Genomic DNA, 60,948 nt, shown 5'->3' with positions numbered 1-60,948 from the left:
TCAAAGATTTATTTAATCATCCATGAGCAAAGCCAGCATGATGCTGAGACCATTCATGAGACTGAAGAGAGGTATTTGCAGTGGCTGACACAGAGCTTGTTTGAGTTCGGCTTGCTAACCTAGATTACAAAATAAAACTGTTAATGCTCTTCAGGGCCATCAAATGGCCACTTTTTCTATCACCTTTTCCCCTAGGCAGAAATAATTTTCTATTATTCACTATTGAATTTATTTGCACTGTCATCAGAGAAGAATCATTTAACGTAGCCATCTGTTTTCTACAAGTTCAAAATCTACCTTTACTGACTTATAAAAGACCATAATTAATGGTCTAGCAAGATGCATACCCCAGGAGTCAGAAAATTCCCTTGGCGAGTCTGCCAGACAACATTCAAGCTGATGGTGAAGACACATGCCACTCTTTTGCTTAATCCTAAATTTTGGAGAAGCTTTATTAGTTCCTGCTTGTGATGGTAATCTTCAAGGGTTATTGTCCCAGGAAAATCAGTCTCCTTGTGTGCTGACCTGATTCATGCACACAGGCACTGTGAGAAGTGGTAATTAACTTGGATGAACCTCCTTGTTAGGTGGTATATCTAAGCCATGCATTACACAAGACCAAGGCCGGAAAATCAGCTCTGTCTGAAGATGTCATCATGAGGAACGTGGGACTGAGCCTCAATTACGCCTAAGGTATATTATGATTTGCCTTTCTATTCCTTGGCTAGGAAGCTGAGCCAAACTAGTCTTCAAGTTTGCTTACAGTCCTCCTGTGTGTAGGTGAGTTCTCATTTTCTCACCAGCCTCAGTGGCTAGCATGGTTCCAGGTTTTTCAGACTGTGTTTGGGTAGGGGATGGGCCTTTGTATGTCAGAGTACAGGTGCCTGGCCAGCCTGGGTCTGAGAGTGGTGTGGACCAGCTTGTGTACTTTGTTCCTTTATGGTAGGCATGCCATGTGGCTCATGAGAAACTTAAGACCTTATAAGGTCTTAATGTAAGGCCTTGGTTACACAAATAATTTGATTTCCCAGTAAAAAGGACAACCACTTTCTATCACAACTATGTAAAGCATCCGATTTTCATTAAGAGGAAAAGTTATAAGCCAGATACTGCAGCAAATAAACTGTGATCTCAATCATATTTCCATTTTTCAGGTGGAAATTTTGATATTTTAACATTATTGTCCATTTTCTTTTCTTTTCTTTCTTTCTTTCTTTTTTTTTTTTTTTTTTTGGTTTTTCGAGACAGGGTTTCTCTGTGTAGCTTTGCACCTTTCCTGGATCTCGCTCTTTGGACCAGGCTGGTCTCGAACTCACAAAGATCTGCCTGCTTCTGCCTCCTGAGTGCTGGGATTAAAGGCGTGTGCCACCACTGCCCGGCTCTATTGTCGATTTTCTTTGGATTCTAAAGTTCTCTAACCATACAATGTAAGAATATCATTGCATTTGCATTTCTTTTTTTTCTTTTTCTCTCTCTCTCTTTTTTTTTTTTCCAGACAGGGTTTCTCTGTGTAACACCTATGGCTGTCCCGGAATTCACTTTGTAGACCAGGCTGGCTTTGAACTCACAGAGATCCGCCTGCCTCTGCCTCCCCAGTGCTGGGACTAAAGGCGTGCGCCACCATGTCCGGCTTGAACTTTCTTGTTGTCTCCTTTCTTCATAGGTGCAGTAGATTTTTGGGGTACTATCTGACATTAATAGTACAAACTGGTTTCATGGCTGAAATTGATACTTGCTACTGATTTCATTTTTAATCTTGCTAATATATATCTTTTAGTAATTTGTTGTTGTTGTTGTTGTTTAATACAGGGTTTCTCTGTGTAACAGCTCTGGCTGTCCTGGAACTCGCTTTGTAGACCAGGCTGGTTTTGGACTCAGAGATCTGCCTCTGCCTCCCAGGGTGCTGGGATTAAAGGCCTGCGTTACCACAACGGGCCATCTTTCAGTAATTTTTAGAGATTTGTTTCAGTAAACTTGACTGTATATAGGCTATGAATCCATCTTTATTTTGTTGTCTCATTTGAACACTTGGTTTCTTCTGTATATGAATTCTAGATTCAATTCTTTTAGAATTTTGGTAATTTCTCCTACATACATATTTGAGTCACCATATAGAAGGTCCTTCAGCTGCTTTCTTCATTCTTGAAATTGCAGGATGTCTTGTGTTTCATGCCTGCTTGTGGGACTCCCCCAGCCTACTCAGTACTGCTTTCTTTCTCTGAGGAGTCACATTCTCCCTCAGCACTTCCTGCTCTGTGAAGGTTTCATGTCTTTTCATCTTTTGTTTTATGAGATTGTGTCTTGCTTTTACTCTGTGTTGTGGGAGATCCTTCCCTGGCTGGTTTGCATATAGTTTTCCCAGGGTAGAGAGAAGGTTGAGGGCTAAGCTTGCTTGCTCTTCATGGCTGGCTGTCCTGGCCTGCTTGGATTTAGGTAAGTGGACATTGATAGAGGAGGCAACATTTGTAGTTCCTGGCTTTGTGGCAGATGTGCTCAGGCCTCCCAGGGCTGCTCCTACCGTGGCTCGATGGTGTTCTAGAAGGGAGTACTAGCTAAACATGGGACCTTGCTTCTGAGTGGCCACAGGATGACCCTGGCTCCAGGATTAACCCACTCTTAAAAACTTTATTTTCTAGCAGGGCAATCACCTTTAGTCTCAAGATTCAGGAGGCAGAGACAGATAAAAATCTCTGAGTTCAAGGTCACCCTGGTCTACAGAGGAAGTTCCAGGACACCTAGGGCTACACTGAGAGACCCTGTATTGAAAAACAAAACAAAAACAAACAAACAACAAAAGACTTTATTTCCAACCCATAGTTTGGCTGCCGTGGGGCATGAGTGTTGGTAGCAAAAAGCTCCTGGGGCTCCAGTCCCAACCTGGGATGCTTAAGTGAGCAAGGTCGCACTGTCCCAGTAACTGGTGCGGTATCCTGAGTGGTGATCCCGCCCTGCCTATTATATGGAGGCAGACTCACCACCTCAGGAAGATGGGGGCTCTGCTCTTGAGTGAAAAGCTTGTCTGTTTACCTGAGGGGTCCACCCCAATGTCACAGGCACACTACTCCTTTATTACCATGACCTCCATCATAAGCCTTTAAAGGCAACCAAAGAACCACCTCGTCTTCATCCTCATTTCAAAACATGTGGAGATTAATCTCACAATAAAAACGCTCAGGACACCACTAACTTTTAGTTTTAAACTAAAGGCTAAAGTAGAAACAACCAACCAGAGAATAAGATGGTTGTCTCTGAGCTTCTCCCTACTGGGCCCTGATCTTGAAACCTTCAACAGTCTCTACAGCCCAGGTTTCTCAACCTGTGAATTTCACAGGGGTCCCATATCAGATATCCTGCATATCAGATATTTACATTACGATTCATAGCAGTAGCAAAATCACAGCTATGAAGCAGCAAGAAATAGTTTTATGGTTGGGGGTCACCACAATATAAAGAGCTGTGTTAGAGGATTGCAGCGTTGGGAAGGTTGAGAACCACTGCTCTAGAGTGTCACCAGGTCCTAGGTAGACAGATCCGTGCTTAATTACCTCTACTACTATGATGCTTAAAAGAGGAAGGCCTGAGCCAGTTGTGGTGGCCCATGCCTTTAATTCCAGTACTAGGAAGGCAGATCTCTGTGAGTTTGAGGCCAGCCTGGTCTACATAGTGAGTTCCAGGACAGCCAGGACTACATAGTGAGACCCTGTCTCAAAACACAAACCAACCAACAAACAAGGAAAGAAGGCCTGTGTTGGGGAATGCCCCCCAGGACCTAGCTGCTCCATGCTTTTTGAGACCTCCATATTTTGTCAAGGTCACAAAGTCATCCTCAATTCCTTTCCATACCCTGTCCTAACCAACCACTGACCCCTCCTCGTGCCCTTTTCTAGTGCCACTTTAGGGTCCTCCAATCCTAGTCATTTGTCCCTCAGAGGGACCCACCCTTGTCTGGGGACCCTCCCCGGGGCTGGGGGGGGGGCTTATTTCCATCCCCTCCTAACTCACCCTTCATGAACCACCCCCGCGGTCACCTGACACTATCCGAACCTCACTTATCCCCCTTAGGATGCCTACCGTTGCTTCCCTCAAGAACCACCCCTTCGGAAAACAGACACACTCTCAGGAAACCCTACCTGCCCTTAGGGTCAGCATTCTCGCTCTACTCAGGGCCACTTGCACCCCCCAGTAAACACCATCTGGTTACCCCCCCCCCCCCCAACTCCTGTAGCAGTCCTTCACCCTTCAGGAGCCCCACCCTTTCTTCCTCAGCACCACCCTGCCGAGTCACCCCACTCTTGCAGCACTACTCCTCCCCCTCCTCACTCCTCGGGCTCCCCCACCCTACCTCGCCGAGAGCCACCCTTCCTGGTCACCCCACTCCAGCCTTCGCGTCCCGCCCCGCCCCCTCATCCCGGCTTGGCGCGGCGCGCGTCATGGCGGCGGCGGGCGGGGCGCGTCTCGCACGCAGCGCGCCGGGCGGAGCGCTCGCCGCATTGTTTGCTTCGCTGGGGAGCGAGCAGCGCCTCGGCAGGCGTCCGAGCAGCTCCGAGTCCGCGTCCTCCGCCCGGCCGGGCCCCGAGCCGGCCTCAGCCGGCCGTGCCGGCGCCGCCGACCCCGCCCGAGCCGCGGCGCCCTGCGGGCCCGGAGCCGCCGACCGAGCGCGCCCCGGAGCCCGGCGGGGCTCGGCTGCGCGGCCGTTGGCGGAGGAGCCGCGGCGCCATTAGCGCCGCCTCGGCCGCGCCGGCCCCCGCGCCTGCCCGCCCGCCGGGCTCCCGCGGCCGCGGCGCCCCGAAGGTGAGTGTCTGGCGGTCGCTGCTCGCCGCCCGCTTCGCCGGCCGGGGCGGAGGTGCCGGCGCCATGTTTGGCGGCGGCGGCGGCGGCGGCGGCTCCGCATTGTCCGCGGGCGGGGAGGCAGGCCGGAGAGTCGAGGCGGCGAGGCCCGGGAGGCCGTGAGGCCTGGCGGGCGCGGAGGCCCCCGGAGGAACTGAGAAGACCGGGCCGGCGTGGGCCGCCGTGAGCCGGCGCGGCCGGGGCCGCCGAGATCGGGGCCGGCGGCTTGCCGAAGAGGCCGGGTCGGGGAGGCGAGGCCGCGGCGGGATCGCGGAGGCGGAGGCCGCAGCCGGGTGGGGGCGGAGAGGGACACGGAGGCCGCGGCGGGGTCGGGGAGACAGAGGCGTAGAAGGAGGCCGCCGCGGCGCGGGAGGCGCGGCCAAGAGAATGGAGCCGGCGGCAGGGCTCAGGAGGCGGGGAAGCAGTCGGGCCGGGCGGGCTCTAGGCGTCCCGGCTGACTGAGCGGCCGGAGCAACACCGACGCCGGGCGTCGGACTGCGGAGGAGGCGGAAGGCCTGGGGTCTCCTCCCGGCGTCTGCCCACGTCCTCGCCCCGTTGCCTTGGCGGTGCGGAGCGGGTCGCATTATGTAACAGATAGGTCCGATCTATTTTGCCAAGACAGGAAACTCCCTTGAAGAGGGACGGGCTCGGAAGATTTCCTAAGTCGAGCGCGTCCTGGTATCTCCGGAGCAAGTGTGCAGCTCCGCCAAACTCCGTGGATGTGTGCAGGAAACGCGGAGAAACGAACGCGCGTGCGCGGCTTTCTTGGGCCTTTAGGAGAGAAGCAACTTTCTTGGGCATAATTTGCAGAAAACACACCTCCTCTTCGTGCACGGCAGTTGTGACACACTTAAGCACACCTAGGAACCTAGGAAACCGCCCCCTTCGTGGAGGACATTCCCTTCACTCAGCTGCGACTGTTTTTAGAGTTTCAATCATCTGGTAACATATAGTTACAGAGTTGGGGAATTTATTTACTGTCTTAACACCTGCTGGGTCTAGCAAGGTCTGAGTCTGTGTTCATTCCTTGAATGGTCACACCACCCTTAGAGGTGTGTCTCTTTCCTGTGTGCGCTTTTGTAGTGAGGGGTAGAAGCTGGAAGAGTGTAAGTGGCTTGCCTACAAACACCGGGCAGGAAATGAACTGAGCTGATTTTGAGCGTGCAGTCTTTCCCTCTTTTTGCCAGCAAAGCTTTTTAGCATGTGTTTAGCACAGTTATTTCTGGAGAAGCATGCTTCTTGCCTTTGCTGATCCCTCCATGGAAATGCTTTTTGCTGCACAGAGCCGGAGGGTCAAAGTGCTGGGTATAGGAAAAAACGAGGAAGCAGATGAGATTGTTGGTCACCGCGCTGAGCAGTGCTGCTAAATGCCCTCTTTCCTCGGGTCACAATTACGTTTTCAAATTACAGAGCGGCTGTGGCCATTAAGCATTAGGTTCAGTTCTTGTAGAAAAGTGGTTTAAAGACCTTCAGTGCTCAGTAGAAGAATGTGGGATTTGAAGGGCTGGTTACAGTACTTTACTGTAGAAGAGAAAATTACATGTTTGTCTTTAATCTGGGAGCTATGGCTTCTACCCTGCCTTGGTAGTGATTTGTGAAGTGTCCGTGGGTTCTCTCTGTGCACCATGGTTCTTTCTGTGCAGGATAGGATGTTGACAACTGCATGTGTACCTATCTCACTAAGGGATGCTGCTGGAGGCCTAGGGCTGGCTAGGGTGGATTTGCTGGTAGCTCCCTGAGAATCCAGAGTTGAGTAGGCACCGGGAGGCCCCACAGATGCAGGTGCATTGGGGTCTGGCTGACCACAGCCTCTTCTTGTTCCTGTTCCAAGGGAGATAGCATCTAATTTTCACACAAAGTGTGGGTTTCTGCAACCTGTAAGATCTATCTTAAAAACTGCATATAGGATTTGCAGAGATTTCTTTTTGGGACTTAAAATGTGAAGTTTGCTCTTTGAGGGCTTTTCTCAAAGACTGGTAAGATAACTGTGAGGTTGTGAATCCAGGCTTCCTCAAGAGCTCTGATTCTGGGCTATTCTGACATGTCAGCTTGGAATGTTTGTGAATCAGCCTAACTTTGCTTCTTGTCAGTGAAGTGGGTTTGTTCAGAGGGAGCAGTTTGAGTGGTCTCGGTCCTTGTTCCTCCATATGCTTGTCCTGCTTGACTGGTGGTTCAGAATGGGCATGTCTGCTCATAAGGTACACAGACACCAAGTCACCTCAGGAAAACTAAAAGGAGTCTACTACAGTGAGGTGGGAGTGTAGGCTGTTAGCACCTTGATTTTGTCCACACTGGAAATGAGCAAATCTTGGCATTGAAGTTTTCAGGCATGTGAACCAGTGATAAGGACTCTGATTTGTTGGGGTGGGAGAATTCTGCAGGCTATTTGTGGTTTGAGGGAGCCCATCCTTTCTTTGCAGCAAGAGCTGAGCAGTGTCAAGTGTGTCAGGAAGAGAACAGAGATGCCCTTTTGCATCTTGTCCACAACTAGGTTGACTTGAAGAGTGTGTGTCCCAGTACATAGCCTGACTGAAAGGGAAAGGCCGATGCTGCTGCCCATGAGAGTTTCCAGGGTGGTCACTGTGTAGGCTCTGGAAGCTATGCTCAGGGTTCTCTTCTAAGTCCTGATGGGGTTGTGTTAGTGGAGACAAGGGACTACTCTATGCTGCTGAGTTATGGAAGCTTCTGGCCCCCAGCAGCGAGGTTCCAGGAGCACTCAGCTGTGCAGTAGTGGGAAAGAGAAAGGAGACCTAAAGGGTTGTTAAGGTTAGGTAGCCAATGAGCATGCCTGCTTTGTGGCCACAGGTCATGGTCTCTGTGTGTTGTGAAGTCTATCTGAAAAACAATCCTATACTTGTGAGAAAGAGACCATGGTCTCAACTCTGGAGGGTATGTTGCTGTTTTGTAGGTGACTTTTGGCTTGATCTAAAAAGGTGACTTGTGGGTGGTATGCACCTGTGCCCTAGCTATTCAGCAAGAACCCTGAGGGCTGCTGCCTCCTGCTGCCTCTGTGCCTGTCAGTGCCTTTACCTGGGTGTGGTGAGGGGGTACTATTGGAGGCTTATTGAAATGTCCTAGGAGAAGTTGTTTGGAAGTCTCAGAAATATTCAAGCTCTGAGCTTCATTTGTGGGGTGTTGAGTTGATTTGTTAGTGTTACCAAGCCTGTTTTGTGGTTGTCTGAAGTCTTTTGTCATCCTGGAATTAACTTTTCTTTGACTTTATTTTAGGTAATCATTGCCAAATGAGGAGGAAAGGACGATGTCATCGAGGCTCTGCAGCGAGGCATCCTTCTTCCCCGTGCAGTATTAAACACTCCCCCACTCGAGAAACATTGACATACGCACAAGCTCAAAGGATGGTGGAGATAGAAATTGAAGGGCGTTTGCATCGGATCAGTATTTTTGATCCCTTGGAGATCATACTAGAAGATGACCTCACTGCTCAAGAAATGAGTGAATGCAACAGTAATAAAGAAAACAGTGAGAGGCCACCTGTTTGCCTACGAACTAAGCGTCACAAAAACAACAGAGTCAAAAAGAAAAACGAAGCCCTCCCTAGCACCCATGGCACCCCAGCTTCAGCCAGTGCTCTTCCCGAACCTAAGGTGCGGATTGTGGAGTATAGTCCTCCTTCTGCACCCAGGAGGCCCCCTGTGTACTACAAGTTCATTGAGAAGTCAGCTGAGGAGCTGGACAATGAGGTGGAGTACGACATGGATGAGGAAGATTATGCCTGGTTAGAGATCATCAACGAGAAGCGGAAGGGCGACTGTGTCTCTGCTGTGTCACAGAATATGTTTGAGTTCCTGATGGATCGCTTTGAGAAGGAGTCCTATTGTGAGAACCAGAAGCAGGGTGAGCAGCAGTCCTTGATTGATGAGGATGCAGTTTGCTGCATCTGCATGGATGGGGAGTGTCAGAACAGCAATGTTATACTCTTTTGTGACATGTGTAACCTGGCTGTGCACCAGGAGTGCTACGGGGTGCCCTACATCCCTGAGGGCCAGTGGCTTTGCCGCCACTGCCTGCAGTCTCGGGCCCGCCCTGCGGATTGCGTGCTGTGCCCGAATAAGGGTGGTGCCTTCAAAAAGACAGACGATGACCGATGGGGCCATGTGGTGTGTGCCCTGTGGATCCCAGAGGTTGGCTTTGCCAACACGGTATTCATTGAGCCCATCGATGGTGTGAGGAACATACCTCCTGCTCGGTGGAAACTGACGTGCTACCTCTGTAAGCAGAAAGGCGTGGGTGCCTGCATTCAGTGCCACAAAGCAAATTGCTACACAGCATTCCATGTGACATGTGCCCAGAAGGCTGGCTTGTACATGAAGATGGAGCCTGTGAAGGAGCTGACTGGAGGCAGCACCACATTCTCTGTCAGAAAGACTGCTTACTGTGATGTCCACACACCTCCAGGCTGTACCAGGAGGCCTCTGAACATTTATGGAGATGTTGAAATGAAAAATGGTGTCTGTCGAAAAGAAAGTTCAGTCAAAACGGTCAGGTCTACGTCCAAGGTCAGGAAAAAAGCAAAAAAGGCTAAGAAAACACTGGCTGAGCCCTGTGCGGTTCTGCCGACCGTGTGTGCTCCGTATATTCCCCCTCAGAGGTGAGTGCGTCTGAGCTTTGGCTCAGCTGAGCCTGGATTGAAGGACTTGATGGAGAACACAAATTAAGGCCTGCAGAAAGTCCTGCCATTTGTCTATTGTACCTCCTGATAGTCTGTTTGTTTCCTAAGCCATGTCTCCATTCATTTGCTACTGTCCAGTGTGACAGAAATGTAAGAGAAGTTCCAGATTGGGATAACTTAAAGTTCTTTGTGACTACTTGGCCTTGAGTATAATAAGACAGACATCGTTATAGGAGCTACAGACACATTAGTGTTCACTCAACCTTGGGTTTCTGGATTTCATAGCATCCTAGGTTTTGTTCCCATTTCTAATGCAGTTAAACTCCCTTGCCAACAGATTTTGGGACTTTGTAAAAAAGTTAAAGAAAAACGTGTGGCTGGAAAAGTGAGCCACCACATCCTCTGTAAGGTGCCCTCTGAGGTGGGGTTAGAGAGAGAGCTGCTATTATCAGGGAGAGGGGTGGGCTTCCTGCTAGTCTTGGACTCACAGGGATCCTCTGCCTCCAGCTCCCAAGTTGGGGATCAAGGGTGCTCAGCACCACACCTGACTTTTCTTTCTTTTGCTGATGATGTCTTCAGTAGTGCAGATGTTGCCTATCTACAGAAGGGCTGCTGTGTGAAGGCCCACAGTCTGTGTTCCTGGTGGTAGGAGTTGGGTCCTGCTGTGCTCTTCTGTGCTACTTAGGGACTGTTTCAAATCCCCCTCAATCTGCCTTGATCTGTCCTCAATCCTTGTGTCTTTTGAACTTACTCCTTGGCTTGCCTTTTTTGTTCCATTATTAAAACAAAACAAAACAACAAAAACAAGCTATTCTTTTTCACATCATAGCACCCATTTGAGGTCGTTTTCTGTGAAGGTTGTGGGTGTAATCTGGTCAGGTATGTAAAGGCCTGAGATGATGGCGCTCAGGTGAAGCCGACAGCCACTTATGTGGGTATTAGTGACAGACTGCTCTGTAAAAACACGTAGTTGGCAAACAAGTGGACTTTCAAGATGTCTTTATTGCTAAAGGGCTGAGGCTGCCTTGAACACAGTGAACATTAGTTTTTTTTTTTTAAGGTCTGCTTTGAAGAAGTTGCCCATTCTTACTAGCTTGTGCATATACAGTGGAGGTGGGTGCCGCTGCGCCACAGTGAGCTTTCTGGCTGAGTTGGGAGCACAGTTTTAACACGGTTTTGTAAATGCTGTGTTACCTACCGTAGAGCTATACCTCCTTACAGTCAGTGAGTCAAGAATGAAGAGAGCGTGCATAACTCCTTGCTCAGACAAGACCCCTGTGTGAACCAGCATGCCTGTGTTTGTAAAATTTTCAGCCTGACTTAAAAGGTAGCCTCACTGGGATTTCTACCCCCAAGGCAGAAAGGATAGGGTTATAGCAAGAGCTTCTTGCTCAAGAATCGTGAAGAAGTTTAGTTTTACCAAAACTGAAGTAAATGAAAGAGCAGTCTATCAGTACTTCTCCCGCCAGCGCCAGATATACCTGTTGCAGGTGATGGGTGCAATCCTGTACCCTGTCCTGCGGTTCCTGATGTTCAGGTTTTGGAACATGAGAGCTGCCAGCTGGGTGGGACTGTTGGAAGGAGGATCTGCAGGTGAGAACAAAGGCTCTCTGGCCTTCTGTGGCCAGAGCCATTGAGGAGAGAACTGGATGCTTTACATACTTCAGGGTCTGTTGTAGATTCAGCAGGGAAGAGGTGTAGCCTGGCTCATGTACCTCTCTCCAGACAAGGTCTTATCTGTGGGCCAGGATCACCTGGGACTTAGTGAGCACACTGCGTTGGCTTCATCCTTGGGAGTCTTTTGCTGCAATCTGTTAAGTACTGACCATGTCCTGTCCTGTCCTGTCTTACTTTGTTTTGTCCTGTTCTGTTTTGTTTTGAGACGGATCTCACTGTGTAGCTCAGGCAGGTCTCAAACCCACAGCCTCAGCCTCTTTTTTTTTTTTTAAAGATTTTTTTTTGAATTTATTTATTATGTTTACAGTGTTCTGTTTACATGTATTCCTGCATGCTAGAAGAGGGCACCAGATCTCATTACAGATGGTTGTGAGCCACCATGTGTTTGCTGGGAATTGAACTCAGGACCTCTGGAAGAACAGTCAGTGCTCTTAACCTCTGAGCCATCTTTCCAGCCCCAGCCTCAGCCTCTTAACTAATGTAATTACAGGCATAAGGTAGCATGCCTGGCTGCTGCTGCTGCTGCTGCTTTAAGAGTTGTCCATCTATGTGTATGAGTGTTTTGACTGCATGTATGTATGTATGTGCACCATGTGTATGACTGGTTCCTGTCAAAGTTGGAAGAGGGCTTCAGATCCTCTGAAACTGGAGTTATGGGTGGTTTTTGTGAGTCACCATGTGGGGTGCTAGGAATTGAACCCACATCCTTTGCAAGAGAAACAAGTGCCTTTAACCACATTTTCTCCGCTCCCCTCTTTTTTTCTTTACTTAATTTAGGAACAAACTTAAGTCAGCTTTGAATAGAGATGAAGAGTGTACCTGAACCAGATGTTTGTACTGTTGAACTTAAGAGTCTGTGCTGCCCCAGTCTCCAGAGTATTCTGCTATCTTTGGTGCCCTCAGTCTGCTGGTTACATGGGACTGGACCTACCTTTGGGGTGGGGGGATATGAAGGGCAGAGCCTGTGCACAGCCTGGGCTCTAGTTGGAGGCAGAGGCTGCTGCTTCTCAAAGTTTAGTCTTGTCAACTAGAGTGTCTTGTCATGTGACATTCCAGGCTAGTTCAGCAGGAGGCAGGTCTCACTGGAAGAGGGAGGGACAAGGACCCATCCAAGCAGTTACTTGAGGAAAACTTTAAAAAAGTGTATCTTGAGTATTTATTCATGTTTTTATTACTTAGCATTTGTAAAGCATAAAGATTCCTTTTTATTTGTTAAGTCATGAACTTTGGAGATCAGATGCAGCTATTCCTGGATTGCCCACTTGTTTAGGAACTTTCTGTGAATCTCTGGGTGGACACCTCCTTGGCACTAGCTGTAACCAGTATGCATGGGCAGTGCTGGGTTCACATGTTCGTGTACACCTTGAATCCCAACCCTTGGGACGTGGAGACAGGAAGATCTCTGAGTTCAAGTCTAGCCTGCTCTACATAGTGAGCTCTGGGACAGCCAGGATTACGTCGAGGGACCCTGTCTCCAAAAGGGAAAAAGTTTTGAAGAACATAGGTATTTAAGTGGGGAAGGTTGCAGAGGGAAGTCTGAGACTTTGTTTTTCTAGGAAAAGCATTTCTGTGTGTGTTTAGTCCTTCTCTATGCTCTTCTGATGGAATCTGTTGTCACCTTGCTCATCTCCCTCCAGTCTGTTTCACAGAGGAGGGACGAGAAGGGCAGGTGAGGGTGGTGCTTGAGTCTCCGTGGAGTCCTGGCTGTGCAGGGCCATACCTTTTATTTCCAGGAGAGAGAGCCACCTGCCTCTGCTTACTGAGTGCTTGGGATTAAAGGTGTGCCACTACACCCGGCCCTTTTTTTTTTTTTTTTTTTTGAGATGGTCTTACTATGTATGTAGCCTTGGCTGTCCTGGAGCTCCCTGTGTAGTTTAGACTAGCCTTAAACTCACTGAGATCCACCAGCCTCTACTTTCTGAGCACAGGAACTAAAGGTATGTAGCAGTATGCCTGGCTGAGTTACCAGTTTTGAAAATGAGTGCATACGAAAATGCTTTGTATTCAGTATAAACTACACTTTGAATTTTGCCCTTTCTGGGCTGGCAGTATAGATCATACACTCTGAAGATGTTGCACAAAGAGGATGACTGAGAACACTTGGTGGGGAGCTGGGTTGTTTAACTAGGCTGTTTGGTAGGATAGATGCAAGAAATGAACTTTTGACTTGTATGAGGTTATCAGCATGTAGCCCCATCATGTCTAAGAGCATCTGTATTTGATAAACATTTCCATCTGCCATAGGTTGGCTCCATCCCTCCCAGGTGGAAGCCCTGCCCTGCATCTACTGAGAGAAATATAGGGATGTTTGCTGCTGTGGGAGGGCCTTGGAAAGCAGGCAGATGCAGCTACAACAGTGATACTGGGGAGGAAGCATTCAGAACCAACTGAAAAGTGTAAAATAACATACTATGGTGTGGAAGGCAGGAGCCCACCCTGATACCTGGCAAGTGGAAAGAGCCAAATTGGTCTGGGGGATCCGCAGCAGCATTCCTTCTAATGTGTTACATTAGCCTGCCCTTGTAAAGCTGTATCATTATTGATCTGAAATCTGTGTATACAGGCCACCCATCTTACTGACTCTTCCCACCATCTGGACACCTTTCCCTAGTGGGCCTGGGTCTTCTGTCCTGGGCACTCAGAAGAGGGGGATCTCCAGTGTGGTTGATTTCCTCCTCTTAATTCCCATCATAGTTACTTTGCCAGAGGTAGAGGTGGATATTTATTTTAGAAGTTTATTGCTGGGGGAGGGTTGTTCCTGCAGTCTCATTGCTGCTGCTGCCCAGTGTGAGTCCACTTAAAGCTAACAGTGGGATGGACTTGGTGCCAGGGCTGCCCAGGGTCCCTTCCCTTGGGATCCTGAGGTCAGAGGAGACCCAAGTTTGGCTGTATTAAATTTTCAAAATGAAAAAAAAGGGAGGGGGGACAAAAAAGACCCCCATTTATTCACCTAGTTACTTATTGCTAGTGTTCTGCTGTGAACTGTGTACGCCTTTATACATGGATTGTGAAGATTTACACACATGCCCGTACGTGGTCAGGTGCCCTTCAGGACGTAGGTTTTTTTTTTTTTTTTTTTTTTTGGTTTTTCGAGACAGGGTTTCTCTGTGTAGCTTTGCGCCTTTCCTGGGACTCACTTGGTAGCCCAGGCTGGCCTCGAACTCACAGAGATCCACCTGGCTCTGCCTCCCAAGTGCTGGGATTAAAGGCGTGCGCCACCACCGCCCGGCCAGGACGTAGGTTTTAAGTTATGCTTTTGCAGTGGGGAAGGGCACCAACATGCCCCAAGTCCTGTACATCCCCATCTTCTAGAGATAATCTCAGATGCCTGGCTGTTGCTCCATACTCTGTGCCTCCTGTTCCATGCCCCAACCCAGTCTGCCTCACAGTGATTGGGCCCTGTGAGTCATAGGGATGACCATTCTGATAGCTGTTTTGTTCTGAGGTGTCAGGTCATTGAGCCAAAAGGAGGGTCAGGGGCCAGAGAGCCTGGGGGTAGACAGACCAGGCACCGGGTGGTGCCCTGTGGACACAGGGCTGGGTTTTTCTGTACTGAAATCCATTCCAGCTGCTGCTGTGACTGTCTCTTCAGCCTTCCTGGTTTGGATGTTTTCAGTCTTTTGTGATACCCGGAAGAATGAGTTTGTCTGGTGTTTCCTTCTGGCTCACTCAAGTTGTGCCTGATGTGGAATAAGTCTTCCTCCTGTAGTTGTCTAGAGTCTCTTAACCTTCCTGTTGCTGCCATCCTTTAATACAGTTTCTCGTGTTGTGGTGACCCCCCCCATAACATCATTTTTGTTGCTCTTTATAACTGTAATTTTGCTACTGTTAGGAATCGTAATGCATATATTTTTGGAAATAGAGGTTTGCCAAAGGGGCTGCATCCCTTAGGTTGAGAGCCACTGATTTAGAGGTTTCCTGTTCTCTATGGGTGATGGTGGTGTTGCTGAGTTTTTTGTTTGAGACAGAGACTCACAGTTGACCAGGCTGGCTAGAACTCAGAGATCTACCTGCCTCTGCCTCCCCCTAATTGTTGGGATTAAAGGCATGTGCCGCCATGCCCAGCTGTTGTTGGTCTTTTTACTGTGCTGTTTGTGAGGGTGTTGTTTCCTGGTGTCTATCTGACATCTGTGGCAAGACTTGAAAATGGTTCCAGACTGAGGGTTGTTTCTGCTTGGCCAGTCTTTGCTCTGATGGTTAGAATAAGTGTTCATCCTCAGGTGCTTTCCTGCTCCATGGTGCTTCCGTTCCCCTGCCTTTGTGCTGGCTGTCAGTTACCTGAGCAGGCTGGCAAGTTAACCAACATGTAGGAGATGGGCATTGGGAGGGAGAGGCCCTGGAGGGTCTCACTATCTCATGGGATGTGAGTGGTTGACCATTTGATAGCATTTATAATAAAAGTGGCCTCTGCCACAGTTGAGCTGTCACCTCTGAGATCTTGGCTCCTGGTCATTTCCTTGTGGTGAGTGTCTTGTTATAGGCAGCCAGTGAGGATGCCCAACTGCCAGCTCTCTCTCGGTGACTGTAACTGTTGTGGTCTTGGCAGTTCCAGGCTTCATGTGGCCATCTGTTGACCAGAGGGGGTGTGTGTGCTCTATGCCTAAAGGTAAATTCTAGGCTTTTGAGTCCTTGGAGGAAAAAACTAAGGCTTTAAAATACTTTTCCCCCCCATGATTTACTAATTCTACTTATTGATACTGTAAGATGAGAGACTCTTGCCAGCCTGACCGTGGAGCTGTCCTGAACATGACTTAGGATGTGTGGGAAGTGTTGGGTAAGAATGGAGGCTGGTTTCACAAATTGCACTCTCCAGAAATGACTTGTGTGAAGCATTTTCAGAGATTCTGGATCTGTGCACGTGTATAGGTAGAAGTAATGTCATTTTCCCACTTCATGATTTTTGCCTAGGAAATTCTAAATAAGGAAAAAACCAGAGACTAACATAATTAGAATTATCAAGTGTAGCTGAGTACCACAGGGTCACCTTTGGAGCTCTGCAGTCCCTGGTCCTGTTCTCATTCTTTTTTCTTTTTTTTGAGACAGGGTTTCTCTGTGTAGTTTTGGTGCCTGTCCTGGATCTCGCTCTGTAGACCGGGCTGGCCTCAAACTCACAGAGATCCGCCTGGCTCTGCCTCCCGAGTGCTGGGATTAAAGGTGTGCGCCACCACCGCCCAGCTGACTTCCACTTTAGATTTAGGATTTTTCTAGCTAAAAGTGGGCAAAACCTAGTCCTCCAAAGGTTAGAGTATGTGAGTCACTCACCACCTTCTCTTTGCAAGCATCTCTTCAGACTTTTCAGCAAAAATGGTTCATTTCATTTAGTTTTTTTTCTCTTGCATTTTGTTTTTTTCTTTTTGTTTATTAGCTGTATTCAGGAAGGCTGGAGAAACTCTTGAGTGTACTCTTGCCAACATTTAAATTTTTAAATAGAATACAGTATCAAAAAGCTCACAAAACAGATGTGTGGTTAATAAGTTACTCTGGAGTAAACACTCTTGTAACTGGCTTGTGTTACATGAGTCTTTCTTATTGAACCCCTGCACAGCCCCCTTCCATCGCCAGGGACTGAGTGCTCTCTGCCTTATAGGGCTGGCTTCAGGAGCTTTTCCTCTAGATAATCCTGCTTTACTTGTGCCTTTGACATAATACCTGTGTCAGTTTTTAATTACAAAAACTAAATAGACAAGGCTGGGTGCTTTATAAAGGAAAGTTTTTGAAATCACAGCTTGAGGAGCTGAAAGTACAAGATTAGGTATCACATCAATTTATTCTCTGGCTGAATCACATCAGAGCAATGACATTATGACAGGAGCATGTGTGGGCAGTAGAAATGACATGGTAAAATAGGAAGCCAGAGCAGTCAGCCTTTGGTCTTCTTATTGGGTACCAGTATCACCAGAGATGTGGGACAAATTAGATCCAGACTGGAGTAGCATCTCTCTTTCCTTCTAGGAGTTCCTTTGGTCACTTGTACTTGCAGATCCCTGTGTGCTGTGGGTCTCATGCCTGGCTTGTGTTGGTGGCCTGTCAGTGGTGTGGCTTGACCTGTTCTTCCTTGTGCTTTCTCTGAATTAGTAGTTGGCCTGGGAGTGTGGGATGAAGCAGTAGACATGCTTGCTTTGGGGTTGTCTGCTTCTGGGGGCTTAAAGTATTGTGCCTGTTCTTCTCTTTCTCCAAGGCACATGGTTGCTCACTAGAGGTAAGTCAGACTCTGCATTTGGTGTTTGGATACATACCTGTAGGGCACATTTTAAATGTATTTTTATGTATTTGTAAACAGTCTTGTTTACAGCTTGCATGCTGTTCACATTTTTCCAAGTTCTTGCACTAAAGAAAGGATTCCCCCCCCCCCCCCCCCCCCCCCCCCCCCCCCCAAGTTTCTTGTGAAGCAGTCCTGGCTGTCCTGGAACTTACTCTGTAGACCAGGCAGGCTGGCCTTGAACTCAGAGATCCACTGGCCTCTGCCTCGAGTGCTGGGATTAAAGGCTTGGTGCCACCACTGCCTGGCTTTCTATTTGTTTGTTTATCTATCTATTTATTTATTTAATGTAATTGGAAGCTTTCTTTATTAAAGCAAATTGCTAATCAGCATTTCTTTGGGCTTTTAAATTGTTAAAAAAAAAAATCTGGTGTCTGAGCCAGGTGGTGGTGGTGCACACCTTTAATCCCAGCACTTGGGAGGCCCAGGCAGGTAAGTTCCAGGATAGCCAGGGCTACACAGAGAAACCCTGTCTTGAAAAACAAAACAAAAACAAACAAACAAAAAATCTTGTATCTGTACTGCCTCATGTGATGATTAAAATAACCCTACATGTAGTGTTAATCGATCTGTTTCCATGTTAAAGCCCTCTGTCCTTTACATGTTCTTGGGATTTACATAGTTTACTGTACAGGTGTGTAGTCAGAAGTGGTGAAAACAAAGTTAGGCTATACCCAGGAAAGCAGCTCATGAGGTGACCAGGCCTGCCTGACCTATGACATGGTTTCTTGTGGGACTTTGGTACATCCTCAGGTGTCTCTCAATTACTTTACTGTCTTCATCTGAGTCTTTTGGTGGATTTGTCATTGGAGATACGCTTCATGGCCTTGGTGCCAGACCCACCCATACTGAACATGCAGAGCCACAGAGGCCAGTACATTTAGCAGAGCTCTCCAGGAGGCTGGCAGACTCAAGATTTGCAGCGTTCTCAAGAGCAAGCTGGCCTTGCAGAGCTAGTTTCCACCCAGTGGTGGTGGTCCTTGATTGTTCTGTAAAACTTAGGTTTGATTCTTTTAAAAAAGAAAAAATGTGAACTTAGAAATTTTTACTGAAGGAATACCTTACAACTTTTGTAGTTTTGTAGTGTTGAAATGGTCGGTTTTGGTGGAGTTTGTTTCAGTGTCTTTGTGAGGCACACTGAGCTCTTTTTCAGTGGTACGGGAAAAGGAGCAGAGGCGCTCTCTGACCAGCCTTTAAAGGCTTGATGGTTTGGCCGCCCTTCTGCAGAGGTTTTACAGCTTTTCATTTCTAGTCCCCCAGGGATGAAGTGGCTCAGAAGATGGTTGTCATTTATTTATTAAGAGCAGACTGTGTTGTCAGCCTGAGCTGGTGGGCTGCTCAGCTTCATGTTGTTGTGCTTCAGGGTTGAGTGGGACCAGGGCCTGTAGTGCCACCTGTGAGAGCAAGCTCTGACCTCAGAGTCCATCAGCATCTCAGCTGACAGTGATCGACACTGGTCTGTCTATGTGTAGATAGTAGACCATATAGGATCAAAGGTTTTCAAGTTTGTTCAGCTGTGTTTCTTTTTAGACATTTAACCTGATGACTATTTTGGTGGATGAAATCTCCAGATAGCTGAAGGTTATGAACTGTTTTCATAGTACCAGGGACCATAGATACTATGTGTGTCATGGCTCAGGGAGAGACCTGCAGTGTTATGGAAGGTAAAGTTGTCCTATCTAGTTTTCTAAATGCAAACACTTTTAAATATGCTTTTTCAAAGCTAAACTCTGAGTTTTTCCATGTTTTAGATTAAATAGGATTGCGAATCAGGTGGCCATTCAGCGGAAGAAGCAGTTTGTGGAGCGAGCCCACAGCTACTGGTTACTCAAAAGGCTGTCTAGGAATGGTGCTCCCCTGCTGCGGCGGCTCCAGTCCAGCCTGCAGTCCCAGAGAAACACGCAGCAGGTATGTGCACATTGCCCCCATCTGCCTTTTGATGTCACTTGCCTCTGAACACACTGATCAGACCCTGTCCCCTGACCCTTGGGCTTTGAGTGGCTAAGCTGCAGAGTGTGCAAGGTAGCTCATATATCCTCAAGGTCTGGTGTGACCTCAGGGTTGAGTTGTGCTGCCATCCCTACTCCAAGTACACTGATGGTGTCTGCTGTGTCCAGTGCTCTGCCAGTTCCAGGGAAGGAAGGGAATGGCCAAAGATGCTGTACAACTTTGGCCACATGGATATTCAAGACAGGGAGGGAGGCTTGATGACAGCCTGGATCTGATGGGTGGGATCTTTGTGCTGGGCCTTGAGTGTATTGCACAAGGAGTAATCGATTTAAAGGCTTTGCTCTAATTGTTAGTTTAGCATAACTACAGCAAGGAGGAGGAAAGGAGGCGATTTATTTTATTTTTTATGTGCTTTGGTGTTTTGCCTACATGTATGTCTGTGTGAGGGTACCAGATCCTCTGGAACTGGAGTTACAGACAGTTGTGAACTGCCCTGGGGGTGCTGAGAATTTTGAACCTGGGTCCTCTGGAAGAGTACATTGCCCAAATATAGATGTCTGGTGGCCTCTACTGGTTCTAGTGGATGGAGCTAATCATTGCATCTGTAAAATATCAGCCAGCTTTAATGGAAGTGTAAGTCTGTAGAATCCTGTTGATTCCCCAAAGCTGTCACAGGCACGGCCATGGAATGAGCTCAGGACTCTCATCCTGTACCCTGGCTGTCAGATGAGCTGTGGTACTGGAGCCTGCTGTGTTGATTAGACACCCATATCTGCAAGTGGCCAAGTGTTGCCCCTCTGGGATCTAAGAACTTGCTGGACTGTGGGTCTGATCTGAGTGGAAGGGGCAATCCAGGGCTTCCCAAGTGTCTGGTCTTCTCTGCTGCATTCTGTAGGCCAACTGTGTCTGTTCATTGAGGACACATGCCTCCTCGGAGGCTACTGGGGTTTATGAAGCAGCCCTATCTGAGGAGTGTCAAGGAATCACCAGACTTTGAAGTGCCTAGCACAGTAGACTATTTTCGTTGTTGAGTGAATCAACCATGTTCTTTACTTCACTTGTTGTGAGATGCTGCTATTCTTTCTACCACTCTCTACTCAAAGCACAGCCCCAGTGGGGGTTCCCAGCATGCCTGCTTGTCCTGGGTACCAGAGGAGAAGGTCTTAGGGCAAGAGGGTCTTAGGGCTATTAGCCATGAAGTGGAGAAGAAGTGTTTGTCAAAACTGGGCATTGGTAGGAACACTGCTTTTGGTCTTTGCTTGTGTGATGATAGCAGTGTTGAAAATAAGATGTGGAGAGAAGTGGAGAATCCAGACCTAATGTGTTGTCTTGGGCTAGAGGATACTCTAAATAAGCTGAGTATGGACCACAGAGGAGGAATGCTTTTGGTAGATTGTCAACAAGAATGGAATGCTGTCAATACAGTGGTAGGACATTCAGCTGTTGGGTTCTTCTCCTTTGCATACATAGGAGCTTAGAATGAAGGACATGGGTTGCCAGAAGGCCTGTGGGTGGCTTGTGTGGAGATGGAGCCGGGAGGAAGAAAGGGTTACAGGAAAGAAGATAGGAAGGGGGGATAAGACAAGGTGGCAAAGACAGCCCTCCAGGGGGTCATACCATGTCCTCCGGAAAAGCTGTCCAGTGCTGTACTCATTTAGACTCATCCTTTTAGAGACAGGTCTGTGAGGAAGAGTATTTGCTGCCAGCTATCAGAGGACATTGAGGCCACCAGAGAAGGGGAGCAGACAGAATTTGAGGATATAAGTCCTGTGGTGTTCCTGGGCTAGGGCATTCTAGAATCACCAAAAAGGGAAGTGGAAGGCATTGCCCATGGCAGAGGGGACTGCTATGCAGTGTTGGACCAGACAGGACTTGAGGCTGAAGGCTGTAAGCCATACCTGCATAGTCCTAGTGACAATAAGGCTCCATGCAGCCCTCTATCTATCTATCTATCTATCTATCTATCTATCTATCTATCTATCTATTTATGGCTCTGAGTGTTGCCATTGGAGCAGCCAGTCTTTGGGAGAAGACCATTGGACTACTTCTCCACTGTGGCTGACCTTGGGGAGCATGGGGCTAAGGGACAGTGGGACAGGGTGAGCTGCTCTGAGAGAGGACATCACTGAGGTTGGGGGTGCTGTACCTGAGCCTGTCAGTGTTGCAGTAGAGAGGCTTCCCTAGCTGTGTGCTAGGTCTCTACAGGTCTGAGTCTGGTAGAAAAGGCAGGGACTTTGTCTGGTGCCGTCTGCTGAGGCGGTGCTATGGTAGGTGGGTTAGGGTGGCTTTGTGTGTGCAAGTTCCCATTCATTCTGGTTTATTTTTGTTTTTGTTTCCTCTTTTCCTGTCCCACTAACTTTTTGGGGCCTCTGTACTTCCACCCTCCTGCTCATACCATCCTGTAGGTCTGGGAGTCTGACATAGCTGAGCCTAGCTGCCCTTGGGGTCATGGTTGTAGCATATGAGAGCCATTGCCGCGGAACTGGTCTGTGCTTCATAGATGAGCTGACCTGTCCCTGCAGTATAGGGGGTGTTGGCCTGACTGCTGAACTGGTCCTGGTTAGGGGTTGGGTCTGGCCATCTTCCCTCCTCCCAGCACCTGGATCCCGACATGTGTTGGGAATGGAAGCATGGAGTGCATGTGTTTCTTCTTGGCAGTGGGGGACCACTTCTGAACTTCCCCTTTTCAGAAACTACTCTGCTTTTAGCCTCCTGTGAAGACTTCCACATTGACTGCTAGGTAGAAAAGTAGACTGCTTCAGAGCAGCACCGAGCAAGCAGGGATTTTTAAAATGAGGTGATGTGTGTACAGGGTCCTTTCTTCATGAACCTGTAGCATGTTGGAGTATGGTAGTGGCTCAGCTGTCACATGACCTTTTAAAGATTAAAACCAGGCCTTGAAAAAAAAAAAACTGCATTTTGCTTGTCCTTAAATACACAAGCATAGGCCTATTTATAATCTGGAGATTTCATTTGCTTCACAGGGGTTGCCAGGCCAAATGTCCTTTTGAAGTTACTTAAAGTCTGTTTCCAACTAGTGGGCAGGAAGTTGTCCGAATGTTGTTAGGGTATTTGTTGTTAGGGTATTTGGTTTCTTTTCTTTTTTCTTTCTTTTTTTTTTTTTGATTTGGGACAGGATTGACCTGGAAGTTGCTATGTATGTAGACCAGGCTGGCTTGAACTCACAGAGCTCTGCCTTTGCCTACTTCTGCCTCCTGAGAGTTGAAATTAAAGGTGTGCGCTGTGGCATCTGGTTTCTGAATTCACCTTTCCATGTATTTACTGACTTTGTGTATGTATACATGGATGATACTGTCATCAGCCCCAACTAAATGCTTAGGAATTTTCAGTAGTACCAGGTATAACCTGAAGTTCTACACAGATATGAGCGCTGAAGTGTGTGGATGGAAACAGATCACGCCCCAACCCATCCTGTGCCGCCACTCTTCGTGCCATGAAGAGTGGCTGCCCAATCAGTTTGAGTGGTGACACTGCCCAGATACCCTACATTCTTGATCAGTGTGCTGGTAGCCTGGGTTGCAGAGTCTGCTATGATGCCCTCTGAGGACGGGCCATGAGAAGCAAAGCCATCTAGAGAGAGAAGGGTCTTATGTCTGTGGCCTGTACTCTGCAGCTGGGTGGCATCACTTTGTTCATGGTTGGCAGATGTTGGTACTTTTGGGTTGCTGTCCTGCATCAGTGCAGAAGGACAAACTTCTGGTGTAGGTCATTCTTCACCCTTTTATCATAGGGACAGGACATGTGGGTTACTGTGAGGAGATAGTCTCATACATTTCTCCATAGAGCAAAGAGTAGGTATTAGTTTTGGATAATGACCCCTGTGGTGTTGCATGAGGACCAGGGGTCTTGGACAGGCTCACTCTGGGGTGGCAAAAAGGGGAGTGTGGGTTGGCCTGAAAGTGAAATCTGGGTTGGGGAGCAGAGATCTGGGATCTTGGTTGAATAAGATGCATGGAATACTGAGAGTATGTGGCATGTTGACTTTCCTGGAAAGTGGCTGGAAAACCTGGTCCATTGTAAATAGGACTCTGGTCTTGTTTGGGTTCCTTGATTGCTATCGAGGGATGTGTGCTGTCTCTGTGGCAGTGGCTCTTGTTTCTGTACCTTTGTGAGATAGTAAGGATACTCTTTGGACACTCTGGCCTTGAGGGACTCTACTAGGCCCCTGGACTATTGTGGGTAGTTTTGGCTTTTTACTCTGCTTAGAACTCTGAGCAGCTCTAGCATTGACCTCCACATGTCCAGGCAGAGCCAGATTGCTTTCCTACCACTGCGTCTCCTGGCTTTCCAGTGCTGCGTTTGGGGTTTGATGACTTGGGTAGAGTTGGACAGGGTTAGGACATGTGCTGTCCCATATACTGCTGTGTCACCTGAGAAGACAGAGGTGTGACTGGTGACTGCAGTGCTGCCTACCCTTGTCTCTAAGGGGTTAGAAGTGATCCCTACACCTAACCTGCTGAGCCCAGAACTGAGCCTGGGTAATATTCCATTGCCAGTCAGGAGAGCTCAGCCTTGTATTCTTGTGTACCTCCTTTGTACTCCCTCCAACCCCCCACCGCTCTGGAGATCAAGCCAAGAACCCTGGTGTCATGGACCCTCCTGGACCCTTCTGTCCCTTAGTCACAGCACACTCACAGGGACTCTCGAAAGAGAAGAGGTCCCAGGTAACCCTTTTGTCTCACCTGATTGAGCTTTTTAGACCCCTGGCAGGAAGACCTCTAGGTTTGACTGAGGGGAAGTTTCATTTCATCTTCTCAGAGAGAAAATGATGAAGAGATGAAAGCTGCCAAAGAGAAGCTGAAGTACTGGCAGCGGCTCCGACACGACCTGGAGCGTGCCCGCCTGCTGATTGAGCTGCTGCGCAAGCGGGAGAAGCTCAAGAGGGAGCAGGTGAGGCCCTGGGCTTCCGCCGCCCGCCGGCGCCGTCTCGGGATGGCCTCGTGCTGCTGTCGTGGATGTCACTGGAGATGCTCCGGAGTGGCTGTTGTGTGCCTGCTGACTTTGTACTGCTGTCCCTACCCCACAGCATGTCCCCACCGTAGAGTTGGTCCCGTGGTGCCTTTGTGGTGCCATTGTTTGGGTGGCTATCCCCTGAATTTGCAAGGGGCTTAAAGGAAACTCGGTCTTAGAAGAAGCACATGTCCTTGCACATAGAAAGTCGCTTTGTGGTAGGTGGTGGCTTGCGTTAGGCTGCTCTGTGCTGATGGTTGGGGTGTTGCTTCTGTGACTGTGCAGTATGTGAGGGGCCATGGTCTTCAAGAGAGGTGTACCCACAATCCTCTAGAGACAGACAGTGTGTGCTGTTGTTGCCAGGTGAAGGTGGAGCAGATGGCTATGGAGCTCCGATTGACACCACTGACTGTGCTGCTACGCTCAGTCCTGGAGCAGCTTCAGGAGAAGGACCCTGCAAAAATCTTTGCCCAGCCCGTGAGTCTAAAGGAGGTGAGTGTTGCTATGGCTCACTGTTCTGCCTCATGTGTGACTCTGGATCTGTACTGCTGTTTGATTAGTAAACATGTAACTGGGAGAGAAGTTACTTGAATTCTTAATTTGCATTATTATTTAATTAATGAGTAATATTTTAATGGTAAAAGATTATGTGTTTCATTGTAAAGCATTGAAAGTGCCCAGGTGAGAAGCTCTACTCAGAACTTAGGTATTGGTGATGTTAGCTCTGCTGGTACTCCACTTGATGTACTTGTAGTTAAAGGAGCTAGATTGGGAAGGTTCCTGCCATGATTGGGCTTAGTTTGGATTGGCTTAGTGTTGCTATGTGAAATTAGTCTGGGGTGGAGGAGTATGTATCAGGTGTGATTGGTTATATGGCATGAAATATATTTTGATTTTTCTTTGGTTTGTAAGTGTTTATTTTCCTCTCTAAAATTAGGTACCAGATTATTTGGATCACATTAAACATCCCATGGACTTTGCCACAATGAGGAAAAGGCTAGAAGCTCAAGGGTATAAAAACCTCCATGCGTTTGAGGAGGATTTTAATCTCATTGTAGATAACTGCATGAAGTACAATGCCAAGGACACCGTGTTCTATAGAGCTGCAGTGAGGCTGCGAGATCAGGGAGGTGTTGTTTTGAGGCAGGCCCGGCGTGAGGTGGACAGCATCGGCCTGGAAGAGGCCTCAGGAATGCACCTGCCTGAGCGACCTGTCGCAGCCCCTCGGCGGCCTTTCTCCTGGGAAGATGGTAAGAACCCAGCACTCAGCCAGGAAGATGGCAGATGCTTTTTCCCTCAGACTGTATATAGAGTTAAGATTCCAGCATGCGGCCAGCGTAACTGCTACTGAGGGTGCTCTTTGATTTCCTGTCTCCATGTGTGTTGTATACACAGTATGTCTCACTTGGGCCTTGCCACATTTCACATACCCACTGCTAGGAACAAATGTCTAGTTCAGCCCAGATCTACGTGATACAGGCCAAGAAGACAGTAGAGTTGAGGATTTGTACTCGAAGGGCCTGACCTTGCTTCTGAGGAGGTCTTGCAGTGAGAAGGCAGCTAGCTATTGATAGTTGTATTTCAGCTGAGAAATAGAAAGAGGAGCTAACATTGGCTTTGCCTCTGACCCCTTTCCTTGGATGCTTATGGGTGTTCATAGAGGGCACGGCCTTAGCCTGTCTTCAATACTTGGCCTAACCCTCCAGGAATCCAGGGTGAGCTTATACTTTGGGCCCCACCGGGCACACGCTGTTGAGTTGCTCATCAACTTCCTCCAAGCAGGGTTTTTTTTTTTCCCAGACAAGGTCTTACTTGGTGCCTTAGCTGGCTAGGAACTCAATATGTATATCAGGCTGGCTTGGAATGGACAGTAATCTACCTGCTTCTGCCTCCTGAGTGCTGGGATTAAAGATGTGCATTACCATACCCTGTCTTCCAGTCAGTTCTTGTAAACTTCTTGCCCCTTAATTGTTTATTCAGTAGGCGAATTTCCACATGGGTTTTCCTGTATTCAAAATTGTTACCAAAACCTGAGGTCCCGTGTTCCTGTTTTGACCCCCTTTTTCTTCTGCTGTTTACTGTCCAGGAAAATGGTGGGACTTTACTGACTTTATGTTTACTCTATACTTTCCCTTCTTTATAACCAGCTGGTCACTTTATCTTTTTGTTCAGTACTCAGGCATCCACAGGGCATACAGGGTAGATAGAATTCAAGATAGGATACAGTGGCACACATCTGTAGTCACAGCACTCAGGAAGCTAAGGTAGGAAGTTTGCCACAAGTTCAAGGCCAGTCTGGATTGTAATGATTTCCAGGCTAGCATGAGTTACATCCTAAAGCCCTTTCTTAAAAACAAAACTGATCCACAAAGTATAGTTAGAAAATAAATGTAAACAGGCTGGAGTGTGTGGTGTAGTAGTGCTTCTCTAGCATGCACAAAGCTCTGGGTTTGATCTCAACATTGAATAAACTGGGCATGGTGCAAGGATTCAGATTTCAAGGTCATCTCAGATACATAGTGAATTAAGGCCAGCCTGAGTTACATAAGGCTTTGTCTTGAAAAGTAGACATGCACACATGCACATACAGAGGTAACAGATCTCTGGAGCCTATATAGGTCCAGTGTAGTTAAATCAGAAACATCTTGTGCTGAGGTGTTTCCCCAGCAGTCTCTGTTGGAGCTGAGTCTGATAGCCACCAGGATTATAGAGGGACCCTTAGTCCTCCACGTACATCCATGTTCTGTTCTCCAGGCTGTGTGGAGGCAAGGGTGGTGCTCCAAACTCGTCTGTTTGTTGTGGACTCTGGGTGGTGTTGGCTGTCCTAACTTAGAAGCAGAGGAGCCCAATGATACCTGGGAGCCTTTGACCCCACAGCTTCTGATTGTCATGTTCTTTAAATGGGCAGGGCTTGGAGGTCTCAAAGTTGACACTTTTAGGAAACTGACTGTACCATTGATAAATAAGTTTCTCTGTCAGGCTTGTTGTCAAAGAGGAAAGTAATAATGAAAAGTACGAATTTATTTCTTCTCAGTGATTGGAGTAGAAAGAAAGGGTGATCTGTGGCAAGGCCAGCTATGGGTACCTTTGCCACTGTCCTGAGCATACTGTAATGCTATAATGAAGATAATGGTCCTATTGAAAAAGAAGCAGACAAGCAGGTCATGGTAGTTCATGACCAAAACTCCAGCACTCAGGAGGTTGAGGAAGGAGGATTGCAAGTTTGAGAATGGCCTGGGCTGCATAGTGAGACCCTGTCTGAACAACCAAAGAACAGAAAGAAATGAACCTTGAAAAATTAGGGTAATACTTTATGTTTTTTTATTTATGTTTGGTGCTTCAAATTAAAAGAATTTTGTTTACCTGAATGCATTTGAGGTATTAACTTGAGATTTTGTTAGAAATAGTGTGACTATAAGCCTTGAGTCAGCCCATTGGGGCATTTTTGTTCATGTCCCAGTGCTGATTAGTGTTCTTGTAGACAGGGCACTTCAGCTGGGCCATCTCCCAGGTCTGGGCAGATCTCCTTTATTCTGTGTTTTCCTTTTACCCCTCCTGTTCTTCTTTTGGTTTTATCTTCACGAAGTTTAAAGAACTTCTTTGGCCATTTCACTAGTTTAAGTTTTGAGGACTTCTGTAGTCAAGTGTTCCTAGAATTTGGGAAGACCTGTGGACTCTGCAGCCTAGTGTCCATGGCCAGTAGTAACTCATGTGCGAGTACTTCAGCTAGGGTGACATTTGCGATGTGTAAACAGTCCACATCAGCATATTTGCACACTGTCACTTCTGTTGGCAGTCCATCTTGTTTGAGTGCTGGTGGTCTTTGTCCCCCTCACTTGGAATGGGCTGTCCACACAGCAGGACTTGCAGGAGTCCTGCTGTGTAGACATATGTTACATATGTAACATATGTTACCTGTATATCCTCTACTGTAGCTATACTGTTCCTTTGTGTCTCGATAACTGAGGGGAAATTCTCTTAGGAGTGTCTTTTTTTCTCCTTGTGGCAACAGCCTTTTCATGGGTTCAGAGTGAGGGTAGAGGAGTCTGTTTGGCATCAATTGGTGACGCTGGAGCTTTGGCTATGGGCAGGCTAAAGGATAGTGGAAACTGTGTTATTAGAGGTGCCCAAGGATCAGGTGACTAATGTTGCGTGTTCTTTGGTTCAGTGGACAGGTTGCTGGACCCAGCCAACAGGGCCCACATGGGCTTGGAGGAGCAGTTGAGAGAGCTACTGGACAAGTTGGACCTCACCTGCTCCATGAAGTCCAGCGGCTCACGGAGTAAACGGGCAAAGCTGCTCAAAAAAGAGATTGCTCTTCTCCGAAACAAGCTGAGCCAGCAGCACAGCCAGTCCCCATCCATAGGGACAGGGACAGGAGGCTTTGAAGACGATGCTACTCCACTGGGGCCGGACACAGGGGAGGAAGGTAAGCACGAGGGGTGGGAGGGCCACACCCATGGACATGGGTGTCTCTTTTCAGGCGTGAGTGATGCTCTGTAGTAACCATGACTTTGTAGGTTTTGAGGGTCCTAGAACTCTGATTACTGGCTGTTCCTTCCAGGTTTCTGTTGCCCTTTGAAAGGATGTTCTGGTGTGTGCTGGCTGTGTGTATTTTGGTGCTTAGTTTACAAGCTTAAAGGCATGGAATGAAATTTTCTGTAACTTGAGCCTGAAAGACTTAAAAGGATAGTTTAGATCGGATACTGTGTTGAAGGTGGCTTCTGTGGTAGGAGTAAGAAACACCTATGTTGTATTGTGTAGATTGAGGCAGAGTATTAGATGGTTAGACAGCCTAAAATTGTTCTGACTTGGTGTGTGTGTAGGTCAGAGGACACTAGTGTGAGCTGGTTCTCCCCTGGCACCTTACAGGATCTGCGCATGAAACTCAGGTGGTCAGGCCTTGTGAGCACCTCTCCCCTCTAAGGTATCCTGCTGACTTGGTGACAACTTTCTGAAAGACGTTTAAAAAGTAGTGTTGCCAGAGTACACCCAGCCCTGGGTGTGGGGGTAGGAAGGAGACTGAGGTACTTCTTGGCACAGGCCTACTCCCAGACACTTTCCCAGCAGCCTGAGACCTTTCTTGTGGCTCACCTTCAGTGGACACCATGTTGTCCTAGCAGCATTGAGCCGGACAGTTGAGATGTTAGGATGGGGCAGGAGGAGATACAGGAGAGACTCATCTGCCCAGTGGGGAACCTGCATGATGAGAAGGTCATCGTGTGTGTGTGTGTGTGTGTGTGTGTGTGTGTGTGTGTGTGTGTGTGTGTGTGTGTGTGTTGGGGAGAGTTTAGAGAGTCTTATCACCCTTTAATCCCCTTCCTCACACTCACCACATTTTAGTTCCATGAGATGGAAAGAAGAATAAGAGCTGCTTGTGCCACTGTTGTTAGCAGTTTGGCTTGTGATCTCCCTCTGTATTTTTTCTGCCCCATCCAAATAGGAATAGAAAACATTAAAACAAGACCCAGGCTATTGTAGTTTGCATTTTGATCTGTACGACTGTCTGCATCAGTAGATGTGGCTCTGACCTGCTCCTCATAATGACATCGTTTCAGTAGGTTTGTGCCATGTTTCATTCGGTCCTATAGATTAACAGTTGGTGACAATCTTGTAGCCCACTTTCCTCTTCTTTTTCTGGTTGCTTCTTTTATGCAGTTGTGCTTGGCAACCAGCAGAAGGTAGGGCTAATGCCCCTGAGTTCTGGCCTTAGAAGTTACTTTGAGTGTGTCCCATTGTAAATTTCACACACACCCTTTACCTTACTTAGGTAACAGGTTGGATGGGTCCATAAAGTAAGGGTTTTATCCTTGAGTGTGTGACATATTTCCCCCCTATTCTCTAAAAGCTTGATCACCAGAACATGGCAAACTGTCCTGGATCTCGCTCTGTAGACCAGGCTGGCCTCGAACTCACTGAGATCCGCCTGCCTCTGCCTCCCAAGTACTGGGATTAAAGGCGTGTGCCACCACCGCCCGGCTTCTATGCTTTTTTTTAAAGGAACATTTGTTCGTGGGACCTTTGACAGACAGATGCACCCGAGATACTGCTATTTGCACTCTGTGGTGAGTTACAGGTAATGTCATTGCCTGGTTCCCATGGTAGCCCTGTGCAGGCTCCTCTTCCCACTGGCTGAGGGGGACCCTTGGGTCCAGCCACCCAGTGACCTGTGCATTATGTGTTTTGAAGAATCATCTGGTGGCAGGACAGCTCACTGATAATGCAGTGGCTTGCTCTTGAAAGAGAATCCTGACCTTTCCTCACAGCTGTGTGCAGCATTTCATTTTTCCTCCCTTAAAAGTTCCTCATGTGCTGGCTTTACAGGGCTGAGTGTCCTCTTTTTACTTCAAGTCTTAGACTTGGAGGAAGAGCCAGCAGTGCCCATAGACCAGATCGGGTGCTTTGTACTGTTGGGCCACTTTACAGGAAGCGTGTTGATGATCGCTGCACCAAATGCTAGAATCGCTGTTGGCCCCTGTTTAAAACTCAAGAAAAGAACATTTTCCTGTTAGCTGAGAGAGAGAAATGGAGGAGGACACAGCCTGACAGTCCATTCTGAGGCAGAGCTGTGCGCATGGGATTTAGGGCCCCATTAAGAGTGTTTTGGTTGGGTGCAGTCACAAATGCTTTTATTTCCAGTCCTCAAGAGGCAGAGGCAGGTAGAACTCTTGAGTGTAGAGGCCAACCTGGTCTACATATTGAGTTCTAGACCAGCTAGGACCTTGAGAGACCTTGTGACCAATAAAAAAAAATCTGTTATTTTTAGAGAATGACCATAGATTTTTCACACTTAGGCATTCCTTAATGTAAAATAAACAGTCTCACTTAATTTTTAATTAAACAACACTTTTGTGTTTTGTGACATTTAGGTTGTTTGCATTAGAGGAAACATCAGCAGGACAGCTGTTGGGAGCCAGGCCCCAAAGATCAACATCTGAGGAATGAAATCGGTTCTGGCTGGCTTGGGCAGTGTGAGAGGCAGGGTGTTTGTCAGGAGGCCTTCCATGCAGACCTTAAGGTTGGAGAATTCCAGCCAATTGAATGCTGAGGGACACATAGAATGGGGTCATGATGTGACTGTGGGACAAGCTTGAGCCCACAGACCTTTTACATTTATTGGGATTTAGTGGATTAACTAGGGGCTTTGGGGAGAGTAGAGTCTATGTGCTGGTGAATGGGGCTTAACCTTGTCTGTGGCTAAGTTGTGGGGTATAGCTCTCTATTGTTGAAGGCTGGGCCAGATCAGCACCCCCACTGGGACATCACTGTTTATACACCAGCTGTTTGCTGTTCCTGCTCTGTGCACCCCCATGTGCATTCAGCATTGAATACAGTGTAAACTCTTCTTCAGGGCTGCCAGAGGAAGGGAGCAGGAGGTAGATGGCTGGTGGGGATGGTGTAGTTTCTAGCCATTCGTTGAAATGTCTCCACACAGTCTGCTGTGGTATCCGGAGCTGTCTGTGGCTTTAGTGGAAGTATTCAGTTGGCTTGGTGGCTTTGTATATAGAGAGTCATGGTCAAACAGGGATTAGCTGGTTCTGAGTAGATGTCTGTGTGATCAGCATGTGAAAAAAGAGCAGCTTTTGCCTTGCTGTTGTATGTTGTAATTTCTGGTTGGGGATTTTTTGAGTACTGACATCATACTCATGTTTGGGTTGTGATGCGCTGATTCTGGAAGTTAATGGAACGTGTAGTTAAGCAATGTCCATTTGTTAGCAGACAGTGAGGTTTTGAAAATGAAAATGTTTTGCATTTGTATATAAACTGCCAGTAAGATTTCTGCCTGAGGGACCTGATGAGAGTGTTGCTCAGCAACCTCATGGTGCTGACACTGCCCAGTGTGCTAGTGTGAGGGTTTACTCATCAAGGAACCTGACAGCTTCCGGTGCTGCTAGTTCTCAGCATGGTGAGGAGACTGAGGATAACAGGGTTTTAGTAGTCCACGTGGCCCCATGGCTACTGGAAATGGTGTTTCACTTGGGCCTCTGTGTAACCTCCTGTATCCAGTCTGATTCCTTCTGTAACACCTCAGGAGTATGCCAGTGGACTATGTGGCAGTGGTTGGGAACCTGGGCTCCTCCTTGGGTTGCCACAGATCAGGGAGAACACATGGCTTGAGTGTGGCTGGGACCACAGATGAGTGTGCCTGGCCATGCAGTCCCTCATGGGCAGGCAGCTTTTGATTTAGACATTGGTTGAGAGTAATGGAGTGTGCTGGAGGTCTTGTGCTCAAGGGCAGGCATGTTCACCTGTTGTCTTGGCGGTAGTGACTGACTCTGAAAGTTAAGCTGGGGGCAAAAAATGGGTCTTTGGTCCCTTAGTGCTGTGGAGAGAATGGATGGGAGATCTGCAGTGCCTGTAGCCCTGGGCAGGAGGCCCTCTGGTGCAATCTCTGCTGGTCTTGTACTGCTTTGGGCCTGTTCTTGGCCCTGAAGAGGCCATAGGACTGGATTGGACATTAGGAGTCTCAGTCAGTGTAAGATGTTTGGACTCAGGTAGGAGGCAGAGACCAATGAAGGAAGAGGAGGCAGGAGGCAAATTGGGCACTGAAATTAAGCCCAATAGTGGTCACCTGCCCTAGCCATATGCTCCTGTAGCAGCCTACATACCACCCAGTACCAGTGACTTCTGTTTATGTGCACCAAGAGTGCCATGCATGGCTCTGCACTGTTTCTAATCCCATCTTCTCAGTGTTCTGTGTGCTGTGCAAATGCTGTGCTCTTAAAGTGGTTCATGAACCTAATCAAAGTGGGCGGGAAGAATTTTTGTCATCATCCAACATGCCAGTGATTCAAAATTCAGCATTTCCACTTCATTGGAATTTTAATCTCTGAGTACAGATTTCTTGGCCCCTGTGGCATTTTATGCATTCTTATCTCCTGGATAAAGCTTTTCAACAATGACCTCTTAAACAACAGGCTTTTGTTGAGGCTCTACTTCCTCCGCTTGGTGGTAGAGATGCCTTTAACAGGCTGCACATGCACACTGTTAGCCCTAAGCCACCTCACGTGCAAGAGCGGCTGTTTCCTGTCTGCTGTCACCCTCAGCTTTGTGTTGCTGATTGGAGGGCCTTAGGAGAACTGCTTTGTCTTAGAACTTCTGTTCGGAGGTAATCAAGTGACCCAGACACATAAATGGGGCTTGTAAATTGTGTAGCTTTTCATTTTCAAAGTGACTGGAATTTAAAGTATTGTGACAATGTTTTATGGGAAGTTTGTAGTTTGAATAAATTAAAAACCATACCTATTAGTTATATGCTACTCTGGGTTGTTTCAGTTGATGCTCTTGGTTTCTGTCCTATGCCCTGTAGTGAGAATCTCAGAATCAGTTAGTCCAGCAGGGCCTACGCTAACGCTACACCATAGGCTTCACTGCCATTCTGTTCTTTGTGTGTGTGAAGACAGGAAGATACTTCCTTCTTTCTGGGTTTGAATTAAAGATTAAGATGTCAGGTCAATATTAGTTCATGCAAGTAAAAAGTTTTATTTTTATTTTATGTGTATGTAAGTGTTTTACCTGCATGTAAGTGCACCAAATTCACGCCTGGTGCCAGAGGCCAGAAGAAAGTGTTGGATTCCCTGGAACTGGAGTTACAGACAAGTTTTTGGCTGCCATGTGGATGCTGGGAACTGAACTTGAGTCTCTTACAGGAGCAGCAAGTGCTCTTCTTAACCTCAGAGCCAGCTCTTCACTCCATGTTGGCAATTTGTAAACTCCTTCCAAAAGAGGTTGAAATAATTTTGTGGGTCTTTTTTAATTTTTTATTTTTAAAGCTATCAAGGTAGAGTTGGGGGAACTCACAGGTAGTGCCCACAGGTCTGTATATTTTAAGGTAGTAGAAGATGGTCCTGTCTCCGTTAGAGTCCTCCCCAGCCACTCACTGCTTTGGGCTTTGACTGAGAAAGCCCTGGTCAGATGATTTAATATTTGATTTCCTTCTCTTTGCCACCTTGTGGTGCAGCATAAAGTGCTGTGAGAACCTCTTAAGGCTCCCTTAGTTCTGTGCCTGTTTAGTCTTCCTCAAGGTAAGTGAATATCAATGCAAAAATTGTCCTGAACTCAGATAAGAGATTTAATATTGCTGTGTGTGAAATGCTCTCTCAAGTTTTTTTCCAGAAAGTAACTTGTGCACCTGGGTTTAGGACACCAGGCCCATAGTCTTTGGTTAGGGAAACACACACAGTGTTACCTGATGGCCCCAGGCTGCTCACTGCTCAGCAGACCATTGTGTGTGATGCTGTTTCCTTAATTGAATTAGTGTTTTGGTGGACTTCACATTTATATAAGTTTTATAATAGATTTTATAATCTTCAGTTTTCAAAATCACTTTATTTATAATTTTTTCAGGAGATAAATCTCCCCCTAAACTTGAACCATCAGATGCATTACCTCTTCCTTCAAACTCGGAGACTAATTCAGAACCACCAACCCTCAAACCAGTAGAACTCAACCCCGAGCAGAGTAAACTATTCAAAAGAGTCACATTTGATAATGAATCACATAGCACTTGCACTCAGAGCGCACTGGTAAGCGGACACCCTCCAGAGCCCACCCTCGCCAGTAGTGGCGATGTGCCAGCGGCGGCGGCGGCCTCCGCAGTGGCGGAGCCATCAAGCGATGTAAACAGACGCACTTCTGTTCTCTTCTGCAAATCGAAAAGTGTAAGCCCCCCAAAGTCTGCCAAGAACACTGAAACCCAGCCAACTTCTCCTCAGCTAGGGACCAAAACCTTTTTGTCTGTAGTCCTTCCGAGGTTGGAGACTCTACTGCAGCCAAGGAAAAGGTCGAGGAGCACATGTGGAGACTCCGAAGTGGAGGAGGAGTCCCCGGGAAAGCGCCTGGATACAGGTAAATGTCAGGGGCAGCTGCCTCTCCAGGGATCTGTTAATATGAAACCAGGGTACTGAGCTCTTGTTTTTGAAGCAGTCTCCTTTCTAGAGATGAAGACAGACAACATGGATTTCCTTTCAGAAGCTGTGAACTCTTTTCAGGCAGTGGCCTCGATCCAGCCTCTTGGCAGCACAGCGGCTGGCCCTGGCTGGCCCTGCCCTTCCTTTGTCCCCTTTCTCCTTTCCCTTCATTTTTCCACATATCAAGTGCAACTTGGAGTGTGGTTTGGTTGAGTACCTTTTACTGTGTGCATGTATGTGTGTAGCCTGTGACCTGCCAGTTGGCCATACCTGGCACTTAGGAGCTCTGCTCAGTTGCCACAAACTCAGGGCCCTAGGTTTGAACCTGAACCGTTCCTTCCTGAAGACTGTTTGTCCCTTGGGTGCTCTGTAAACAGTCGATGTCATTGCGTTACTTGCAACACTTTGCATAATTGACTTAAGGAATATTTTAATGTTTCTCCAGTGTTTTTTTTTTTGTAGCTTGTTAGTATATGTGCATTGTACTGCTAATGCCTGATATATTCACACCCAAAAAATTTCTCATTTACTGCTAATCTTTTTTCCTTTTAATAGAGACAGTCCTTTTAAAAAGTTCTGAATTAGTTTATTCCTGTATTTGGTTGGGTTGGAGCATGCCACAGGGTGCACACATATGGGAGATGGAATAAATCTAGAGAAAACTGGGGGAGTTGATTATCTCCTTTCACTATGTGGGATTGAACTCAGGTCATCAGGCTTAACAGCACGCGAATTCACCCACTGAGCCACCACCAAGGCTCCACTACTAAGCTAAGATGTGTTTCATTTCCCAAGATGTTGCCCGGAATGAAAATTCCCTGTGCAGTGCTTGAATAATGCTGGGTTGGCTTTCTTACAACTTCCTATCTACCCTCAGATAGAACACAGTGTGGAAGGGCGGTACTAGAGTTCTTGAACAATGAATGACTGTCATTCGGCCCTTTGGTACCAGTATCAGATTTTCAACATTTGCTTTCTGTTAGAAATAGGTTTGTACTTTTGGTTTTGGTCCTGGGGTAAAGCTTGGTTATTATTCTCTGTTATCCTGGCACACGTAGGTAAGTGTCTCAGTTACTTTTCTATTGCTGTGAAGAGACACCATGACGAAGGCAACTTAGGAAAGAAAGCATTGAGTTTGTGGCTCGTGGAGGGTCAGGGTCCATCACCATCTTAGAAGGGAGCATGACAGCAGGCAGCCGTGATGCTAGAGAATTAGCTGAGATCATGCATTTGATTCTAAGCTTGCGGGTGGTGGGGAGAGGAGAGAGAGCAAGCAAGCAGAAGAGTGAACTGGGAAAGGCCTGGACTTTTGAAACCTTAAAACCCACCTCCAGTGACACACCCCCAACAAGGTCAGATCTCCTAATCTTTTCCAAACAGTTATACCAACTGGGGACCATGCATTCAAATATATGATCTTATGAGGGACATTCTCATTTAAACCCTGGGTCCCTATAGGCTTGTGGCCATATCACAATGCTAAATGCGTTTAGTCCAATTTCAGAAGTCTCCATAGTCTCATAATCTTGCTCTCTTAATTTTAACTTCTTGTGAAATCAAAATAAACAGATCACATACTTCCAACATATAAGGGAGGAAAGGGGGCATAGTGAGGAAATAGTGGACCAGACCAAGACTTAAACCCACCAGGGTAAACTCCAAATCATGTAGCTCTATGTGCAATGTCAAAGGGCTTAGTTGGCCCTTGCCTTCCGGCTTTGCAAAATACATCATCTCTCTGGTGGACTGGTTCCGCTCTGTATGCAGCTTTCCTTGGTAGACATCCCATGACTTGGACACTTCAGCATCTTGAGATCTCCAACACAATCCAGGCTTCATTTTGACAGCTTTGCACAGTAGCCTTTCTGGACCTCCCCATGCAGGGTTGCTCGAGGCCACACCTGATCTCAGTGGCTTTCCTTAGCAGAGGAGGAAGAGTCCACAGCTCCTTTACTCGTGTATCTTCAAGACTGAAGTCAGAACCACCAGGCTGAAGAACTAAATTAGGCTGCCAGCATGGGATGCCTGGCCCCGCTTGAATTACATGGGCATAAGCTTTGGTTTGTTGTTGCTCTTTAGGTACAGATAATTCCTTAGCCGCCGCCACCCCCTTCCCTACACACACACACACACACACACACACACACACACACACAAAGTTGCAGGATTAGCTGCGTAGAATCTCATCCTAAGGATACCACTCCCTTTATTTCATTTCTCCTATCTATTTCAGCACAAGCCTTGGCTCCAGCGTTAACTTTTGTGGTATCCTTGTTCTCCTCAAACTGTACTTTGTTTTTCTCCCACTTGCTTCTTTTCATTCTAGACATACGTAAGAGTGATTACTAGAAACTATATAACAGAGTCATTAGTAGGCAAATTCTCTGCCCCAAAACTTAGTCCTACATTTTAATTTAGTCTCAGGCTGATTCTTAAGACAAGGACAAAAGCAGCTACAGTCTTTGCCAAAATACCACAAGTATGGTCTTTAGCCCAGTTGCTAATGTTTTTTCACTCTGAAACCTCTTGAACTGGGCCTCCATAGTCTGTCTACGTTGCTCTCAGGGCTACTGTCTTCTGAGCTTTTATTAGGGTGGCCATTTAGCCCTACTTAGAGCATTCAACTCCTTTTTTTCTATTCCAAAGTCCTGGAGTCTTCCGTAATAGTCCAACAAGCATCATGGTCAGGCCTGTCCTGGTAATACCCAACTCCTGACACCAGCTCTGTCTTAGTTACTTTTTTATTGCTGTAAAGAGTAACTTGTAAAAGAAAGCATTTAATTCATGGCTCATGGTCCCAGAGGGTTAGAGTCCATCACCGTCATGGTGCTGGAGAATTAGCTGAGAGCTTGTATCTGATCCACAAGCATGAGGCAGAGAGAAGGAGAGCTAACTGGGAATGGCCTGAGCTTTTGAGCCTGAAAACCTATCACCAGTGACACACCTCCTCTTACAAGGCCTCCTCCTACCTTCTAATCCTTCCCAAACAGTTCCACCAACTGAGGACCAAGTATTCAAATATATGATCTTAGGGATCCGGTCTCATTCAAACCACAACTGAGGAAAATTGCATTTCCTTCCAGGCACTCCAGGTGCTTGCTCTTCATGTCAGCAGGGAATAACACATAGGCCTTGCTGATGAGTGAGTTCTGTTTTCTAGAGCCTTGCCAGGTGGTCAGGTCAGAGAGTAGAATGGGAAAGGCTGGCTTGGTAGTGTACAAACTACTCTGTTGACACCTCTTCATCTCTTCCTGTCTCCATCTGTTGGGTTCCCCCCACTGGAAGCACCACGCCCAGAAGAGAATTTTTTGCCAAAGGCAATAAGTTGTGATTTTTTTGGAACAAAATAACTCTTTACAAAATTTTATTTCTTTTGTGTGTGTGATGCTGGGGAGCACCCCCACCCCCACATGCATTGGTGCTGCAGATTGATTGACTTCAGGGCCTTGTGGCAAGTTGTATACCATGGAGCCCTTTTTATTTTTTTAGGTTTATTTACTTGTGTGTTTGCGTACATGCTACAGTGTGTGTGTGTAGGTCAGAAAATTCTCTCTACCATGTGAGTCCCAAGGATGCATCAGACTTGTGTAGCAAGTACCTTTTCACTGACCCACCTTGCTGGTCCCTTTTTAAACATTTTGAGACAGACTTGCCTTGAACCTTTCCTGTAACTTATAGGCCACAACTCTTTAGCGTCCTACCTCAGCTTCTGAAGTAGCTGAGGTTACAGGCCTGTACCAACAGGCCCAGCTAATTTAATTTTTATTTTGTACTCAGTAATTTCATAGAAACTTTTCTTCCAATGCCCTCTTATTTTGGTAAGTTGACAATAGCATTTTAAAATTTGATAAAACCCTGTTTCTTTTTTTTTTTTTTTTAAATTTATTTTTATTTTATGTGCATTGGTGTTTTGATTGTATGAATATCTGTGTGAGGTTGTTCGATGCCCTGGAACTGGAGTTACAGATAGTTGTGAGCTGCCAGGTGGGTGATGGGAATCGAACATGGGTCCTCTGGAAGAGGAGGTGGTGCTCTAAACCGCTGAGCCATCTGTCCAGCCCCTGATAAACCCAGTTTCTGTGAAGCATTTCAATCTGCCACTGGAAGTAAAAACTGAAGCTGAAGCTGTTTGACTTCTTGGGAGTTTCTGTAACTACAGACAGAGCTTTTCCTAGCCACGTTTAGTGAAGGACTCTGGTGCCTTTTTGAGTTCTCTGGAAACCCTTCCTGTGTTGCTAAACTAGTCACGGTATGCTGTGTTCTGGTGCTGGGGGATTGCTCAGTGAGTGTCTTAGCACCAGCTGACATGTACACAGGACGAGTGGAAATGGCTTTCTACCTCCTCAAGGTTCCTATCTATCAGCAACAGAAAGTCTGTTGACCCTGCAGGACGCTGTAGGAAAAGCTCTCACTGTGTAGCTGCTGTCCAGAGCCCTTGCTGTGTGTGTGTGGCATCTTCTGCCAGGCAGCCCAGTTGGCCATATGGGCTCTGCTAGACCATTTGTCACCTGTGGGCTGTTGACCATGGAGTTCATGAGATGTTACTTGTTTGTACATCTGAGTGGAGTTCTTTTTGGGTGCTCAGTGATAACGGTGAGTCCCAAGCAGTCTTAACTGTAGACCTTTAGGACATGTGACCCTGGTACCTTTGATCTTGACTGAGATTTCTGCTTTCTTATTCCAGAATGGCAGTAGATTTCAGTGGATGCATGGTGAATTCCTAAACGCACTCCTGAGCAGCTGGGAGCCTTATTAGCACTAAGATCTGACCCTCAGGAGCAGGAGGCGTCCACTGCTGCATCTGCCTGGCCCTTGGTGGGCCAGGCACGGGCTGAATGGGCCCATCCTACCATCGGTGCTGGCTGCGCCTCCACCTGAACCTTCTGGTGCTCTCTGCGCACCTGGATTTCTTGTTCCAAGTTGCAGTTCTTCGCTGTTTGAGGACTTGGAGTATTCAGAACCTTCTGACCTTTCCCAGTTCATCTGGCGCTGTGAACGTGTAGGGACTTCTCTGGTGCTGCTCAGTGCACTGCAAGATTCCAAGTTAGATTAAGTGCGGACTCATTTACTTTAAAACTGCCCACCCACAGGGCTCACTTGCTCATTGCCTGCAGGATGGGCAGGACGGGCAGGACATGTGGGCAGTGCAGAGCATGATGTGACTGATTTTATGATGTCACATTTTTTGGAGCTGGCTCTGTGTCGTAGATTCTTTACTCTGCCTGCTTGTTTATTTCCATCAATGGACCATCAGGTCAGGACCTGTGTCACCTCTTACACTCCTGGTGTGGAGATTCTCATTGAAAAGGGTGGTGGTGAGCAAGCCAAATGTCTTCCATGGCCATAGACTGTTGAGGGAGGAGATGATTCCTGCCCTTGCAGTCAGACTAAATGGTTCTCACTGTTTTCCAGGTTCTCAGTTAACCACTAATGTGCTTGGGTAGCTCAGTCTTTGGATCCTAATCCTTTTCTTTTAACCTCGACTTGGATTGGAGTTCTGCTCAATGGCCTCTTGGAATGCAAAGCCTTCACTGCCTGCTTGCCTTGCTCCTAGTTCTTGAGGATCACATTGGAACCACCTGTTGAGCCGTCCTTTAAACAGACACTCAGACACCTACCCTTGGAGGAGATCTCTGGCCCTGGCCAGCTCACCCCTCTCTGAGTCAGCCCAGCAGTGAGAGCAGCAGCTCTGGCGCCTCAGTTCTTCCTGGTGGATAGATATGAAGGAAAGCCTAATGCTGTGGCAGAACCTGCCGTAGCTTGAACAACATAATCCAACAGTTCGAGCCACGTCCTGAGCACGTCCAAAACTGGCCTGTGATGACTGGGGGCTCTGGTTAGGGCAGCCTGGGCTAGGTGTCTGAAGGGACTGCCTCAGATGAGGCCTACCTAGTGCTCCTTACTTGGCTGTTAGCGTGTTATTTCTTTGTCCTCTGCCTGATTTCCCTTCTTTCTTCTTCAGCTTCTCTTGGATTATTAAGCATTGTTAGTCTTGTTGGTAGCTGTACGAATGCCTGCTGAGCCAACCAAGAAGTCCTGCTGGAATTGCCCTTTACTGGGCATTTTGGCCTGGCCTCTGGCCTGTCTTGGCCATGTGCAGCTGTCTTCATAGACCATACTCAGGAAAAGGGGGTGGTGGGTGGGGCGGTATTGTTTGCTGTGCTTGTATTGAAAGGTTGAAAGATGTGCCCAGTGTGTGGTTCTTTAGGAGACAACAAAGTCAAGTGTCATGGGGATATTAGATACTTCTGCCACCACCCTGAAATGGTTGCATTCCTAGCCTGGGGCACAGTGTCCAGCCTGGGACACAAGCTTGTCGATGTGCAGTAGGTGGGAACAAGTTAGCGCTTTGGGCAGCATGATCCTGTGCCGTCCTGTTTCAGATGAGTCAGTGGACTCTGAGATAGTAGCTGGTGGCGGGAGTAGCAGCAAGGGTGCCTACAGTGGCCACACTGTCAGGCACATCTCCTAGGCCATGTGGGCTCAGTAGAGGGTGGAGAGGCTGGTCAATCCAGTTCACCAGGCAGGCCTGATAGTCTCACTTGGCCACAGCCTTGGGGGCTCTTGGCATTGTGCAGATTGGGAGCCCAGGATAAAAAGGATTGTGTCCCTGCTCTCCCACTTTCATGCCTCAGCTTTGCACGTAGACCACCCGAGACTTCTCCCTGGCCTGTGGGTGTGAGCTTTTCAGAGTGGAGACCCAAGCACCTCAGGGGGTCCTTTACTGGCCACTCTGTGTACCCCAGTTGTCGTGTAGAAAACCTGGGCCAACTTAAAAGCCTGGGGCTGGGCATACTTTGGGGCTTAGTTGCATTGGCACTTTTGTGGTGTCCTCTGGGCCTGAGCAAGGTGTTTGGGCTCTGCTTAGCCTTTGGAGACTTCAGAACCCTCTCTGTAACATGTGCTTGGGGGTCACTGGTTCTGTCTAGGAGTCATTTCATCTTTCTGTTTTGATTGTCAAGGGCGGCGGGGATGTGTGTGATCTTAGACAGTAAGCCTCAGAGCTAAGAAGGTACTTTGTTCCCCATCCTACAACTGATGGGAGAGACAACAGAGCAAGTGGTCACAAAGGAGGTAGAGGCAGAGAGGGCTCACACCTGGCTTTGTGTCAAAGTCATGTTTCTCCAGGCAGTGGCTGCAAGAAGAGCTTTTCAAGCTTGGGTCTCTGGCCCACATTGCCTCTCAGGACATGTCCAGGCCTTGGAAACCCTCAAGAATCTGGTTGGGCCATTAACACCTTTGCCTGTTTGGGCTGCTGCACCCCTGGAGAGCAGGCCTGGAGAGCTGCTTTGTTCAGCAGGCCCCAGGGGTCTTTTCTGGAAGCTTCTCAAGTTTCACAGGGGCTGTGCCAGCTTCTTTTCAAGATGGTGTGTGTTTTTATGTAATGTGTGAAAAAGTTTGTGTGGACTTGGGAGCCCAGATGCAGTGTGCCCTCATAATTAAACTCTTGGGAAAACTAGAGAGAGACATTTAGTCATATTTTTTCCTTCCCAGAATTATAAACCCTAGTTTTTCCTCTTCTAGGGGCTGTTTAGGCCCCAACAAGGCACCTTGCTATGGCCATCCTTGCTGGGAATACCAATTGTACATGGGCTGTGCTTCTGGGTCCTGTCCTGGGCCTTCTTTCTAGGACAGAGATGCCAGTGATGGGGACCTGCTTGTCCAAGACCTTCAGACTCCTCAGACCTGCCTGCTGTTGCCTGCTCAGCCTAGCAGTGGCAGATAATTCCGGGCTTGCAATCTTCCCTATAATTCTGGATCCTGGAGCAAGGACTTTGCTCCTCTGTCAGTCCATCCAGGTTGGGAGGGCGGCCTGTGTTGAATCTGCTGACCCAAGTCAGTGGGTGTTGTCCCCTCCCCGCAAAGGCAGCAGCATATTCCGCTGCCTCCTAAGAACTCTTGAGCATGGAGGCCCTTTAAGAGTTGGGTGTGGCTTCTTCCTTGTCATGTGCCTTCTGCTTTGCCATTGATCAAATAAGAAGCTTCTCAGAGGCCTTGTCAGCACAAGCAGGTCCTTTTCACAGGTGTGATGTGGGAGAATGCAATGAAAACCTTGTTTCTAGACAGTCACTTCAAATATTGCTCAGAAAATGTTAAGTTTACGTTTTTACTTTGAAAATAGTTTTTTTACATTTTTAAGGATATGGGAAGATGGGCATGTATGAAAAAAGTATTGCCAGTCTCCCATTTCTGTTCCCTTTCCTGTCTCGAGCTGGTGCATCCAGAAGGAACCAGGCAAGCATACAACCTGGAGGCATGAACCTCCTGATTCAGGGAGCTCGCAGGGGCCATGGTTGTGCCTTTTTTTCCTACTTACTGACTTAAATGGAAGATTAGACCTTTTTGGGAGGAATATGGTGGTTGCGTTGACTGAGATTTGTCTTTATTAAAATACTTTTCAAATATCAAGATGATGTGGTTGTGTTTGTCCAGACATTCATTTATCTGGCCACCAATGTGGGTCAGGTGTCTGTGGGGAGGTGTGTAGTAGTGGTTGGCCTCAGCTGGGGCAGAGCTCCATGAGCTTTGGAGCTTGGGGACTTGAGGATTGTTCAGGTGCCTCAGGCCCACGCTTTTTAAAGATTTATTTATTTATTTATTTATTTATTTATTATACACAGTGTTCTGCCTGCAGGCCAGAAGAGGGAACCAGATCTCATTACGGATGGTTGTGAGCCATCATATGATTGCTGGGAATTGAACTCAGGACCTCTGGAAGAACAGCATTAACCTCTTAACCTCTGAGCCATCTCTCTAGCCCAGCTTTCTAGTTTTAAAGTGTTTCATTCAACATTTTTAAAAAGTTCTTGTAGCTGGGCGGTGGTGGCGCATGCCTTTAATCTCAGCACTCAGGAGGCAGAGCCAGGTGGATCTCTGTGAGTTTAAGGCCAGCCTGGTCTACAGAGTGAGTTCCAGGACAGTCACCAAAACTACACAGAGAAATCCTGTCTCAAACAAACAAAAAGTTCTTGTTAACACCTATATTTTGAAACACACACACACACACACACACACACACACACACACACACACACACTCATACACACATCCCCGTGATCCTGGTGAAATCCAGGGCCTACTTGTCCTGGTTGGGTTATTTGTTTTTGGTTTTTGTTTTTTTTTTGGGGGGGGGTGTTGTTTGTTTTTGTTGTTGTTTTGCCTTTAAAACTTAATTTTCTATTGACTATTCTCTAATATTCCATAGGTATTAATGTGTCTTTGTGGAGTATTGTAGAAATTCCACCACTCTAGGGTACTGGAGGGCCCTTGTCTAGACACCACTCATTCCTTGTAGAGTGGACAGTCTGGCTCTGTTGGAAGCTCACGGAAGTGCATGTGATGTGTTAATTTGGGGAGTGGTAGCAGATTCTCTTGCTTTGCATTCACGGGACTTGTTGAAATTACATGTTGAGTGTGGAACTGCCTTGACTGATCTTACTGTGATCTGTTGTGCTTATTTCACTCAACAAAGACTCTGGTTTGTCTGTACCAAATGTTCTTTGTGGGGCTGGAGATGTAACTCAGGTGGTGGAGTGCGTAGCTGGCATGCACAAAACCCTGGCTTTGATCCCCAGCACCACATGAACCAGGTGTGGTAGCTCCTGACTAATCCTAGCATTCAGGAGGTTGGAAGCAGGAGGATCAGGAATTCAAGAGCAACCTGAGCTCTAAGAGACCCTGTCTTACAAAAACAAAGTTATTTGGAAAATATATTCTAATTTTAAAGAAGACAGAAGTGTAGGAATAAGTTGGGCTTGAGCTGCTGCTTTGGGGTAGGTGACTGTGCATCTGTCTGCTTCTTGTGTTCCAGGTCTCACCAATGGCTTTGGGGGTACCCGAAGCGAGCAGGAGCCGGGCAGTGGCCTGGGGAGGAGAGCTGCGCCCCGACGGCGCTGTGCATCTGAATCCAGTATTTGTTCCAGCAACAGCCCACTCTGCGACTCCAGGTAGGTCCTGTTCTCTGGGGCAGGGTACGTGGCTTTCATCTGAAGCCTCTTGAGAAAGGCTTCCCTAGAGTTTAGTTGATATGTGTGCTCTGCCGTTCAGGGAAAGTTTCTTATGAGATAAATTGATCTACTTGGTAGAATTTAACTGGAAGTCAGAAGTAAATCTATATAAAAGGTTAAGCTAGTTAGTGTATAATTAACTTGCACTTTATACTTACCACTCCCCAAATCTTTCTCTTACTGAGGTTGTAGTCTGCATAGTCCTGCCTGTTTGCTCTACGGCAACCACTGTCGGTTGGGTAAGGGTAGCCCGAGTACCCTCATTGGGACAGGCTCACTTTTCTTGGGTCTCTATACCCTTGGCAGCCTGGCACCTGATGTACAATTAAGCCACAGGCATGGGGCTCTTCACTGTAGTCTCATTTGACTCATCTCTGCTTTTTCTCCCCAAGTTTTAGCACACCCAAGTGTGGGCGAGGGAAGCCTGCCCTTGTGCGAAGGCACACACTAGAAGACCGCAGTGAGCTGATATCCTGTATTGAAAACGGGAACTATGCTAAGGCGGCCAGGATTGCAGCTGGTGAGTTGGGATACACTTTTTTTTTTTTAATTATTTTATTTTTTATTTTTTTGGTGGGCATTTTGGAATACAATGGTTAGAGAGGTGAGGTCTCCCAGAACAGAGTCTGGTCTTGGTGGCTTGGGGCTGTGAGTCAAGCCCTCACATTTGAGAAAAGGTGTGGACTTATGCTTATCTACCAGAGGGTTGCTGTACAGGGTTTCAGGCCTGTCCTGGGCTGCATTGTATGACAGAGTCTATGGGGAAGGAATGACTTTGTTGTGCTAGGGTACACTTGGTTCTGCGTAGTTCCTGATCATCAGATTTGTCCAGGCTATCTGCTTTGACAACTGAATGCTGTGGCAGGGTGGTCATTCCTAGCTTCAGGCCACAGTGTAAGGGAGGGGAGCCTGCTGGGCTGATGCTGTTTATACTTTTCTGTCAGAGTGGGCCAAGCCAACTCCAAGGATAGATGCACCTGTTATTGCCTGAGGCTTGGGGCTTTGGTGGTGCCATTTCTGTGAAGGCAGCTGAGCTCTGTGGGTATCAGGGCAGAGACCTGAAGATGGGAAGGGCCTGAGACTGCAGGGAATCTGGTGTGGCCATATGGGCTGCATTGACTGTGGTGGGCATGCTGGAGGTTCTGAGCCTGGAGAGGCTAATGTGCTCTTTTGCTGCTGTGAGGCGGGACCAGGGACTGGTTGGATACCTCTTACCTGCAGTATTCAGTGGGAGCCTGAACATGGTAGACTCCTGAGGTGTGTTTTGGGCTGCTGGATGTACTCAGTGAGGCTTGGAAGAGCAAAGTGGTGGTGGAGCAAGCCAGGAGTTGGGCTTAGGTTTTTGGTTGTGTAATAGGCATCTGATACATGCCAAGGAACCCATCTTTACAGTTCAAGTGTGGTGAGGTATTGGGGACCTGGAGTCATTCATAGGCCTTAGAGCTCGGGAGGGTGGGAGACAGGGAGGCCTTTGACAGGCTTCTAGGCCTGCCCTCCATAGGAAGAAGTGAGGTAATCTGCCTTTCCTGGACTGGGGTGATGCTATGAGACTGTCCTGCTGCAGTAGCTAGGGAAGCTGGGGTCTGGCTGGGGGCTTTTATCAGCCCTCAGGCTTTGTGGCTGTGCTGGGTATGTTGGGGGTTCTGCTGGTTCTGATTCTGGGGTTCCTCTTGTTCTAGAGGTGGGACAGAATAGCATGTGGATTTCCACTGATGCTGCTGCCTCTGTCCTGGAGCCCCTGAAAGTGGTATGGGCCAAGTGCAGCGGCTATCCCTCCTACCCAGCACTGGTGAGTCTGAAGGTTATGAGTAGGGTCTTCTGGTGGGACCTGGGATGGGGCCCCAGTGCATGCTCTATACCTTGCAGTTCTGTGCTGCCAAGGGTGTGTGTATGTTGTCATGACTCTGGAGGCAGGTGTGTGAGTGGCTGTGTAGGGCATGTGGCTCTGAGTTTGAGAATACTTTGAGTGACTGGAGCATGTCCTTGGCAGATCATTGACCCCAAGATGCCACGAGTGCCTGGCCACCACAATGGTGTCACCATCCCCGCTCCACCCCTGGATGTGCTGAAGATCGGTGAGCACATGCAGACCAAGTCTGAGGAGAAGCTGTTCCTTGTTTTGTTTTTCGACAATAAGAGAAGCTGGTGAGTGTGGTGTCTTGGGCTCTGCAGCAGGCAGAGCTGGGTCCTAGTAGTCCCAGGACTTGGCTTGACCCATGCTGAGTCCTTGTCTGTCAGAAGGGCACTGTCCAGTGACATCAAAGGGATTGTGGAGTGTTGGTCACTTCCCATCTGACAGTTCTTATCACTTACCAGATCCCTGGATGGCTCAGGCTGTCTCTATTTCTTGCTCCAGGTTCCCTTGCATGGACTTTCTGACCCTACTGCTCTGCTAGGACACAAGCTTCACCCCCTTTCTGAAGTTCCCTGTCTATCTCCCCTGTCCTGCCTTCACCCAGATCTATTGAGACTCCTATTATGCCATGGTTCGGATTCTAAATTGAGTGTTACCTGCTGACATCTGGACCATATTTAGTTGACTCCAGACCTTTCCTATGTGGCCCTTTATGATTGGGAGTGCTTAGGAGTAGGAGGAGCTTCATAGCCCCCTGTGGAGTGGGCACTCTTGGGGACTCAACAGGTCCCCTGTGGTCCTCTGTCCTCCTTGCCCTGTTTCTATGGCAGCTGGCATTCATCAGTGAGGCTTACATTGGCCTTGCTCACTTGATGGTCCTGTTTCTAGAGTCTTCCTAGGGTGCCTCCTTACTCTGCTCCAGGGTTCACTCCACCTGTGTTATGTGCACACATCTGTTCTGCTTTATTATCCCTTGTGTGCATATGTGTGTGTACCTAGGCTTACCTTGTGTATCACATATATGTGTATTCTTGGGCTGCTCTGTGTGCACAGCTGCATGCTCCCAACTTACCTCCATAGCCTCTTGGCTATGTTGGGTGGGGAAAGAGGGTTGTATCATGGTTTTTCTGCCCTGCCTGAGTTCAGGGCTAGGTGCACTGTGCACCCCAATCATCCTGTTTGAGGCCCAGCACGTGGGGAGCTTGGGTTGTGTACTGCCAGATTCCTTCTTATGTACAGGGGCTGGTAGTTGGTGGACCATACTGAGAATGGATTGGTGGTTCTTATGCTCTCTTCTCTCTAAAAGGCAGTGGCTTCCCAAGTCCAAGATGGTTCCTCTTGGTGTTGACGAGACCATCGACAAGCTGAAAATGATGGAAGGGAGGAACTCTAGCATCCGGAAAGCCGTGCGGATTGCATTTGATCGAGCCATGAATCACCTGAGCCGGGTCCATGGGGAGCCAGCCAGTGACCTCAGTGACATTGACTGAGGTGGCTTCCAGCAAAGCCACAGCCAGCCGGGAGCCTTGTCCATAGTGTTAATAAGCTGTACATGTTTGTATATTGTTCAGAACTTAACTTATTCTGATTTTCTAGGTGTAGTTCTTTAATTCTTTTTCCCCAGGGAGGGGTTTTCTATGAAACCATCTTGTCTTGGCGCTTTGCAAGTGGGGCAGGCGTGTTCCGAGCAGTGCGGTGTGGGTGTCCCACTGGTGGTGCCGCGGCCTCACTTACTTTAATCTCTAGTTTTGTTTGTTTTTTTTTTTTTTTAAGACTTTTGAATGTTTAATAATTTTGTAGATCATGCTCTTTACACAGAGTACCGCTTATTTAATAAGACGGGATGTAAATTTACAATGACAAATGTGTATTTTAAGAAAGAAAATGACATTATTTTGAATGGTACTTTGTGCAAAGAGGGAATAAATTTATGCTGTGTGCATCACTTGCAAATCACCAAAAAAAATGTCCCGCCAGCTGCTGCCGGGCAGGGCCCGTTCTCATCCTTCTGTCTGCCCTGAGTCTCCTGCTCCGCCCTGACTCCTGCAGGCCTGCCTCCCAGCGGGTTATTTATTGTAGAAAGTGTACTCATTTGCTTTATAATGAAAAATAAATTTGCAAAGGTATATTGATATGCATTTTTATACAGGCACATAAAAATTCAACTTTGGTGTGGGAGCAGAATGTGTTGTGTGGTTATATACATGACTGGCCTGTGTGTACTTTGATTTTGTAACTTGTAATCTTTTGTTTACAATGAGGGGCTTTCTGTAACTTGTTTTAATTTAGAACACTTTGGTAGCAATAGACCTTTGGATACATTTTTGTATGGTACATGTGATGTATATAGAATTAGTACTTTATTTTTATTTTTAAGAGGTAAAGCATTATGTTAGGGGGGAAAAGGCAGGGTGGGTTTCCAAATTTGCATTTTTATATTAAAAATAAAGTGAAGATTTGGACAGTGTGGCCCTCTCATTCCTGCATCACTAGGAGGCTGGGTGAGCTGTAGCCTGAGATGTATGAGGGCATTGGGGCCTTGAGTGGGTGGTGTGACCAGGTAGATGACACACTTGATTTTAACAATTCACCTGGGATGGCATTATTTATTATTTTGCCTAATCATATTTTTATTTTAAAGCTAAATAGTTACTAAAAAATTTAAATGTTCTTTTAAGTCTACATGTTTGTAATATTTCCATAGAAACTTGAAAATAAAAAGTCTTCCTTTGGTAGTTTTTGTCCCGTGTTTGGCAGATGCTCACATGCCCAGCATCCCTTCCCACCTCTGTGAGGAAGACTGGAGTGGACCAAGGCCTCCAGACTGTATGCTCATGGTGGGCAGATGCTGTTGGCTCTCCACCTGTTGGCTGCTGCTTCCAATCTGGCCTCCTGCTGTTGAGTCTGATTTGAGCTGTGGCTGACCTTTGCCCAGGGACAGCCTGTGGCCTGGAGCTGGTGCACTTGTGGGTATGAGCTGCTGCAGGAGTATGGCTTGGTGGTGTCATTCATCATCCCTGGTTCTGGGGAAGCCAGGACAAAGTGTCTCCACCTGAGTGATTGTCTGAACTCTTCCAGAGCTAGCCTGGCATTTCCCAGTTTTCATTTCCTGTCTCTCCAACCCCCCTTTCCAGATCTCACCCTGTACCCACTGTGGTGTCTGGCCACTTACTCCAGTCTGTCCAGAACTTCCCTGACATCAGCACTTTATTAGGTATCAGGTAGACTAGGTGACTGGTCACCCTGGAGCCCAACAGGCATCATCAGTCCTGGAGGCAGGAGTGTGAGCACCCTCCCTGGTGAGTAGCAAGTCTCAGTGCTGACTGACTGAGCCCCTAAGAGTGTGTATCTTGAGTTGGCCATCATGGATCTGGCTGTGTAGTGCCAGGGAGTATGTTTTTGTGCCTCAGGAGGGCCCCACTGCCCTGCCACACCCACAGCCTCAGTTCTGGGACTGAGGCTTAAGCTGCTTTAAAAAAAAAAAAAATGTTCTCGAGGCAGAGGCAGGCAAATCTCTGTGAGTTTGAGACCAGCCTGGTCTACAGAGTGAGTTCTAGGACAGGCTCCAAAGCTATACAGAAACAAACCCTGCCTCGAAAAAACAAAAATGTTCTTGAATTATGATTTTAAAAGAAATCTCGAATTCTGCCGGTGTACACAACAAACTGACCATACCCACCTCCATTTCCCTCCTCTCTCTTACCATATCCCCCAAACAGGTCCATGTCCCTCTCCCTAGCCACTAATTCCAGTTAATGCTGTCCATGTGCACGTGGGTACAGGAAACCTCACCAGTGGGAACACTCTCAAAAAAGTTCCTCCTCCAGCAGCTGTTAACGGTCAGCAGCTCCTCAGTAAGGAGTGGGGCTGGAGATCACTGGCCTCATCTATCCTGGGATTTTGCTGGGTTTTGTCAGGTAGCCGCAGCTGGCTGTTGTGGGTCCATGAGTGTGACTTGTCATGTCCAGAAGACAGCATCTCACAACACTCAGCTTCATCATGTAGCTCTTCCATTCCTCATCTTTTCCTCATCTCTTCCATGATGTTCCCTGAGCCTTGGGGTGTGAGGGTGTGTTGTGTGGCCCTGTTTAGGGCTGAGCACTCAGTCTCCTCTCAGTACTTTGACTAGCTCGTGTTTCTCCGTGGATATCAAAGAGAAGTGGCTGTGACTAAGACCGAGCAGCCCAGGTCTTGAGTCAGATCCAGTTCCCGTGCTGTGTTGTTTGGGCTTCTGGCTTGGTTTGGTTTTTTATTGCCGTGAAGAGACAGCATGGCCACGGCAACTCTTATAAATAAAAACATTGAATTGAGGGTGGCTCCCTTATAGTTTTAGAGGTTCTGTTCATTATCAGGATGGGGAGCATGGTGGCCTGCAGGCAGATGTGGTGCTGGAGCTGAGAGTCCTACATCTGGACTTGGGCAACAGGAAGTTGACACACTGGGTGGTATCCTGAGCATATGAAACCTCAAAGCCCACCACCGCAGTGACACACTTCCTCCAACAAGGCCACACCTCCTAATAGTGCCACTCCCTTTGGGGGGCATTTTCTTTCAAACCACCACAGCTTCTTTTAATTTATGCCATGTAGAAAAGTGGAGCTGGTCCAAGCCAGCACCTCCTCTTGAAGGATGCAGGTCATCTTCCTCTTCATCATACACTTGATTCTGTGAAAAGGGAATCGTGACACTGAGCACTTAGTTGCCTCCTGAATTATTAAAATTGCAGAGCCAAGACTCCAAATTAAGATGCTGTTGATGTGTGGCAGTTCCACAGTGAAGCTTACTATGTGGGTTAACCTGAAAGGATTTTTTTTTTTTTTTTGGTTTTTCGAGACAGGGTTTCTCTGTGTAGCTTTGCGCCTTTCCTGGAACTCGCTTTGGAGACCAGGCTGGCCTCGAACTCACAGAGATCCGCCTGGAGGATTTTTTTGAGAGATGCAAACTGGACCACCCATGAGACATGAAGCCCACACAGTTCAGCTCCCATGCGTTAAACAACACACAAAAGCCTAGGTTTCTACTTAGTTTTAAAAATCGTGGTGAAAGGGCTGGAGAGGTGGTTCAGTGGTTAAGAACAGTTGTTCTTGCGGAGGACCTGGGTTTGATTCCCAGCCTCCACATGGCAACTCATAAACCTGGCATCCAACACCCTCACCCTGTTCTGACCTCCATAGGTATCAGGCACCCATATAGTACACATACATGCATAAAGGCAAAACACTCAAAGTAGTAAAAATAACTTTATAAAGTAAAAACAACAGAACATTTTTTTTCAGAGTGACTATAAACAAAATCAGTGGATGTGGCTTTCTGTCCCGACCTGACCTCACCTCAATAGCATACCCTCCTTGCCAAGCCCCACCTGACAGTCTCTTGCCCATTTCCCTTTTCCCTTTGCAGCTTTGGGGGGCAGGAAGTGGAGGGATTGGGGGGTGTGACTTCAGGAAACGTCCAGAGTAGATGATCAGAGGCAGCCATTTTGACCACGTTGAGCATGACAGAGCCACAAGACAGTGAAGCCTATGGCTGCAGTTGTAATGCAGAACTTCCCCTGTGGGCCTGAACATTTGTTATGTAATAGAAACATTTACACCTTAAACCCACAGCTGGTCTCTTTACAGCTGGTAAATTTCTTTGCAGCTGGTAAATTTCAAATGGTTCAAAGACAAGAAAAAACAACAATAAACTAGTGACTTTGTGGATATCTTGTGGCAGGAGGGACAGTGGACAGTGGGCCCAGGGCAGGGTCAAATACTTTTGAGGCCAGTAACCTAGGACCCAGTTCAGTTGTGTGTAAGTTGGTTTTAGTTGGTGTAACATAGTTGTCGTTCATGGCGAAGCAGGGCTTTGGCTCTTCTTGTGGCTCTGGGGACTTTCCTCTCTCCATGCTGGTCAGTGGGCTTACAGAAAGCTGACAAGGCACCCACCAAGGTTTCTTAGAAGCTCTCGGGTCCTTCCTGCCATTTTCTGAAGCTCTGGATTGGCAGCTCAAGACTCAGTCACCCCAACTACCCTCCTCCCTGCAGACTGCTGGCCAGGGGTTCCTGGATGATGATAAGGGCATTTGGGAATATGAGGTGGTGGAATGACACTCAGTCTAGGGTTCTGGGCCTAGGAGTGAGGAACCCCAGAACAGAGAACAGAAGGCTGCTACAGATGAAGCCCGGCTGGGCCTAGGGCCAGTGCTGTACTGGCCTTGGGTTCCAGCACCTTACACTTCGAAGTCAGTATCATCATTGCAGAAGGAATTATTAATAGCGCCAAACAAAAACGCTGCGCTTCGGTCACTGCAATAGAGATGAGCCAAGCCTGTGGAGAAGATGCCATTGAATTTGTAGGTTCTGCTACAGAGACAGCAAAGGGGTGTCAGGAGTAGGGTGGTCACTGTCCTACCACAGAGAAAGTGAGGGGATTGCCTCACGTGTGCTGAGAGCTGACCCTAAGGGGATTGATCACATGTCACCATAGTTAGGTTGGATATGTCTGCCTGGTTGGCAGGGATGAACTGGCAACTAGACCCTTGGACTGTGGTATCTCAGGGACAGAAGGACAGCCATCTTCTGCCATGTCTGTCATTCATTCTACAAACATTACAGTGGAATGTCAGCCCTTAGGCCCAGTGCCTCTTCTTGCCAGGTGGGACTCCCAGGAAAGAACCCTTCAGCATGGCAACAGCTATATGCCATAAACCTTGCTCCAGGCTCTCCCCAGAGGTACCTGGGTTTTGTGCTAGTGTGGCTGAGTCCTGGGGAAGACTTGCCCGACTATGTCCCCTGCTGAGTGCTCCAGCTGAGCCTGTCAAGCGGAGCTGGTGGGGGAAGCATGAGGATTGATGGGCAGGAGGTGAGGTGAGGTGAACCCAGGCTTTGAGGCAGTGCTAAGCCCCCTTTGTGGCTGGCTACTATACCCCGGTGCACCACTCAAGCTTGACTTACATGCACGAGAGCTATTGTGTTGCCCAGTGGCTTGCTTTAAAAACTTGTCATTTAAGTAGAACTTGGGCTCAGGGTGCTGAAGCCTCATCTCCACATCTGCCCATGTACCCTGGAGACTCTCAAAGACTCGGATTCCCCAGCTCTGCCAAATGAAGCTCTGGTGATGCTGTGGGGATGTCCCCCAGGTCGAAGTTTAATTAGAAAGCAGGGTGGAGGCTTGAGATAGAGGGCTCAGGTGCAGGCAGGTACCTGGGTGAGCCTGCCAGACCCCTCCCCTGTCAGTGGCACCAGCTAGCCACCTTCGGAGCTACAACGGCGGCTATCTTTAGTCTAGTCATTCTTACAGGGCTAGAAATCGGTGCTTCCTTCCCAGTTTCAGGTGAGAACAGTGGGGGACTGGCTTGCTTCCCATTTCTGAGCTTTTGTGTTTTGTTGCATGGCTAGCTGGCTGGGCTGGCTGGTGATACTGGGGCAGGTGCAAGTTCCTTTAGTTGGAGTATTGCTGCGGACGTCCAGGGGAGGGGCAGGGATCCTCTGTGCCTTGCATCCTTGCCACATGGTCTCTGGGTGCTCCATGTCAACCCCTAGCACCCCTGTTCCTGGCTGGCTCTGTAGCCTGCCTGATCATTCCTCTGTGTGTGGGTTCTCCCCAGCTTCACGAAGATGACGGTGTGGGTAGGACAGAGAACCAGGGGTGTAGGAGCTGGGGACTGACCAGGGAGGGAGAGCCCTTGATCATGCTAGGAGAGGACAAGATGCATGAAAGGCCCTTCTGATAGATCCTGCCCTGGGCAACACCAGGTGGGGCTTGGATAGCAAGAGCAAGGGCCCTCTGTTAGACCTCTGGGAGGGCCTACCTTACCTACACCTTTCTGTTCCCTAGGGACCTGCTTAGGCCAGAAAATTTTGGGAACGCGTCTTGCAGCTCCTTAACTGCTTGCATGCAACTCTCAGGGTTGACCCCATGGTCCCTTCCTACACTTGGCCCCTTTCTGAGGGAACCCTTGTTTCTGAACCCCTCATCCTGATGCATCTCTGGTTTTTGCCCCTGGTCAGTGCCTTCTGAATCCCTCTGGGTGCAACTGTTTTGGTTCCTGTGCCGACTGAGGGCGGGGTTGGCCTTTCCTCAGTGTGGGACTAGCACATACCCTGTCTAGGTGTGCTGCCCACTTAGCCGTGGTCTCCAAGGATGGTCCCCCTTCTATGGAGGCTTGCTGGACCGGGTTCCTGGGCTCATCTTGTCCTGCTGACCTGCTCAGCTAGTCCTGGCTGGCAATTATCTTATATCCCTTCTTTTTTTTTTTTTTTTTTTTTGGTTTTTTTGAGACAGGGTTTCTCTGTGTGGCTTTGTGCCTGTCCTGGAACTCACTCTGTAGCCCAGGCTGGCCTCAAACTCACAGAGATCTGCCTGGCTCTGCCTCCCGAGTGCTGGGATTAAAGGTGTGTACCACCACCACCCGGCCTTATCCCTTCTTTTTTTAAAAAAAAATATATTTATTTTATATGCATTGATGTTTTGCCTACATGTATGTCTGTGTGAGGATGCCAGATCCCCTGGAACTGGAGACACAGACAGCTATGAGCCACCATGTGGGTGCTGGGAATTGAACCTGGGTCCTTCGGAAGAGCATCCAGTGCTCTTAACCACTGAGCCATCTCTCCAGCCCCCTTATATCCCTTCTTGATGCCAGTGTGCCCCTCTTCCTTTGTGTTGGGGGTTAGCTTCATAACCCATGAGGGAGCCATCCTAGGGGGCCATAGGTGAGAGTCCTTAGGGAGGCACAGTCCCCCCCAAGCCCAGGTGGATGATAATATCTACCTGTGTCAGTGTGGAAGGCCCTTGGTGAATGGCCTCTGGCTGAGCATTCAGGAACTCTCTAAGTAGCTCTCCCCAGGAAACCTGATAATGTGAGGACAGCTGTGACCAGGTCCCTGAAAGAAGATTGTGCTAACTGCTAAGTCATATATCCTGCCCCTGTTTCCTTTTTAAGACAGGTTCTTACTGGATAGCCCTGGATAGCCCACTTGCTGTGTAGATCAGGTTGGCCTTGAACTTGCAGAGAATTGCCTGCCTTCCATGTATGGGTACTAAAGAGATGCACTACCATGCTTGGCTTTAAAAAAATGTTCTAATTGGGCTGGAGAGATGGTGCAATGGTTAACAGCACTGGCTTCTCAGGGATCTAGATTCAATTCCCAGCACCTACATGGTAGCTTAGAACCACCCAGTTCCAGGGGATCCGACACCCTCTTTTGGTCTCTGTAGGCACTAAGCACATGGGCAGTATACGTGCATACATGCAGGCAGATACTTACAAACATAAAATATAAATTTAAAGCCGGGCAGTGGTGGCGCATGCCTTTAATCCCAGTTCCCCGGGAGGCAGAGCCAGGTGGATCTCTGTGAGTTTGAGGCCAGCATGATCTACACAGTGAGTTCCAGGACAGCCAAGGCAGAGATCCTGTCTCAACAAACAAACAAACAAAAGCCAGAGCATCATCGAGAGCCTTATGAACCCCTGCTGCTGGCCTTTTGGTTGTGGGGTCCATGCCCACCAGGAACCTAGTCACAAGTGAGGTAGGGCTAGAAGCTTGGCCAGGCTCCACCGGCCAGTATATGTTGCCTGGGGGAATCCTGTGGCATGTGCATGTGGGTTCATGAAGATTTGGAGTATGTATGTCAACATCTGTGGACCTGTTCCCTAGATTCTGCAAAAGGTGGCTCCATCTTCCGGAAGCTCTTTGGTAGGTCCCCAGCTTCTCCTTTGTGGCTGTTTTGTGGTTCTTGGGGGGCTATTCTGTTCTTGGGCCACTGCTGACTTTGGGAAAGACCTCAGTGGGTGTTCTGAGGAGCCCTTGCTGGGCTCCAACAATGAAGATTCAGGTGATGCTGCCTCCTTGAGCTATGGCTCTCTCAGGGCAGTAGCCTCTGTGAGAAGTGCCAAGAGGTTTATTTGGGCAAATCTAAGCATTTTCTAGAATGCCTAGCTGCCCTGGGGATCCAGCCTCCAGGTGGGAGGGGAAGGAAGGACTCTTTTCTGGCAAAGATGATGGTGGGTTATCCTGGGGATTTATTAAGGCAACTCCTCATAGTTAAAAAGGAGGTTTATTTTGGGGTAACTTACAGCCAGTAAAGGGGTTGGTTATAGGATCTGGGAGAGGTGAGGTGCAGTCCAGCAGGGTTCTCTGGAGAACTCTGACTCGGTCTGTCTTTCACCATCCAGGATCATCAGGAGCCAAGAGAGCCTGCACATCTGGATCTCGGGTGTTAAGGGCTCCCGTCTTGGCCCCACCCCAGGGGCAGGTCATAGGTAGGCATGGCAGTTACCAGAAGCCTCACTAGGGGTAGTACTTCCAGGTCAAAGCTGGAACAGCTACCCACTACAGTAGGTTCTTAGAGAGACAGGCCTCAGGCAGGGCTTAGGGTTGCCCACCACAGGGCTCCGGGGAGAGAAGCTGGGCTGGGTCATCAGGAAGACCTCACCAGGCCCCTCAGTCCCGGCCTCCTCTCCCTCTCCAGGTCCTCTAAGCGTTATTGAGGCATCAGACAATGACAAAAATTTATGTTTTCAATATGCAATTAGATGACTGTGAATATTAGCTCACTGGGAGTTGCTTTGGTGGGGCTGTTTGGTGGGGCTCTATCAATAGAGGCCTCCACAGGGTGAGGCCCTCAATAGGGCACAGGTGGCAGAGGGCTGGGGGAACCCTGGACAGCAGGCTGCTCTCACGTTCAGGGGTGTGGGACTAAATCAAACATTGCACCCTCAGAAGGAAGTGCTGGGGTGTGTTTGCCCCATCTGGGTGAGCACTAAAAGCAGTGAGTCTCAGTGGGCTGGTGGTGTTGGGTCAGAACCAAAGGTTGATCTGGAACCCAGGCAGCCTTCTTCCCATGAGGTGTGCGTTCTGGCCTCTGAGGAACTTGTCAGAGATCTTCACTCCTCCCCTTTCATGCCTGTAGGGTAGCACAACTGAGCCTGAGGGGAAAAACCAATTTAGGATGAGGAAAAGCAGTTAGAAAGGGTTGTTATTCATTCAATGGCAGAAACCTACCCTTCCCGAGGAACAGCTGCAGCATCAGGGCCTTGGGAGACTGTCCCAACAGCACCAGGCCAGGCCACGAGGACCAACCATCTGTTGCAGGATCCTGGAGGTCTCCCAGCCCTCCTGAGACCAAGAGGCATATGTAGGCTAGACCTTGTGCGTGAGGTCCTTGCAGGCCTTGGGAGCTGCCTTGAGGTACAAGGCTGGTACTCTGCCCTAACCAGGTAGATCCATGAGGTTAGCTGAACTCCACCATCACCTCCTGCCAAGGCCAGTGAGCTGAACAGGGAGGGCTCTGAACATCAGACACGTTGGAAGTGATGGAAGAGGGCACATCGTGCACTGGCTCTCCTGGATTGGGGCATGGCAGCCCCAACCCGGACAGAGTCCTTTGGGTGCTTCAGATATCAGGAGGCCATGCCCACCCTGGCCTACCCATCACCCCAAGCTAGGGGTGGAATCCAGAGGTAGAGAGCTTCCCCAGAGTGCACTTTGACCCCCCAACACTGAGAGAAGGAGAAAGAGAAGGAGGAAGAGGAAGAAGAAAAGGAGGAGGGAGGAGAGGGAGGCAGAAATTGGTTTGTGAATGATGAGGTACGTTTAGACTTTTCTTCTGATAGATTTCTTCAAGTTAATTGAAAATAAAATGCATGATCTTTTCTTTTATGAGAAAAGGCAGATTTAGCTGGAACTAATCAGCAATGGGGCCAGAGAAAACTCAGAGACCGTGCAGGGAGAATAAAAGTCTGAAGACATTTGAAAGATACTGTAATTCTCTCAAAACAGCGTGCAGGATGATGCATTAATATCCAAGCCTGGAGTTACCATGTGCTCCTCTGGGCTACCAGAGCCATTATCCCAGCGCCACTGCTCTCAATCTCACTGTCATTATCTCTTAATTAAATCATGTTATTGATGGTGCCAGCTGTCACATTTATAGTGACTGTCTCTGACGGGCCACTGTAAGAGCCAGGGGCTGGAGCCCGTAGGTATCTGCTTGGGTTGAAGGATACTCCCGTGTCCTGGCCCCCTGCCCTTTCTCCTTGTAGAGATGGATCTGCCCATTTCTGTCCCCCCTTTTCCTTCTATGAGGAGTGCCAGAAATCTGTGGCTTTTGGTACTGTGGGTGCTGAGTGGCTGATGATCTGCCTCCCTATGACCTATGACCTTCAGTTACACTAGTTTTGGACTTAGCCAAAAGGCCTCTGATGGTCCCAGGGACCTGAAGGAGCATGGTAACAGTGGCCACAGATGTCACCACTTAAAGCACACACTTGTCACCTCACAGTCTCTGGGGACAGAGGTCTGGATGCAATGTGGTTGGGGGCCTGTCTTAGCTTTCTTTAATTGTGAACTTGCTACAACCTAGAAATCACCTGAGAGAAAAGCCCCAGTTGAGGGATTTCCTAGATTCGCCTGGCCTGTGGACATGGCTGTGGGTAATCGTCTTGATTGTTAATTGACACAGAAGGTCCCTGCATATTATGGGCTACACTCATCCTTGGGCAGGTGGTCCTGGGCTGGATAAGGAAGCTGGCTGAGCATGGGCCTGTGAGTGAGCCAGCAGGTGGCATTCCTCCATGGTTTCTGCTGTATTTCTGTGGCTGTGAGTGAATTCCCTGATTGGAGGTGATTCTGTGCTAAACAGAAAACAGGCTTGGCTTCAGGTTGCTGATTGAGTTCCTACCTTGACTTCCTTCAGTGAAGGACTGTGACCTGAAAGTGTAAGGCAGGTCAGTCTTTTCCTCTCCTCAGTAGAGCAACAGAAATAAAACTAAAACAGAGACCCTGTCATTGGTTTGGCACATGAAGGTTCTTTTGGGGAAAACCATGCTTAGCTCAACATGTGGCTTGTACCTGTTGTTCCTTTTAGTGGTGGGATTGAGGATGTTTTTGTCTCTGACTGCAGTCCCTAGGCAGCTCTTAGGTGCACAAGGCCCACCTGCAGGTTCCTAGGACATGTGTTTTCAGCGAGGCTGCTTTGTTCTCTCAGCGCAGGCAAGAGGCACCCCAGCAAGAAGGTGTGCATCTTCACCTTCATCCCATCTTACAGTGGGAGTCAAGAAGGTCTCCCAACATTCGGGAGGAGTACACCAGGAGTTCCCCAGGATGGAGTTCATTCAGCTACTGCTCAATGGGAGCCTCCACATAGGCTCCATGTGTGTCTTTGGGATGGGAAAGACCGAGTTACCTGTCCCTCAAGGTTTAAGAAAGCATCTTCCACCTTTACCAACCTTGCCTTCTGGGATGGCCCACATGTGTATATGCCTAGCTACAGAACAGCTCTGTGGGTCGTTTCACCCAGTAGCAGACAATGTATTCTTCTCAAGCTCCCAGGGAACATTCACCACAGAAGACCACTTCTTGGACCAGAAAACACACCTTACAAATTAAGAACATCAAAAATCACAAGTGATCTTATACCACAGAGTTCTTAAAAACTATGATTTGATATCTGAACAATCATCCCCAAATACTTGGAGAACAAGCCAACAAATGGGTCAAAAAAACCAATTAGGAGAAACTAAAAGAATATTTTGAGCTAAATGAATACAATGCAATTTATCTAAAATTGTTGGATGTGCAAAAATAGCACTTAGTGGAGACTTAGAGCATTTGATGTGAATGCTAGAAAGAAGGAAGTTCTGCAATAACCCAAGCTCTCACCTGGGGACTCTAGAAAAGCAATATCTAAAACAAGCAAAAATTATTAAATAGCAACAAAAGACAGAACTGCAGTCAACAAAGTTGGGCAGGTTCAATAAGATTGATAAACCTCTAGCTAGACCAACTAAGAACAAGGGGAAACCCAAGTTAGTAGATCTAGGAGGGGCCATCAGTACAGATCTTAGAGACACTGGCAAGGTAACAAGGAGACACGGC

General features: G+C 48.0%; 1 protein-coding gene across 3 annotated transcripts; it reads left to right on the top strand.

The window, feature by feature from the left end:
* Window positions 1–4,733: 4,733 nt before the first annotated feature.
* Window positions 4,734–49,821, top strand: Brd1 (bromodomain containing 1). 3 transcript variants are annotated; one of them, XM_052748590.1, is made up of 13 exons: window positions 4,734–4,791; window positions 8,056–9,436; window positions 19,145–19,301; window positions 24,123–24,254; window positions 24,678–24,806; window positions 25,252–25,564; window positions 28,483–28,743; window positions 34,662–35,162; window positions 45,036–45,171; window positions 45,624–45,751; window positions 46,911–47,020; window positions 47,222–47,376; window positions 48,393–49,821. In XM_052748590.1, exons 2-13 carry the CDS (start codon window positions 8,070–8,072, stop codon window positions 48,574–48,576), a joined length of 3,573 nt encoding a protein of 1,190 aa, XP_052604550.1. In that variant the 5' UTR covers window positions 4,734–4,791; window positions 8,056–8,069; the 3' UTR covers window positions 48,577–49,821. The 3 variants fall into 3 exon arrangements, 2 of the variants coding, with proteins under 2 accessions (XP_052604550.1, XP_052604551.1); XM_052748591.1 differs by lacking the exon at window positions 4,734–4,791 and having other exon boundaries at window positions 35,058–35,162; XR_008220633.1 differs by lacking the exons at window positions 4,734–4,791; window positions 47,222–47,376; window positions 48,393–49,821 and having other exon boundaries at window positions 34,662–34,975; window positions 35,058–35,162.
* The last annotated feature ends 11,127 nt before the right edge of the window (window positions 49,822–60,948 follow it).

Source organism: Peromyscus californicus, unplaced genomic scaffold (assembly GCF_007827085.1).
Source record: "Peromyscus californicus insignis strain IS unplaced genomic scaffold, ASM782708v3 Scaffold_20__1_contigs__length_68692818, whole genome shotgun sequence".
Lineage (NCBI taxonomy): Eukaryota > Metazoa > Chordata > Mammalia > Rodentia > Cricetidae > Peromyscus > Peromyscus californicus.
Note: the sequence above shows the minus strand (reverse complement) of the source record. Positions and strands in the feature narration are given on the sequence as shown.

Excerpts from the sequence above, each read along its gene's own strand:
- Brd1 (XM_052748590.1), top strand. The coding sequence starts at position 8,070 with ATGAGGAGGAAAGGACGATGTCATCGAGGCTCTGCAGCGAGGCATCCT. Across the intron at positions 9,437-19,144 it reads CCGTATATTCCCCCTCAGAG|ATTAAATAGGATTGCGAATC; the intron begins GTGAGTGCGTCT and ends TCCATGTTTTAG. Across the intron at positions 19,302-24,122 it reads CCCAGAGAAACACGCAGCAG|AGAGAAAATGATGAAGAGAT; the intron begins GTATGTGCACAT and ends TCATCTTCTCAG.